Source organism: Mercurialis annua, linkage group LG4 (assembly GCF_937616625.2).
Source record: "Mercurialis annua linkage group LG4, ddMerAnnu1.2, whole genome shotgun sequence".
In the NCBI taxonomy this organism is placed as follows: Eukaryota; Viridiplantae; Streptophyta; class Magnoliopsida; order Malpighiales; family Euphorbiaceae; genus Mercurialis; species Mercurialis annua.
Window position 1 is genome coordinate 37,590,620 of NC_065573.1, and position 72,089 is coordinate 37,662,708.

The 72,089-nt window shown below is 29.2% G+C and overlaps 5 protein-coding genes and 2 long non-coding RNA genes across 8 annotated transcripts; 2 read left to right on the plus strand and 5 right to left on the minus strand.

Annotated features, from left to right (window-relative positions):
- Positions 1-3,450: 3,450 nt before the first annotated feature.
- On the minus strand, positions 3,451-6,564 carry LOC126676320 (protein YABBY 4-like). The gene is made up of 7 exons (XM_050370500.2): positions 6,230-6,564; positions 5,965-6,123; positions 5,749-5,872; positions 5,019-5,067; positions 4,742-4,817; positions 4,503-4,577; positions 3,451-3,698 (listed from the first exon to the last, which is right to left on the minus strand). The coding sequence occupies exons 1-7, from the start codon at positions 6,323-6,325 to the stop codon at positions 3,627-3,629; spliced, it is 651 nt and encodes a 216-aa protein (XP_050226457.1). The 5' UTR covers positions 6,326-6,564; the 3' UTR covers positions 3,451-3,626.
- Positions 6,565-14,864: 8,300 nt separating this feature from the next.
- Positions 14,865-16,932, minus strand: LOC126679024 (uncharacterized). The gene is made up of 3 exons (XR_007640789.2): positions 16,471-16,932; positions 15,863-15,926; positions 14,865-15,123 (listed from the first exon to the last, which is right to left on the minus strand). It is a non-coding gene; the product is annotated as an uncharacterized LOC126679024 (long non-coding RNA).
- Positions 16,933-20,348: 3,416 nt separating this feature from the next.
- LOC126679023 (uncharacterized) lies at positions 20,349-22,418 on the minus strand. The gene is made up of 3 exons (XR_007640788.2): positions 22,207-22,418; positions 21,599-21,662; positions 20,349-20,859 (listed from the first exon to the last, which is right to left on the minus strand). It is a non-coding gene; the product is annotated as an uncharacterized LOC126679023 (long non-coding RNA).
- A 7,550-nt stretch (positions 22,419-29,968) lies between these two features.
- Positions 29,969-35,319, plus strand: LOC126677942 (thylakoid lumenal protein TL20.3, chloroplastic). 2 transcript variants are annotated; one of them, XM_050372758.2, is made up of 7 exons: positions 29,969-30,211; positions 30,300-30,483; positions 30,574-30,603; positions 30,775-30,881; positions 34,580-34,614; positions 34,714-34,842; positions 34,934-35,319. In XM_050372758.2, the coding sequence occupies exons 1-7, from the start codon at positions 30,070-30,072 to the stop codon at positions 35,123-35,125; spliced, it is 819 nt and encodes a 272-aa protein (XP_050228715.1). In that variant the 5' UTR covers positions 29,969-30,069; the 3' UTR covers positions 35,126-35,319. The 2 variants fall into 2 exon arrangements, with proteins under 2 accessions (XP_050228715.1, XP_050228716.1); XM_050372759.2 differs by having other exon boundaries at positions 30,079-30,211; positions 30,296-30,483.
- On the minus strand, positions 30,299-32,844 carry LOC130015396 (uncharacterized). The gene is made up of 2 exons (XM_056105453.1): positions 32,466-32,844; positions 30,299-31,575 (listed from the first exon to the last, which is right to left on the minus strand). The coding sequence occupies exon 2, from the start codon at positions 31,502-31,504 to the stop codon at positions 30,947-30,949; it is 558 nt and encodes a 185-aa protein (XP_055961428.1). The 5' UTR covers positions 31,505-31,575; positions 32,466-32,844; the 3' UTR covers positions 30,299-30,946.
- Positions 35,320-37,155: 1,836 nt separating the features above from the next.
- LOC126678668 (uncharacterized) lies at positions 37,156-39,314 on the plus strand. The gene is made up of 3 exons (XM_050373563.2): positions 37,156-37,537; positions 37,864-38,964; positions 39,046-39,314. The coding sequence occupies exons 2-3, from the start codon at positions 37,866-37,868 to the stop codon at positions 39,312-39,314; spliced, it is 1,368 nt and encodes a 455-aa protein (XP_050229520.1). The 5' UTR covers positions 37,156-37,537; positions 37,864-37,865.
- Positions 39,315-43,626: 4,312 nt separating this feature from the next.
- On the minus strand, positions 43,627-48,036 carry LOC126676438 (NAC domain-containing protein 7-like). Its single transcript, XM_050370646.2, has 4 exons — positions 47,475-48,036; positions 45,841-46,021; positions 45,023-45,294; positions 43,627-44,704 (listed from the first exon to the last, which is right to left on the minus strand). Exons 2-4 carry the CDS (start codon positions 45,998-46,000, stop codon positions 44,108-44,110), a joined length of 1,029 nt encoding a protein of 342 aa, XP_050226603.1. The 5' UTR covers positions 46,001-46,021; positions 47,475-48,036; the 3' UTR covers positions 43,627-44,107.
- Positions 48,037-72,089: the final 24,053 nt, after the last annotated feature.

Here is a 72,089-nt window from a genome sequence, read left to right on the forward strand (position 1 = left end):
AGACTGCTCAACTTGAAGAATACCACGTCGAACCAATACTGCATTTGATGAAATACGGTCTCTGGCTAGAAGCCAAACGAAAAATTGAACCCGTGGAGGTAAAGTTTCCTTCCATATAAACTGAGCAAGGAATGAAACCTGAGGTCGAGAAGCCGTCCGAATAGAGGTAATTTCTGTTACCATAGCTGCTGCCGTGTATTGCTTGTCTCTGTGCCAAGAAAATGCGTCTGGAATCTGCTGTAAATTGAAGGACTGTGGCAGCAAGTTCAACAAAGAAGCCAACCTTTCTTGTTCTCCGATTCGCAACCGCCTGTACCAAGAAAATTGGCAGAAATTCTGAAGCTGTTGATCATAGAAAGAGGCCACAAAATCATCACGTTTCCTGCATAAAATGAACAGGTCTGGAAATAATAAATGAAGAGGCTCCGACAACCAGCGATCCTTTCAAAATCGTGCACATTGACCATCACCAACAGTTAACTGGACTGAATTTAAAAACAAATTCCAAACAGCCCTATCTTTCACGCAAGACTTGTAAATTCCTTTCCAAATGTGAGAAAAACGAATGACATTGGCCGACTCAATATCAAACCAAGAAGATAGAGTTGTAATTAATAACATTAACGTTTAATTAGAATATAAGTTAAAAATAAGGGACTATTTTAATCTTTTTTTCAGATGAAAAAAGAACAATTTATTACTTCGGGGTAGAGTTGAAAACGAAAAACCCAAAATAGGGTATAATTGAGAATTCTCCTACGTTGGGGTATAAACGAAAAAAAAATATAAGGTGGGGTGTTTTTAAATAATTAGGCCATCCCAAATATATACATGGATTTTTAAACCCACTATTTACTACTTCTAAAACATATGAGATCGTTGGCAGCATTAGAGGGTGGAGATGGAACTCACAATGTGCATAATACTGTACTTAAACAGTAACATATTTATAATCTCTGTACACTTGCTTTGCAGCTTCTTGCCAGACTCCTCTGCTGATCATTTAGCTTTAATCAGCTAAAGGATTAAATTACATTTTTCTTTTTTCTTGCAAATTCTTAAAAATTGCATAGTTTTAAAAAGCTGCAACCATTACATGCATTTTGCTTCAAAATTTCACACTTTTGATAGAGAAAATGGAACAACAAGACAAACTTCTCAACAAATGCCTTTTACAGCATTCACATGTAGTGGAGAGGTCTTTTTTTCGTACGTAGCTACAGTATATAATGTTTTTTGAAATTATTAGGAAACGGAAGCGTTTGTGGAAAAAATTGAACCCACAATCTAGCAGATTGCTAGTCGGCGCTTATACCATTTTGTGCTAAATTTACCATGAATTTGCTGTTCCATACTAAAAAAAACTGCCAATTTGTGACTATCCACAGCTTGCTGTCTTCTTAATAAAAAAAATAAAAATGAATCGCTATATATGTCTCAATAACAGCTTGCTGTCTTCTTGTCTCCTCCTATCTATATATCGCTTTCCCTATTTTACTATAGCCCACACAATCAATTTTGAACCAACCCCAATACTCACCCTAAAATCTGAGTAGGGTTGTGCTTATTTTCGAGACTTCAAACATATTTTTCAAACATGAGACTGTAGACTGAAAGATAATATTATTTGATTAAATAACTAAAAACTAAAATATCACGTTGCTAGTACAGCGAATTAAAAGAATTTACGTTTATCGAACTATAGCTTTATAATCAAATGGCTATTTATTAAAGTTACAAAATAGTTATCGAACTGTAATTTTGTAACAAAGAGGTGTTTGAGTTATAAAAAGTAAAAAATGGTTATTAAACTATAATTTTTTACAAAACGGTTATTAAACTATGTCTATCTTTGTAGAACAGAGAAAATATCTTATCTTTATGAATTGATTTTTCATCCTTTTTATTTTTTAAATATAATTAACTAAAAATATAAAACTGTTAAATCAAACTGTCATTTTTTTATTGATGATGTGATATAAATTTGTCATTTCCATCATAAAATTGGATATAAGTATTAATTTTTTCCCTAAAAACATCGCCCACTCCATAGGTGCGATAGAGGAACATATAATGATTATTTGGTTTTTTCTTTAAGTTATGTAATTTCTTCGCCTACATGTATGTTGGTATGATGTGTTCATTGAAGTAGTTAGTAACTCCAGACATGAATTGACAATCAATTTTGGAATCATTTGCAGAGCCAAGCATGAACCCTTGGAATCTTCAATAGTTGATACCAACAGTAACGTCTGTGCATGCTGGCGACGACGACAATCATATCAGTAGTTTTGTGATATTGATACTGAATCAAAGTCGCATGATTTTTGTGACAGTAATTCTAATTTTGTAGGGACACTGAGTGATTATAGTAATGCTATAAGTATATTAGCATGATATGATTGAAAAAAGATAAAAATATTTCTTATTATTAATTATAAGTTATAATGAAGGAATTAGGAAAATATTTGTACAAAAAATGCATAGATGACGGCTATATCTATCGATATATGATTGAATCATTTTTATATGATGCTGATACTTTTAATTTGCTTTATAACCCTAGTATTATGCTTTATATGCTTAACTAGTAAATCTATGAATTATAAAAAAAAACTAGTAAATCTATGACTTAGATGCTGTGCAGATTCTTGCTTAAATAAATTACATATATAAAAATATGACGAAAATTAACAACTAACATCTGATGAAATCTCTTCTCTGTTCTCTCTAACAAACCCTAGCCGCCTAGAGCTTTTTCTTATTTTTTTCTTCGGCAGCCGTCAATGGCTTAATTTTCTATTGACGGTAGCCACCCCTTTGGTTTATGTTATTTTAATGTCATAAAACATAATAAATAGCCAATTCTTTTTCATTTTTCTGACGGATTAAAATTTATCACGAAGCGCAATTCAATTATCAATAAGCGACGATAGATTGAAGATCTTTCAGTAACAAAATGGATTCGTCTATGAGTTATACTAGTTTTATTTATCTTCTATTGTTTGTCTTTTTTATGAATGTTTTACTTTATCCTTTCTTTATGAAAGGTTTGTTGTCTCTTTTTTTATGAAAGGTTTGTTGTCTCTTTTTTAGAGGAGTTGTTGTCTCTTTTTTAGGAGTTATATCAAGTGTTGATTGAATCGGATGCTGTGAGTTTGCGGGTGTTTGAAGAAGTTTGAACAGTAGATAATTGAAGACTGCACTTAATTTGCGAAACAGTTAGTAATTTATTTTTATTTTCATAAGTAAGGTCTGCGAATCAGGCAGCATGTTGTCTGTTCCATGTCAGGTCATCGGGTTTAGTTTTCAAATTATCCCGAATTTCTTACAAATGTAACTGTTTCATATTCAATTTAATGAGATCCGGTGAATTAAAAAAAAAAAAACATCTGATGAAATACTACATTTCTATGAAAGGCATTAATTAGTAGAAAATGAGGGCTAAGATTAGAGTTGTTAAATTAAACTTGACATTTCAATTGCCACTACCAAACTAAGGAGCGCACGCAGAATTACAAACATAGATAGAGATATTTGGTTTGAAGCTAAAACAGGATTTAACATACAGAAAAATACTACTAATTAACATGAGATTCTCCACTTTTTTTAATTACCATTACTAATTAGTATGGAGCAGCGACACCAACATTAGCTGAAGCAAAGTATCCATCTTTCATTAGAACATCTTCTCCTTCCTAACCACCAAGTACAAACAACATTAATTCATGTGATCTATGTTTTCTTTTCTACTTTGTTTTGTATTTTTTCTTATCAAAAAGGTAAGAGGAAGGCAAAATGAACCCATATATCTACAACAGGTAAGGAGAAGTTGATAAATATAATTTTATAAAAAAAATTGATAGTTCAATTCGACCAGTAATTTCATATTTTTAATCAATATTGTTCCAGAAGAAAATAAAATTAATAAAAAAAATTAATTAATAAAAGTAAAATACAATTCAAGATTTTAAATATTTTCTGATAAATTAATCTATATTTGAAGATTTTTTTTACAGGGTTTTCTTACTAAAAAGTATTTTCATAATATACATATTTTCATAAAATTAGACTTTTTTTTTTATAAAATTATGGTTTAGAATATTTTTTATCAATTAGATTTTTAGATTTTTAAGTACTTTCTTGGGATTTTTGATATTTGGGTGCCTCATAGGCACCCAAATTTTCATTGTTGTGCCTCTTTTGAAATTAATTCCAAAAGAGTGCCTGGACCCACATGTTCCGCATTTTAGAAATACGGAACATGTGGGACCATGCACTCTTTCGGAATTATTTCCGAAAGAGGCACTGATCCGGAAATTTGGGTGCTTTTAAGGCATCCAAATATCAAAAACCCACTTTCTTGGATATAATTGACATAAATTTTGAATTTATGGATCAAATTATCAAATTTTTTTATTCATGGTATATTTGATAATTCCATTATAGATTTAGATTTTTAAATTTATTTTTCTTAAAAGGAAAGCATTTTTATAACTCACCTGCTGGCGCATGGTAGTCTTCTTGAGTGTCTGATCTGGCATGAGGCCAAAGTGAATGTGGGGGAAGTGGGCCCACTGACATAATAAAAACAAAATAGGGTCAGAAAAAGGACATATTAAACTGGAACTAGATAAAAATAAATTTGAATTGGAGAAACCCTAATTAGCAAAATAGTAAAAACAGAAACCCTAATTTAGTAAAGTAACTAGAAAATCCAAATAAGGTTCTTGAATCTTACATTCTTAGCAGCTGCACTAAAGGCTTCTCTATGGCTTATATCAGGATTTCCAGCCTTGATACGTTGGATCTCGTCTCTGAAAATAAGATTCTTACACTCATTAATTATTCACTTCAAATTTATCAAGTTTAATGATATAATAGACTTACATTTCTATGATTGTCTGAAGATTAGGAACCATAATTAAAAGATAATAAAAACCAAAATGATGAATTAAAATGAGGAGAGAAAAAAGAAAAACAAAGTAAATGTGAATGGTCTGAAAATCATGACTCACTTGATGAAGCGATTGTACGCTGAGGGGACTCTCTGTCTCTTCTCTGGAGCTGGGACATAGACACAACACAGACGACAGGCATTAGTTAAAAATCACTTGGTTATAAGTTTTTCCGATGCAATTTAATTTTCTTTTTCTATTTATCAGTCATTTCTCACTGTCAATAGCCCTCCAAAGATTCTTCATATGAACCCAGAATAGAAAAGGGAGCTGGGACATATATGCACATTAGTACATACTATAAATTAAGACAAAGATTAAATTGTCTATAAATTTAATTAAAAAGTGACAAGACTTTTCCAGTGTTAGGGTTATTCTTGATAAAGATTCATGCATTAAAAGTGAAAAGACTTAGAAAGGAATGACTAAATCAGGGATGCAATGTAAAAACTGGAGGATGATGAATATGGCAAAATAAGAAGATTTTTCTGGGGATCTTATTAATGTGACAAAAAATGTCTTCTTTTTCTTCCTTATCATCAGACTAAAAGATTTGAAATATTTTTATGAGTGAGCCCAAAAAGGAAAATGGTATCATATTATATCTTCTCTTTTCTTGATTCTCTTGGAAAAATGAAAAATCTGCATATAATTGACAACATCAGAAAAGTAAAATAAAATTTTCCCCAAAATAGATTCTTGATGAGAAAAAAAAAAGGGTTTACATGAAATGGAATGAATCTCTAGGGCATATGTTTCAAGAATAAATAAGCTGAATGATTCATCTTACGTCTGTTAATAACAGGAGGTCTTATAATTGGAAGCTCATCAGCTATTCCTCGAGTCGGAATGCTATAATCATTCATATTAGCTTGATTCATCAAGAAGTTTTGAGCATGATTTGGGATCTCATCCTGCAAGAAAATATAGTATAATGTACCTTAATGGCAAAACTATTACATTAAATTTGACCTAACCAAGAAATGTGTTAGCAAATGGGTTATACCAGAAGATTATGATGAGAAGGAGAGAAAAAACTGTGACCCAAGTGAAACTGATTAGCAGATGGAAAAATCAAGCCACGCATGTTAACCGGAAGGAGATTGGTGCAGTGACCACATCGAACAGTAACAGTCTTGAATAAACTTGAGCATGGAACACTCACCTGCATATACATCAAATACAGTTTATAATGAAGAGCCGAGCAAAAGAAACCTAGTTGAGTGAGGAGACAAGTACTAGCTATTAGTGACAAGAAATAGTAATAGTACCGCAAGAACAGTGTCACAAATGGTGCAATGGACATAACAGAGCTGCTCGGAAGGAGGGAGCTGGTGATCCAAAGAGAGTGGAGAAGAGGAGGACATGGTGTTTTAAAGAAGAAAGTTTGAAGAATTTAAAAATTGATTGATGATTAGCTATGGGGGGGGGCTTTGTTGATTGATTGATGATTGATTGATTAGATTGACAGGTTAACAAGCACCACCTTGGATCTGCTTTTTCTTGTTGGTGTGTGAAGAGAGTTGTGAAAGAAAGGTATTCTATTTGATCTACTGGATATATTAAGAGAAATAGAGGCTGCACCTGCAACAAACGTCAATTTTCTTTTCTAAAAAAAAAAAATTATCTCCCACTTTTTCATTGGGTCTTGTTTAAATTTTAAAAAGGCTAAAAGAGTGTAAAAAACCGGACTGATAGATTAACCGTTTTACCATAGGAAAAGGTTAGTTTCTACGGTTTAATTGGTTCGATTATTTTTTTCGTTTTTATGATTTTTTTTTCTTTTATCAAAAAGGTCAAATTGTATTTTTGATTTCTCTAAAGGAATCAAACCATATTATCTTCAATCTTCAATCGGACTGATCATGAACCGACCAATCCGACTGGGTTCTTAAAACTATGGGCTAAACCCATTGATATCTTCTTACTTTTTGATTTTTGTTCAGCATCTCCTTATCCTTTTTTATTAATTTTTTGATTCTTGTATAGTTTTTTTTAATTCATAGACCCTTTGTTAAATTAATAACATCTAATGGAGCCGTTAACAATACTCCATATCAATATTCTTTTATTATTATTAAGTTCAATTTTATTATCCATATAACCGACTGAATAATAATATTTGTATAAAATGTAATGTTTGTATTTTGTATACGCGTATATGCAGTATATATACTCATAAAATGTGTGTATCTGTAAGATAAGTAGATGTGTGGTTGGCATTCCCAACGCAAGCGACGGCAGTTGTGGGGGAGAGGATGTGGAAAGGGACGTTTGCATGGAGTGATATACCTTTCACTTCCTCATCTCTTCTTTTCACTATTTATTACGACCAGCAATGGCTGTCTGGTTCGAACCCCAAAACCCCTTTTTATTTCTTTGTTCGACCTCAATTTCCGAACCCAGTAAACCCTAATAACCCCACACTTGCTTCCTTTTATCTCCCGGACAATAAGCCTCACTCATCCCCTTACGTTACAGTCCCCAAACCTCCGTCTAATTAGGGCTCCGTCTTATTATACAACTCTTTGCTTTGATATACACATTTCATCATAGCTTAATCATTACCATATGTTATCATTTTGATTTTTTGTTTTGTTATAAATCATCACTTATTAAGTGAAAGATTTTACTTTTCTTGATTTGACTACTCATTTTATATATTTTGTCCTGCACTGTTTATACACAATCACAGGCTAGCTAGGTCTACAGACTTGCCTTTTCTTACCGTTTACCTTTGTCATTTACTACAATTTCTGTTTTGGGTCTATCTTTAGCTTATTTGGTTAGAATCTTTTGCCACTATTTCACCTTCCTCTAGGGATTTCATTGTATAAGTTCTTAACGTTAATTAGTAGGAAAAGATAGTTGCCATTTTTTATGTGACAAATTCTTACCATACATACCAAAAGTATAATCCAAGTCATTTTATCGGTTAAGTATCTGTATGTTTAATAGAGGGTGTGCATAGTTTAATTCAACCGATTTATCATTAATATTTTAATTCGAATAAATTATACTGATTTGATAGATTTTCAAACCAAAATCAAATCATATAAATAACAAATCAGGAAGTTTGATCAAATTTTGATCTGATAATCTTTTTTACAGTTCATCAAATAATTGTTTTATTATCATATAAAATACAAATTTAAAATATTTTTTATATTATTATACTTTTAATATTTTATTAATAAAATATTATAACATTATAAAAGTTAACAATTATTGGTCGATTATAGATACATAAATATTACAATAATAAAAGGTACTTGTTAGATGATTAAAATACACTATTTTATAGTGTATAATTTAAAAGAGAGTAATAAAATGTTACTTTTAAGTTACAATATTTATATATTTTCATAATTTTACTTATCACAACCGTTTATACTAACCCAATTTTTTTAAAAAAATCATATATGTAGCTGTTTAAAATTTGAAATCAGAATTTACCTTTTACAAGAGACCTACACAGGTCGAGTGAGAATTAGTTTGGGCCTATTTAAAGGTTTCTTCTCATAGTTGAGACCTATTTAGGAAATCACATGGATCATCTAACAAAACAAAGAATCATTAATTATATTTTTTCTTTAATTTTTCTTAATATTTTTTCTTATTTTTAGTAAATAATTCTTTTATATTTCTTTTATTTTACACTTATTAATAAGCTAGTATTTATTGATACAGTAAGGGAAAAAAGGAAAAAAAAAAGTGGAAAGTTTTTAAAGCTTATGCAGTGCCATTAAATGGTGATAGTGTGATCAGTAGAAAGTTTTTAAAGCTTGTTGCCCTTTTCCAGACCATCAAATTGTCCATTCGAAATTTGAAAGATGAACAGTTTACAAGTTTTTTTTTGGAACATAACGAGAATATCATTAATGAGGATAAAAATAATGAAAATTATTTGTGATACCCCCCCATTTGAATGGGCCGGGAGTCCTCATTAAAAAGAGGAAATTAGGCTCTACACCACTAAACACCTATTTATTCTCACTTATACAGACGCGCGTAATATTTTCCAAAATCACCTCACCTATCTTTTTCCTTTCTTCTTTACATCTTTTCTTTGATTTTTTTACTGTTTATATTTTTGAAATATACGATTTGTACGGCAAAGCAGAGTAGAGGTCTTTTGTGTCAATCGATTCAGATGAGAATCATATCCGCTGAGATCTCTCCGGCCATAACACAAAATTTCCATTGAATTGGCAAGGGCTTACGATGTTGGATTTGATTTAGTTGTGATTGAATTGAAATCAACAGATGAATGAGTAACGGCGGGAAGATCGTCGAGAGCTTCTAATTGGACCCCATTCTACTATTGTTGTTGTTGAGATGGAAAGGTACGCTGCTATTCTCAGTATTGCGGCGGAGGCGTGTCAACTTGATTGAATATATGAGATGCTTGTATTTGTTCATCAGGCACTGCCAATTGACAAGGCGTAAACAAATTCATTCTTTTAAACAACTCAGAGCCATCGTCGTCTGTCTTTTTCTTTTTGTGTTGTTTAATGTGCAAATTGTAAACAGTCTACGGTTTTTCTCCCTCTATTTCCATCACTCTATTATCTTTTACTAAATAGTTTCTAACAGTTCACTAAAAGGTTACTAATTTTATATTTTTTTTTTTAAATTTGGTCCTCGATTCCTCGTTGCTATCAGTACTGAGTTTGTGTTAGGATGATGATGATGATCGCCTTCTCAAAGCAAGACAGATTAAGTGTCATTTCTATTGTTTCCCTCCTCACTGTGCTTTCATTCGTGGTTTATTATTCAATAGGTAAATAATATATTGTGTTAAATTGTGTGCAGCAAGTGGTTTTTGGACGAGATTGGTGTTGAAGGTTTGATTCATTTTCTTTATCTGTTGTTTTAAATTATTAAATTTTATGGGAAAATTGTGCAAAAAAAATTGATTAGAAGAAATTAAGTTAATTATGTTCATGCTCTCACAGTTCTCATCATCAGTTAGCTAAGGAACTCTCTATTCCTCATATTGTTGTGGGTACCTAATTCTTCTAATTCTTTAAAGAAATATCATATTTTTTTAACTTGCTGTTTGAGGTGTGTGTTTTGTTGATTTTGATTCTTTGTGGATGATGTCACTTTGGTTGGTTTTATCTGAATTAAACTCTAATTGAAAATCCTTGCTTAAAGAATGGAGATATTGGTTGCAAATCGTGTAAAGTTACCAATTGTCCATGTCTAATTGCAGGGAGTCCCATTAAAGGTCACTCTCAAGATCTGGAAGTAAGTTGACTTCCTCCATAAAAGGTAGTATAAACGGTTGTGCGGCGGCTTTGTTTACTGCTGCAGATGTCGTTAGTGAGCCACAGATTGGATGTTGTTGCTTGACGGTTGAGCCAAGTATTTTGGTGATGAATGAAGTTTTTGATTTGTAATTTTTATGACCAGGTTTGCCGTTGGTTAACCAATGGTTAACCAATAATTTTAGACTTAAAAAAGACGATTTAGGTTTTGTGACAGTTGTTGTTGCGGTGGTGAAGGTGAAGGGGTTTATAATAAAATTTTGTAATTATTTCTTTTGCTGGTTAACCAATGGTTACTTAAGGTACACCAATAATTTTGTTTGTAATGCACTATTGTATTAGTCTATAAAAAATTTATTTTAATTTTATTATTGGTTTACCAATAGTTTACTAATAGTAAACTAATAATTTTATTTTTGTAATACTGTTAGTAAACTTTAAGTTAACTGTTGGTAAATTTATAATTATCTTTTTGGTGATGCTATTGATTTTTTATGTAATTTTTTTTTTCACTTGTGTATCTGTAATGATTTTATTGTTGGTTAACTAATGGTTGACTATTGATACACCAAAATTTTTAATAGAATAAGTAATAATTTATTTTAACACTTTATAATTAAAAAATAAAAAATAGTTTATTTAAATATAATATTTTTGATGAAAATTATGCTTGTAACCATCAAATTATTAGCTATATCCATTTGTGATTTTCATCTTTTTGCGTAATCTATGCTATTTACAGAGCTTCAATAAAGATAGACTCATGAAATAAAAAAATGCTAATATTTAGCATAAACATACTGCACATTTAAGAAAATTAATAAATTTATTTTTAGTACACCGTTAGTTAACCGTGAGTAAACGGTCGATAAATTTATAATTTAATTTCCATTTTTAAAAAATTAATATAAATTTTGTTATAGTACACCGTTAGCTAACCGTGAGTAAACTGTCGATAAATTTGTAGTTAATTTTCAAAATATTATTTCCGTCTTTTAAGAAAAATATCCAGCAAAGTCGCAATTGTAAAGGACAAACAAATGTAGTAAATTGATGGTATACCAATATTTAATTCCTTATTAGTTAACTAATAGTAGACCGTTAGTAAATTGAGTAGATCAATAGTTAACTACCTATTAGTTAACTGATAGTAAACCGTAAGTTAACTACTCATTTAGTAAACCAAAACATAAACTAATTTTGTATATATTTATAATACTGATAGTAAATCAATAGTAAATTCTTCTTTTAATAAATTGTATATTTTTACCAAAATATTATTTCCATCTTTAAAAAAAAATAGCTAATAAAATCGCAATCATAAAGGACAAACAAATATAGTAAATTTATAGAAGATCAATAGTTAACTACCTATTAGTTAACCGATAGTTGACTGTTAGTAAATTGATAGCAGATCAATAGTTAACTACCTATTAGCAAACTGATAGATTTGGGTGCTATTAAAAACTTGCAAGTATATAATGAACAATTAAACTGATAGCAAACCGATGATAAACTTTTTTTAAGTAAAAATAAATAAATCAATAGTAATTTTATCTGTTGATAAATTGAAAATAAATTGATAATAAATTTAACTATAATAATACATTTTATTTTTATTTAAAATAATCTTTATAAAAATATAAAGATTTAAGGTTAATCTTTCGATTGATATTTTAGTGGATGAGCATAATATACTTGGATTAAGAAAATAAAAAAATAAGATTAAAATATAATGTTGCCTTTCATCAAAAACTAAGCATGCACATTTCCACTGCACGCATCATACACATTTTCATTATTCTGAATCATATCTTCTCCTTTATGCTACTCATTTCTCAGATCAAAAAACCCAGCACAACAACTTTGATCATTTTCTTTTCTAACAGGTAGCCGTCGGGAAACCATCACCTCCACCATTTGGTTCTACACTTTCGCTGCCGCCAAGAGTATAATGGCTGGGCTATTGTTGAAACCCATCCTCTAGAAATTTCAATTCAAAAGTTTTAACCTTTAAACATTTTATACAAAGATTTCTAATATCACAGAACCCATTTTTATATTTTATCAGCTGGTGGAGTTGGTCTTTTTTCAAACAAATCTTGTCGGTATTCAACCACCACCTCCATTTTTGCCAATTCCTTTCCATCTCCGGTCGCTACTACTTTCATTGTTTAACTTCATCAATTCTCAGATTTTCCATGGCCGTCTTCAGTCGCCGGCGGATTTCCGACCCAAGATCAAGTTTTGGAGTCTGATCTTGTGTTAATTTGAAGATGGCTGTTGTATCAAATCCGGCGGTTCCTTAAAATCATCCGATCAGCATTGTAATTTGGCATATCAATCAAATCGTATATTTCAAAATTGAAAAATATATTTTTGCAAGATATCTTGGTCGAATCGTAAATCTCAACATGTTTTAGTTAACAGGTATTTGTGAGATTATTTTGCTAATTAGTAGGTATTTGTCTAAAAAACCCCATTAAAAAGTCGCATTTCAGGGTATAAAAAGTCGCATTTCAGTTTTTAAAGTGATTTTTTAGGGTATAAAAAAATAATAGACAATTTGATCCCCCAATTGCGGTGTTATATTGAACCCTCAATTTCAATCTATTTTCAGAATTTAATTTTATATTTTGTGATTTAATGTCTGATTATAGAAATGGCCATTTTAGACAATTAATTTTCGGGTATCTTTAGTTTGTGTTTAAGATTATAAGAAAGTTATGTTTTGATGATCATTGTTGGGTACCTTTTGTTTGTTAAATTCATAGCAACTGTCACCTCATAACCATTTATCATTCTCTTCTCTTCAAACAAAAACAAACCTTGTCTATCTTTTTGTTGCCCACTTCCATTTTTTGAGCTATTTGCTCTAAAAGTAGGCCTATTACTACTCTGCCAACAATTGTAATTTTCTACTGAATTTTACTAATTTCTAACACATCCTCTTTTTCTTATTTAGTTTTAAGAAATTGCTATTCAGTGAAATAATTTTGATTTGGAAAAGTGTTGGTATGATTTGGAATTTTTTTCTGATTTTAATTATAGTAAATGAGTTTCATCTAGACCCTAAAAATGTATTCTTGGTGTGGTTGCAAAACTAAATGTTTTCTTGAGAAAACAAATCAAAAAGCCGGATGGTGATAATTTTATAACTCTGCCAAAAATTGAAGTGTATGCAATTAATTAAGTGATTTTTGAGCTAAATGCCATTGAAGACCGGCAAGGATCAAAACACATTGTCCGAAACTCCAAAATAACAATTTATGTTTGTGTCATAGTTTTTGATGATATATAATGGTTTTGTTTTATTTTTTAATTTTAGTATTTAATTGAGTCAACCAACATTTCAAATGTCTAAATTTTAATAATCATTCGAATCAATAAATTTTAAAAGCTATATATTTAATTTTTTTTAATCCATGGTTCACATATATAGGGTTATCTTGTCTATTGTTATTTCCGCTAAGTCTATTCGTCATGAGTGGGTTGTAGATTTTGAATAATGGAAGACATAATGAGATGTAATAAACCTTTAGTGGACACTCAATTTACTATTCACAACATTATTTAGGATAAGAAAGATAAGTAGGATCATAATATCACAAAAAAACAAATGAATAGTATGAGCATATGTATATATACAGCATATACAGAAGAAATTATTACTAAATCTATCAAATTATTATATATTATTAAAATAATGGTATTATTATAATATTACTATTCAAAAATAGAAAAAAAAATAAACAAATTATGATAATTTTAATGACATGTCATAATATGATAGGATAGTTCACAAATGACGTGATAAATTGAGTTTACGTAATAATTTCTCGTATAGACACCATTGAATATGACTTTCCATTTTGTTTTTTTTTTTTTCCGAAAAAACCAATATAATTAGAAAACCATCAATTTTTTAATCTCTTTTCAATTATACATTGATCTTATAAAATTATCAATTTTATTTCATTTTATATTTTCCACTTTCAATTACATTATAAAGCATTAAATTGTTTTTTATTAAAAAATTCAAATAAATCCTTCATATTTAGGATATATTTTAAATAGTCTTTAGTATAACAAAAAAATTTAAAACTCATAATAATTTTTTTATTTATTATAATTTAATGTTACTAATTTTTTCATATTAATTCGCACATTCAAACAGTACCCGGCCCGCCGCTGCACTCCTCTAACCCAGCAATCGTCCTTTTCCGGACCGCCGATCCTCCTCCTTAAAACAAACCCGATTTGGGTTCCTCTTAAAAAAGATGAAATTGGGTTCATCTTTTCTGTGGGAATACGAACCATATTAGTTCATATTTGTCATTGGACCACGAACTCATCTGATTAGTCTTCCCTATATAGATTAAAAAAGACAACCGTGGGCAGCGGCATGGTAAGAGGCAATTTTAATGTCGGGATGAGTATGACGATTTTTAATATTTTTAATAAAAGTTAAAAAATTAATTATATATCTAATAAATTAATTTAGGTTTAGTTAAATTTATTAAAATTCTAGTTTAGATTTAAATGTTGAATGACTTATTTAAATTTTTTTAAGCAAAAAAAAACTGTAGCACCCCTCTTGAATTTATATTAAAAATTAACTTAAAAACCCAATTCAAATTTAATCTCATAAAATTTCCAGTTCAAACATTTATTAACGATCTCAAAATAATACATATTCATTAAATTTACAAATGTCAGTTTTAAATCAGAAACCAAATGCTAATTTCAAAAATAAAATTTAATTTATCGTATAGATTTAAACTTGAATTTAAAATAAAAATCGAAACTCCGATGACACTGTTGACCCCATCTAACCAAGCCAAGTGATTGATTGCACGAATCTAGATGGATGAGTCACTGCTATCTATATCCTGAAAAATAGGTGGCAAGGGGTGAGCTGCCTACTCAATAGAATATAGCTAATTATATTTATATATATATGACAACAACAAATAAAATAAACAACAGAAAATCTTTTAATCCAACCATAAACCCATCAACTCCCATATACCATCCCAAATATACAATCAAACAAATTAAATCATTGTTTATTTTACTTCTTTAATTAGGGCCCTGCTTACCCTATCTGAATCATATCCAATGGTTTGCCGGCCATTAAAAATCACATTAATAATATCTATATCGCACAAGATACCAAACACATTAGTATCCCGACACCACTCCAGTGTCTAGCAAAACGCACAAGATATTCTATGCTTCCGAGAATATCCCGGCACCGAAGTGCCTAGCAGAAATTGATCACAACCTTTATCTCATCATTCGACAATTTAATCGTCGCATCTCTAAACCATTGGATATAATCAGTCCCAGGTAAGCAAACTGTCAACTTTCTTAATTATCAAAATTTATTTACAAATTGTCTCATCAAGCATAACCAGTTACTGACAAACATGTATCCAGCATAATCATACTGCTCAAATTTTACAATCATATAACATAGTTATTGCAACCAAAACAAATAGACAATCATATACGCATTCAGACCTCTAGCATATAATAATCATGTATCACAATAAATGACAACACCTAATAAAATAACTCACAATTAGCAATTAATTAATATACATAAATATAATCAACTATACTTACCTCGATCGCGTAATAATCTAATTAAATGAGGATTCTACTCGGCGGTCTATATTATATGTGTCTCCTAAAATATTTATAATACACACTGTTAATTTACATTAAAGTATATATTATAACATATTAAATATTACTATTACTATTATTATTATTTTTGTATAAAAATATTTATTAAACATGTCATCAATTTAACCAAAATCTAAACAAATCATATTGCTATGATTAATAATTTTAGGAACAGAAATGTAAAAATATAAACTTTAGAAATTCTCTCCTTTGTTTAATATAGCAATTTATGAATAGAAAAAGTGAAGTTTGTATGCACCAACTGCCTTAGATTTGCAGCCTTAATGCTCAATCAAAAAGGCATTATCTTGGCCCTGTGAAACGTGTACAAAGTTGTATATATATTTATGTGTATTAGAAAGAAAATTATTTATTTGTGGTTTTAATTAATTTATCAAATTTCAACATAAACAGCTTCATTGATCAAAAGTACACCTTCATATTGAAAACACAGTGTACCGTGATAAACAATTATTTGTGGAAAATTTAATATTCAATTAAATTATATATTCAGAGAAATAATATTATAGTGTTGAAAACAATACCTTAGAAGCTGTAGAGATAGAATTCACCAAAAATCATGGACTACAAATTTTCATTTCTCTCAATGACGGCTAAATTTTATTTTTGTTTGAACCCTATTAGAATTGATTAACCTCTTTTAAATAGACTTGTATTAAGTTTAGGGTTTTATTTGAGAAAAGGGTAAAATTACAACCTTACCCATTATGTTATAATTATATAATATTATTTTATTTTTTTTAAATTTCCGGATGTTACATTTCTTCCCTTCTTAAAAAAAATTTCGTCCTCGAAATTTACTTATTTACTAAGCAAAAATTAATTAAAAATCTTGATGCTCACAAAAATTTCTAACGCACACCATCTTAAAATATGTTATTCGATCAATCCTTAGAAATTATAATAAACCGCAATCCTCCACAATTATCTCTATATGAAATATATATTTCCATTTTTTTTCTATTATTTGATATCCTATCACTTCACTTCAATAACTATAATATTCCCTATAATATACAGATTAGTTGTTAAATCAAATCTAAACATCTGTTTTTTTGTCATAAACTCTAGCATAACAATTCTATGATAAATAGTCATTTAATACACCAACATAATTAATCAATGTAAAAAAAAAAAGAAAAAAAAAGCAATACTGAACCAAAAGTCCAATAACTAACTCAGCTAAACAGACTGAAAAAAGCATAATAAGTTCAAAATAAAATTATAAAATTCATCAGTCACAAAAAAATATACGCAACAATGCATAGATATAGATGATACGCTTTATAGGACAAGCAACAATTAATTTATTCTTGCTACTAGTTCATTTGAGCTAAAAACTTTATTTTTTTCTCTTTTGATTAAATTAAAATAACATTAAAATGAGAGAACATTTTCTTTCCTCTTTAAAAGAATTTCGTCCCTGAAATTTACATATTTATATTTTAAATTTAAATATAGACATCCATATAATATTCTAATCCATACGGTCTTGTGATGTATCATCCAATCCACCCTCAATTATCAAAGTTTAGTTCGTCACAATAATCCTTATATGGAAATATATATTTTCATATGATTTTCTTTTTTTTTTTAACTCGACTAACTCGCTTAGCTTTAGTATCTATAACACTCTCCCATATGGACAAATAAAATTTTAATTCACATTTACAAGACTATTCTCATGATAAAAGGTTTATGAAACAACGTAACTAACAAATCTCATAAATTTGCAATTGCAAATCAAATCTTCATATAATCAGCTAAACAAATCAAAATAAAATTTAACACATAAAACTTTGAGCAGATACCAAACAGTGAAATAAATAAATTAATAGTCACAATTACAACAAAAATAAAAAAAGATAATATATAAATATAGACAGTTAAATTTATAAGGTGATTTAATATGTGCTTGATACTAGTACATTTAAGTTAAAGACTTTTTTTTTCTTGAATTATTAAATTATTAAAAGAAAAAAATTAAATGAGAGCGCACTCCAAAAATAATAAAATTATTTAATCGTCAAACTAGTGACCTCAGAAATATCCATTCATTCTTCACTACTTAAACTGTAAAATTACTTCCTTAAAAGGTATAATCAAAAGCCTCATTAAGATCCATATCAAGAAAAAAAAATTAAATTCATAAATTTCAAACTCAATTAAAAATTACAGCTGATTTAAATCCACCAACAAAAGAAAAGAAATTAAATGTATCACATTAATTAACTTAGACGAAAAGACTATCAAATTAATCGTAATTTTTTTTATATAAAAAAAATGATAAAAAATAAAAAAAATAAAAACTTGCTCCAACAACATTATTTGCCAGTTATGCTCATTAAATCAATACGTTACCGAAAGATATCAACAATCTATCATTTAGCACACCAATTCGACAAAAAAAATTGCAGTTTGTAAAATTATCGACCATTTTTTTTTCAAAATTATCAATGAAATAGAAAATAGTCTATACTTTGTTACTTTATAAAGTTATTAAGCGGCAAGCAAAAAATAAATAAATACAATTCTTGCTCTTTTCTAGAAGTACAATCTATATGGTAACCATTGAATTATCATAACTTATTTCTATTAAAAGAAATATATTATTCTATCTATTATGATAAACACACATTAACTTAAAATGTGATAATAAAAATATTATATAAACTTTTACTTGAGCAGTAACAATTTTTTTAATATATATAATAAATTAGCACTTGACATGAAGTCCAAGATCATACTCACGAAAACTAATTTCAATTAAATTATAACAGTAAAATTATAAAGAAAAAAAAAATTCCAACCTGAAAACAAAGTAACCAACTTTTAATGTCATGGCTTATATTTTTTTTTTTTTGTAAAGACTTAAATATTCAATACCAATGTCCTACTATCAAAATTAATATAAAAGTTATACATGCTACAAATGTTCCAAAAAGACACTGATTTTATAACTATATTAAAATAAGTCGATGCGGAAATATTGTAAGAATAATTAAAAACGTCAATATTATCAATCTGTATCATAAACTAATATTATAAAATCACGAAACAACATTCAATATTATTTCACTTTATCCAAAAAAAAGAAAAATCAAGATTAAGGGATTATTGGACAAATAAAAATATGCATACTATACGTACATATTGAATCATGTGAATAATACATCTCAAAAGTGTTAATATTGTTGTAGTCTAAATTAAAAGAAATCAAATATTAATGTATCAAACCAAACAATGCTAGAAAATATAAATTCTATATCTACTATGAATAAGCTAAAAAAAACATTATGAAAGCAACAATCATTAATTCAATTATAAAATCATTTTTCTTTCTTATTTTGTTTTTATTAAATGTTAATATCATTTATATTGATATCTAGCAAAACCCGACTATAGAGATAACACATGAAATATCATTTAATAATTTTTATTTTATTTTAGACTAATACATAAATATCAAATAAAATAAAATAAAAATGACAGACGTAAATTAAATAAATAATTAAAATTCATAAATGTTTTATTCCCTTAATTCTCAATACATAATTTGATTTTACTATTTTTTTTTTCGAAATCAATTTTGTTTAAGAGTTTAGACATTAGAAATATCAATCATGAACCAATCACAAATAAAATCATACTATTCTAACGCAACAAAAAAAAAAATACATGCAATATAAAGTCATCGTAAAAATCACATTAATCAAATAAGGTGTGATCAGCTTTCAAAAGTTCAACTTAATATTATTATATAATACAAGAAACTTATCACTAAAAGCTTATCATAAATCGCACTCCAAAATTAAAAAAAAATCTTGATCTTCCAATGATAAATTGCACTCAAACGTTACATATTTTTAATTTTTTTTTTAAAGACAAAATACAACTAACTTTCATCTCTATTCTTTTTCTTATAGATCTTTTCAGCATTTAATCACACTAATCATTCTCTTAATTCAATTAACAAATTTCCAAGCAAATCAATTTTTTTTTTGACGTTATAAAATAATAAAAATTAATTTTATCAAAGACTGGCAGTGAATTTAAAATTTCAAAAGCCTTAATAAATTCTCCCCTCATTACCAATTAAAAAGCTAACCTTTTTGAAACTAATTTCACATTAATAATTAAGCCGAAAGTCAATTTAAAACACCATTTCTAAAAACAAACAAACATGAAATCTAATAGATGAAACAAAATTCAAACATTATTAATATAATCTTTTTATTATTATTATTCATCTCATTCTCACTAAATATAGCAAATCGGTTTTCAACTTATATTCTATATAAAATAAAATTATTGAATTTTAAATCATCAGTATTTAAGATAAAAGAGTTTAATTTTATATATGAATAAAATAACATCCTCATAAAATAAATACCAATTACAAACAAACACAATAAAAGAACCTATCATAATGACAATAATATAACTAGAGACTGTTATGAAACGAAACTAACTCTACCGACTCTACTGACTCATCCATACTAACTATCGGGTCAACAGGTTCATTATAAAACATCATCCTTTAATAACTCTCTTTAAAAACATGTCGGGTAACCTGAAACGTATACCCGCTCTGATACCATTAAATGTAGCACCCCTCTTGAATTTATATTAAAAATTAACTTAAAAACCCAATTCAAATTTAATCTCATAAAATTTCCAGTTCAAACATTTATTAACGATCTCAAAATAATACATATTCATTAAATTTACAAATGTCAGTTTTAAATCAGAAACCAAATGCTAATTTCAAAAATAAAATTTAATTTATCGTATAGATTTAAACTTGAATTTAAAATAAAAATCGAAACTCCGATGACACTGTTGACCCCATCTAACCAAGCCAAGTGATTGATTGCACGAATCTAGATGGATGAGTCACTGCTATCTATATCCTGAAAAATAGGTGGCAAGGGGTGAGCTGCCTACTCAATAGAATATAGCTAATTATATTTATATATATATGACAACAACAAATAAAATAAACAACAGAAAATCTTTTAATCCAACCATAAACCCATCAACTCCCATATACCATCCCAAATATACAATCAAACAAATTAAATCATTGTTTATTTTACTTCTTTAATTAGGGCCCTGCTTACCCTATCTGAATCATATCCAATGGTTTGCCGGCCATTAAAAATCACATTAATAATATCTATATCGCACAAGATACCAAACACATTAGTATCCCGACACCACTCCAGTGTCTAGCAAAACGCACAAGATATTCTATGCTTCCGAGAATATCCCGGCACCGAAGTGCCTAGCAGAAATTGATCACAACCTTTATCTCATCATTCGACAATTTAATCGTCGCATCTCTAAACCATTGGATATAATCAGTCCCAGGTAAGCAAACTGTCAACTTTCTTAATTATCAAAATTTATTTACAAATTGTCTCATCAAGCATAACCAGTTACTGACAAACATGTATCCAGCATAATCATACTGCTCAAATTTTACAATCATATAACATAGTTATTGCAACCAAAACAAATAGACAATCATATACGCATTCAGACCTCTAGCATATAATAATCATGTATCACAATAAATGACAACACCTAATAAAATAACTCACAATTAGCAATTAATTAATATACATAAATATAATCAACTATACTTACCTCGATCGCGTAATAATCTAATTAAATGAGGATTCTACTCGGCGGTCTATATTATATGTGTCTCCTAAAATATTTATAATACACACTGTTAATTTACATTAAAGTATATATTATAACATATTAAATATTACTATTACTATTATTATTATTTTTGTATAAAAATATTTATTAAACATGTCATCAATTTAACCAAAATCTAAACAAATCATATTGCTATGATTAATAATTTTAGGAACAGAAATGTAAAAATATAAACTTTAGAAATTCTCTCCTTTGTTTAATATAGCAATTTATGAATAGAAAAAGTGAAGTTTGTATGCACCAACTGCCTTAGATTTGCAGCCTTAATGCTCAATCAAAAAGGCATTATCTTGGCCCTGTGAAACGTGTACAAAGTTGTATATATATTTATGTGTATTAGAAAGAAAATTATTTATTTGTGGTTTTAATTAATTTATCAAATTTCAACATAAACAGCTTCATTGATCAAAAGTACACCTTCATATTGAAAACACAGTGTACCGTGATAAACAATTATTTGTGGAAAATTTAATATTCAATTAAATTATATATTCAGAGAAATAATATTATAGTGTTGAAAACAATACCTTAGAAGCTGTAGAGATAGAATTCACCAAAAATCATGGACTACAAATTTTCATTTCTCTCAATGACGGCTAAATTTTATTTTTGTTTGAACCCTATTAGAATTGATTAACCTCTTTTAAATAGACTTGTATTAAGTTTAGGGTTTTATTTGAGAAAAGGGTAAAATTACAACCTTACCCATTATGTTATAATTATATAATATTATTTTATTTTTTTTAAATTTCCGGATGTTACAACACTCTTAGATTTTTTTTAATGGTTTCATCACTTAAGTAAGAAAATCGTCCCAAATTGAAAATTTAAGATATAGCTGAAAGTGAAAAATGCAAAAACTAGGTAGTATTTGACAATTTTATAAGTTCAGAATGTAATAGAAAAAAAGCTAATATATGAGTGGTTTTTGGCTAAATTCACTTTCGACAAACAAAAGGAAAATGGAATAAATTTCCATTCTTTTTTTTTTTGATAAAAAGAAGAGCCGGCAACAGCCAGAAAGAGCAGCTTAGGACCGTCTGCTCATACGAGGAAAAGATACACCAATGATATCCTCCATAAGTAAGCTCCTGACTTCATCCAGAACGTTATTGTAGACACTTAAGCCTATGGGCTGAGAAAAACCAAGGTTGGCTAAGCGGTCGATTAAATTTCCATTCTTGATAATGAATAAACAAAAAGCTAAATAAAGTCGAGCCAATTAAAAAAATTCAATTATCAAATTACAGTATTTTTACGGAAGGTTATCCAGATTAATCATCAAATTTTATTTTACTAGCAAAGTTGTGTTATATATTAATCCTCAATACATTTCTATTTATCTCGACAATTACAAAGATAAAATGTTTGTCTGACTTTGTTTATTTGAAGGCTAAAATTATATACTTTAGCTTAAAATGGGTATTAACTTTTAAATGACTCGTAAGTAATTTTTTTGTTTGAATTTATTTAGTTATCTTTTGTTAGAGGTAAATCCAAGTTCAGTAGTAAAACATAAAGATTTGATAGTCGTCATCACTACTGTTATGTAAAGGCCTAATCACTCAAAAAACTCTCAACCTTAAACTTTTTTTCAATTCCACTCCGACGTTGAAAATTTGTCAATTTTACCCACTTTTGAATTTTCCGTTTTCAATTGTACCCCAATATTTTAATTTTTGTTAATTTTTTTACTTAAATGATGAAATTATTCAATTAATTAAGTTTAAACATAAAATTAAATTCTTTTTTATTCAAAAAAGTACAAATAAGTCCTTTATTTTTAAAAACTAACTAAAAACCATAATCAAATTAACACTAATTTAAATTCTTAATTAATTTAACTAAATTTAAATAAATTATAAAAATATACAATTAATATATGCGAGACATGGAGAATGTTTTAAACAAATTTCCAAACGCAAAAGACGTTAATTTAATTTTTCAAGGTACAATTGAAACACAAAAATGCAAAATAGGGTAAAATTGACAAATTTTCAACGTCAGGGTATGATTGAAAAGGGGCTAAAAGGTCGGGGTTTTTTAAGACATTAGACCTTATGTAAAAACATTGTTGTTTAGTTATTATTAATTGTTGTCGCCGAAAATCGAAAGGTTGGGGGTAATGTCACAGATTATGCTGAAATGATTCAAGTACTCCATTGAAAAATGAGTATAGGTCGTAAGAATTAGGATTGCAGACTATAATAAAACCCTAGCTAGAACATACAAGCTGACAAGCTCAAATCTCTGGAATTTAATTATCAGCAAAAGTTCTGAAAAATCCTGACGCATGGCTCGCTGACTTTTGGTTCTTTCTTTCTGTAAGAGCTCAAGGCTCGAGTCGTCTCTCACACACCAATTAAGTAGCTTCCCACCTCTCTGCTATCGTACTTAGCACAAAGGGCTTAACCCGTAATCCCACTTTTTTTTTAATGGATTATTGGCAAATAATTATTTTACTTAACATATCATGTCATTTTTTAAACAAACATGAAAGACTTATTAGATTTAAAAATAAAAATTATGTCTAAAAATAATTTTAAATTAAGAGTTGGATATAATTTTTGTTTACGAATATGAACAATTCCTATAATTAAAGTATCACCTAAAGGTTGCTAAAGCGCTCGGTCTTCTAATTTAGGTTAGATCGTGGGTTCAAATCGTACACATTCATGCAGCCGTTTTGAAATTTGGAATTAGAGTTTTGCCTATAGCTAGCAAATTTGGCTCAAATAAGGATCAATCTTAAAATTAGTGTCATTTCATAATTGGGATTTGTCCATGACACCTATTATAATTAAATTAAAAAAGTAGAACTTAGAGGTTTACAATGTGGATTTGTTATTTTAAAAGATCTATCTTCTTCAGGTTTATGGATGTACATGTAAGCAGTTCTTGAACCTAGCTAAGCTTCTCTGCTTTGAATTATCATAATTTCCCCATAAAACTCTCTTGATATGGATTTGTGTGAATAATCAAAGACAAAGAACCAATGGGAGTTGGTGCAAGTGGTAAGCGGTTTGGTACCGCTTAAGCAAGTTCTCGGGTTCGAGTCCTTGTGAATGCAGAAAATTCCCACTGGCAGACTCACCCACCATGCCAGATGCGCGACGCGGGTCGGATCCGGATTAGTCAGGGCGAAGCCTTGAAAACGGGATGAGCTTACCAAAAAAAAAGACAAAGAAAGATGGGTGTTGGAGAGATAGTCAGTAGTTTGGAGTGGAGAGGACACTAAATGTGCGATATTGAGGGATATGAACTTTATCGGATTCTACCAAACCCCACCATTATTACAAAGAAAGAAAGAAGAGATTGATCCTCATATCCCCTCAAACAGCAACAAATAGCCTCTTTACAGTCTTTTTACGTACATCCCCACCATCAATTACTATGCATGCATGCCATGCTGCCACTATATATATATTATAGTATTTCTTATTATAGTATTTCAATTGAAAAAAATAATAATTAAAACTTAAAAAGCATAAGAATCCTTAGATTCGTACCAAATTTAAAATAATTTAATTGATCAAATGCGAACTATCAAAGAACAACTTCTAGTCATTATTGGTAAAGACGCTATAATCAATTCACTGAAAGATTCAAACCGTTAACTGGGCCTCCAAAGATGGTGTTATCTCTGGGATATTTAGTTGTTGGTTTTGAGTTCATATGAAATCCATTTATAAATTGTTTAATAAACGATTTTTACATTTTAAATTGTGTTTTTTAGAAACTATTTGTAATCGTTTGAAAGTGCAAAGTGAAACTGTAAAGATTTTGACCTTGAGATACGGCTAAACACTTTTAATTTGATGGTTAAATTTTACAAACATTTTTTTAAAATTATTTTTTTATAACAAAAATCGAGGATTTATTCCGTCCATCATGAGGATAAGCCTCAAACTGATATAGAGTTGGAGCCTTAATTTATTGTAGCCCACTTGAGTTAACAGGACATCAACAACTAAGGCAGACTAGGACAACAGTTGCTATGTTATCTGTATCGGAGCCCTAAGGCTCAATGCCTTGCCCTAATATTGGGGCAATGCATCTAAGCCTATGACTGTTGGTGAGACGGTTTTAATGGCCCATTAAAAGTTTAGACAACCAAGAGCTTACTTTTATTCAGTTATTCAGTTCTTTATCCCAATAGGCTTTAATGTTAGTGCTTACCTAATAATTTGAGAAAATTACACCAAATCACCCAAAAACTCAAAAGTTTGTATAAATCACCCAACTTTTTTTTTTTTGCAAAAATCCCTCAATTTTAAAAGATTCTTTTCATCCCTACCTTTTAATAGTTGTGATTACTATTTTATCCCTATGGTGTATTTTACCTATTGTGTTTTCATTACACCTAATAATTTCTCCTCATTTTACATAAACCGGCCAATTCTAACCGAATCACCACCGGTCAGACCGTTATTAGCCGGCCAACAGTCGGACCACCGCGGTCAACGCCGGTCAACGGCCAGACCACCGCGGTCAACGCCGGTCAACGCCCGGACCACCGCGGTCAACGCCGGTCAACGGCCGGACCACCGCGGTCAACGGTCAGACCAATGCTGGTGAACGCCGGTCGGACCATCAATGGTTGGTGGTCTGACCATTTTTAATGGTTGGACTAATACTTGTTTAATAATTAAAAATTAAATAAAACATCATATTGGGGTTAAGGGGATTTGAACCCTTGACCTCTTACAAGAATGACCAAGTGCTTTGCCATTAAGGCAAAGGCTTATTGCTGTCAACATTTGCTCTATAATGTATATATATATTATATACATCTAATTATAAATTTATTAGAATGAAATTATTTTTATAGTATAAATTAAATATAAACTAAATATCAGTTTAAATTAAAGTTACTATTAAATAAGTCTAATTTAATTTATTTAATAAATATTTACACAGTAAAAATAAAAATATACATATATTTATATTTTACACTCTTTATTAATACATGAGTAAGACTAATAAGATATTTCACTTGTTAAAATTAAAAAATATAATGATTTGTTGGTCAAATCCGAGGTGGTCGTGGTCGGATACGTGGTGGTAGGACCCGCCATGGTGGGCAAAAATTCAATATAAACCTAATAACGACTTAATGTCAACTCAATGACAACTTAATGTTAACTTTATTATTTATACTATTAAAAATAATTTATAAAATGACAAATAAAGTAATAGTAATTTAAAAGCAAACTATCTAAGATTTTGTTGACATGAATCGAAAGTAAATTTAAAATAAATGAACTGAATATAAACTTAATATGAACTCAATGTCAACTTAATATAAACTCAAAGTAAACTTAATATAAATTTATGTCAACTTAATGTAAATTTAATGTTCACTAAATATCAACTCAAAGTAAATATTTTGATAAATAATTATAAATTTTAAATGAAATTTTTTTTTATTATAATAGTAAAATTATTTTTTTATAATTCATACTTTTAAAAATAAACTAATTGTAGAATGAAAGTATATTATTTAAGATTTTTCGCAATGATTTATGTAAATTTAATGTCAACTCAACGTCGAATCAATGTAAACTCAATGATGACTCAGTGTCAACCCAATATAAACTTAATGTCAACTCAACGTCGAATCAATGTAAACTCAATGATGACTCAATATAAACTTAATATAAACTTAATATGAACTCAATGTCAACTTAATGTGAACTTAATATAAATTTATGTCAACTTAATGTAAATTTAATGTTCACTAAATATCAACTCAAAGTAAATATTTTGATAAATAATTATAAATTTTAAATGAAATTATTTTTTATTATAATAGTAAAATTATTTTTTTATAATTCATACTTTTAAAAATAAACTAATTGTATATTGAAAGTAAATTATTTAAGATTTTTTGCAACTATTTTTGTAAATTAATGTCAACTTAACGTCAAATCAATGTAAATTCAATGATGATTCAGTGTCAACCCAATATAAATATAATGTCAACTCAACGTCGAATCAATGTAAACTCAATGACGACTCAATGTCAACTCAATATAAACCTAATATCAACTAAATGTAAACTTAGTATAAATTAAACTTAATATCAACTCAATGTCGACTCAATGTCAAGTGAATGTAAATCTAATATCAACTCAATGTAAAATTGATGTAAACTACATGTCAATTCAAAGTAAATGTTTTAGTAAATTATTATAATTTTAAAATTAACTTAGTATTAACTCAACGTCGACTTAATATCAACTCAATGTCGACTCAATGTAAACGTAATGTCAATTCAATGTAATCCTAATGTCAACTCAGTGTAAATATCATGTCAATGCAATGCAAACCTAATGTCAACTCAATATTAATTTAATGTCAATCTGAAAAAGTAAATTATTTTAATTTTGAAATGTAACTTAATATCAACTCAATGTAAACTCAATGTGAACCTAATGTCAACTCGATGTGAACCTAATGTCAACTCAACGTAAACTTGATGAAGGTTACATGTCAATTTGAAGCAATTTTTTTAGAAATTTATTATAATTTTAAAAACTAACTTAATATCAACTAAATTAACTTATATAATTTATTTTGAGTTTATATCGAGTTGACATTAAGTTAATTGTGTTTCTAATACATTAGTTTATAAATTTATTTTAACTTAATTTACTTTAAGTTAATATTTAATTTACACTAGTATTAATTTAATTAGAATAAATTAATTTAAATTTTAACAAGCGTAATATTTTATTAGTATTTTATAATAATATATTATTTATAATCAACCATTTTAATATGTTTATATTTAGTTTAAATGCTTTCTTATACATTATTAAAGAGTATATGTATATATATAAAAGAGTAAATAAAGACAACAAACATGTCTTGCCTTGATGGTTAGACACATGGACTAAGAGTGAGAGGTCATGGGTTCTATTCCTACTAATAGCAAATTTATATTTTATTTAATTCTTTTAAAATCTCACCACTATAGTTGATTGCCCGTTGACCGCGGTGGTCCGGCCGTTGACCGGCGTTGACCGCGGTGGTCCGGCCGTTGACCGGCGTTGACCGCGGTGGTCCGGCCGGTCGGACCGAAAATTGGTCGGTGGCGGGTGGTTAGTTTATCTAACCAAATCCACATTTGCCACGTGTCATCATTTGATTGATTCAAACATAGACCAATGAAATATTGACAAATATCAAGGACAATATTGTCTCATTTTTTTTTATTTTGGGTTATGAGGGATTTTTGTAAACTTTTTATTTTTTTTGAGAGATTTTTGCCAAAATCAAAATGGTGAGGGAAAAGTGAAACACCATAGCATTTTTAGGGGATTTGTGTAAAAAACCCCAATAATTTTTCAAAATCTATAGATAGTACAATTTTGGGCTACTTAGGAGCCCAACAGAAAAGCCTGGATTTTGTCCATCCATCTATTAGATAATGGAAGAAGCACATTACCATCCCTCAAATTTAATCATGCTATTCTCAAATACTGAAATAATTAGAACTAATCTCCTCTCAAGTTCATCTGAACATGGGAGGCCATATTTTAAGTGTGATCTTAGCATACAACAATAAACAAAATACGCTGGTCCAAGGGTCTTAATTTTAATCTCGTTCGACTACACTAGTAAATTGTTCGATCCACTGAAACTTCATCAAACACCAGCTTCAAAAGGAATCCGAAAGTAAATATCATCAACAGTTATCAAAACCAAATAGTAAAACAAACCATCAAAATAAATATTGAAAAAATATCATTAACCTTTTATTAGTTCAAGGATATTAGTAAAAATTATTTTTTTTGAGTTGCAAACCAAAAAAACTTCAAAAAAATTGATAGAATCAAATATACTTCACATACAAATCAGTATTACTTTAAACAAGATAAGGATATTTAACAAGTTTTCAAAATTAAATAAAAAAACTCCATCTATAGAGATTGGAGTGTATATCAAATAAAATACGATTAAAGCATTTTTAATGAATGTATGAAAAGAGAAAAGGAGATAGTTTTCGCCTACAAGGTGAAAAACTATTTATCTCTAAACTATAAATGTTGAATTGTTGTTAGGGAGAGGAGGTTACTTTTTTTTTCTTTTTTTCAAGAAAGAGTGTTGTAATTAATAATTATTTTAAATTTTATCTTTAAGTTAATAAGAATTTATTTGAAGAAATACAAAATTTAGTTTAAAACTTCAAATTATTATGAAAAAAAGTATTCCTTCGGAATACCAAGTGGCAATCGACTGTCCAAACAACATAACAAACGTGTACTTATCCTTAGCCAACGCAAAAATAAGTGGATAAAGCAAAGCAAGAGAGCTGACGAAACATGTTTTCTTGTATTTTGTAGCAGAACATCAACAATATAGAAACTAAGATCATCTTAACAATGGCATCAATCTCCCCATTATCCATTAAATTTATCAGCAAATCTAATTTATCCACAAAATCTCCATACCATCTGCCCTCTCAATCCAAGCCATTTCACATAGCTTGTCACTTAGGCACACAAAGACAGGACCCATTTCTTGGTAAGTAAATTTACATAACTTGAAAAGGTTTGCTAAGATTAACAATGGTCAGTTTGAGATTCTGACTGGTTTTTCCTTGAAAAGGAAGATTGTTCTACAACTAGGTCCAAGAACAACTGGAGTAAACTAGTTTCAACTGCATTGGCGGCGGCCGCTGTTGTTAATTTTGGCTTCGGTTCGCCTGCAGTTGCTGATCTCAATAAGTTTGAAGCGGAGATGCGTGGCGAGTTCGGTATTGGATCAGCTGCTCAGTTCGGTTCGGCAGATCTCAGGTTCGTTTCTTTTTGAAGCTAGCTTTTGGATTTCTAAACACCACTTATCTAAGAATTTGCTTATCTGCAATTTTTGCAATTACTATGCAGGAAAGCAGTGCATATGAATGAAAATTTCAGGTAATTCACTGTATTACTATTCTATCTCTATCTATTTTTTACTGGTAAAATGAACTATGGCCTGCCATTTAATTGAAAGCAAAGCAAAGCAAAGCAAAGCAAAGAAATGGAAATTTTCAATTAAAATAGTGCACAATTGAATACTTACAAATACTTAAATGGGTGATGCAGAAGAGCCAATTTCACATCAGCTGATATGAGAGAGTCTGATTTTAGTGGTTCAACATTCAATGGTGCGTACATGGAGAAAGCGGTTGCATACAAGGCGAATTTTACAGGTAAAACCTTCAAGAATCCTTCATAGTATATCACTAGTCTGATGAAACGGTAGCTCTAGAATTGTTCATATGAAATGCTTCAAAATACTCTTCTTTTGATGAACCTGAGTAGATAGATGCTTCATTGAGGTGCTTTTGAATCTATTACTTGCTTTCATTGATTTATATACCCTTTTCCCTTGACTCCATGGACAATTTGGAGCAGCCATCAGTGCTTGCACAATTTCGTGCGATGTATTCCTTCTATTCTGCCCAGCAATTTTTCCGATCTTGTCATACTCATGAACTTTCTTCTTTGCAATCTCCGAGCTTAAATAATCCAACTGCGACATATGCCTCGTACTCGAGACATTCTTTCGGTTCTCTTTATTCCTATTTATCTCTCCTTGCTTTCTGAGTAAATCCTTTTCAACATTTAGTATAATGTGATCCATCGCATCGGTTTCTAAAGAAACTTGCGAAGTCTGCCTTCCGCAACCCTCAGGGAAGTCTCTAAGAGCTGAGATCCTTTTTCTAGATGGATAAACTTTAACTACCTCAGACTGAACCCAGCTATTACACACATCTCGGCCACAACCAACCGGAAATTCACGAACCGCAGCTACCTTTCTGTTGGAGCTCATTGTAGAATCAACTCTGTTTTATGAACACCTTTTCAATGAATCAAATCCCTTTTTATGAACACTTCAATGATCTGCATTAGATCACATACTAGGATGAATATAGCCAAAAAACAATTAAACAAATAACAATTTGGGAGTGAAGGAAATTTAAAATACTAAAAGGGCACTCATGGAAAAAGTTTTCCTGATTTGATATTTTCCTTGCAATGACTAGAAACAAGAACTTAACATGAATGCTTAAAAATTTCTTTAGGTACTGAAATGGAAGAATACAACTTAAAACATAAATGAACAAAAGCATCATTTCACCCCTCAATTTGATCTAAAATATCATAAGAGTCAAATTTCTGGATTTTTAACAAATAAATCCAAAACTTATAATTTTTGGATCATTTGACTAAAATTCAACCGAATCAAGAAAACTTTCATAAATATAAAATAGAATAACTGCTGTAATTTTAAATTCTAAAGTAGTATTTTAGAACACCAATAGGAGTAAATAAACAGGTAAAAGACTGAGACAGAGTTCAAGAAATTCATCAAAAAGGGTATTTATTAAAGAAGAGAATGAAAAATAGATCAAAAGAAAATAAAATCACAGAAAGAAAATATTGTTTAACCATTACAGAGTGCAGTTCAAGAAAAAGAAAAAGAAACACAGATAAAAGGGTAGACATAAATTTGCAGAGGGTGAAGATGGAAGATGGTAAAAGTGAAATTAAGGGTTTTTAACGTTTCATTTGTACTGCACCATTTTGAAAAACATTGAGGGCTTATGTGATTAAAAAATCAATAAAAGGGTTTATGGATTTTTTCTTGCAGATATAGAGGGTTTTTCTTATCTTCTGCCACATAGAATACAAACAAACAACTAGGTTAAATTTCATCAAAAAATATGGAATTTAAAAACGTAATTAACCAAAATTGTTCGCGTTTGACAAAATGCATAAACAAAAATTACCTATTTAAAGAAAGAACTTCAAGATGATCAAACTTAATCCGACTAAAAAGTATGCCGATGACGGCAAGAGAAACCTGTAAGGCGGTGATTTGCGGAGGGGAAGGAGTTTAGAATGGTGATGAAGCGGTGGGTGGACAAAAGATTTAATTAGGGTTTAAGAAGAACTTTTTGTGGAAGGGAGAATAACTCATTCTCTGGTCTCAGAGTTTGTTAGAATTGTAGATTATAATGATCTAAATTGTAAGTTTTGGTTTTGGGTCAGATCAAATACTCTGAAATTCAATTTTGATACTAGCAGAATTATAGATTCTCCGTTGACAACGTTGTCTTGTTTGTTATTTTCCATTGAATTTATTTAAATGTATTCATTTTAACACAGATAAAATATAGGCCAAATGTTGTAAAAAGGCCAAACCTTTCATAAACGTTTCACAAAAGTCCTAACCTTTCAATTTTGTCGATTTTGGCCAAAAACAAATTATTTGGTTTCAATTGTGGCCAACTCTCAATTTGATTTCAATTTGCCTATGTGACACCTATGTGGCGCCTATGTGGCATGTCAAATATTGAAAGGTCAGGACTTTTGTGAAACCAAATAATCCATTTTTGGCCAAAATCGACCAAATTGAAAGGTCAGGACTTTTGTGAAACCAAATAATCAGTTTTTGGCCAAAATCGACAAAATTGAAAGGTCAGGACTTTTGTGAAACTTTTGTGAAAGGTTTGGCCTTTTTACAACATTTGGCCTAAAATATATTAGAAGGATGGTTAAACTGACTTTTTAGTTTGATTTTACATTTGTGTTTTAATAATTTTTTAATTCAAAATGGTACCAAAAGTTTTTTTTTTATAAATACCAAAAGTTATTAAAAAAACAGAAAAATGAATAAATATGCCCGTAAAATCTAAAAAGGAACAAATAAATCTTATAGTGTCTTTAAAAAAGAAGCAAATAAACCCCTATCATTTTTTGAAAAAAAGGCAAATATGCTCTTCTAAACATGTTAACATTGTGTGAACTGTGTGTGTAGATTTTGTTGACATGACGAACATGAATCCCACATAACATTTTTAAATTCACGAATTGCATATTTTCAGCTCTCTTTATAATGAAAACAGTTTCAAAAATTAAAAATCCTAATATTTCAAATCCAAATTAATCAAGAATCCTAATTAAACAATTTTAGTTTTATTTTCACGTCGTAAATTAGGATTTTCTATTAACTTGGATTTAGGAATGTTATGTATGTCATGTTAGCAAAATTTACACACCGTGTACACATTATTAATACGATGTTTAGGAGAAGGATTTGTTTTCTCCCTTTAAAGACGTTAGGAGCTTATTTCTCATTTTAAAGACATTAGAGGCTTACTTATCCCTTTTTAGATTTCAAGTATATATTTACTCCTAATCCCAACTTTAGGGGCATATTTGCCCTTTTTCTATTAAAAATAATAAAATAGACTCCATTTTAGAAGATTTTTTTATCTTTACTCATGCTGACATCGACGACAAATAACATCAATTAATAAAGGGTCCAGTTTGTACTTTTTTTTACATCGTTAAATTTTTAATAATAATAAATTGTTCATGTCTAAATTAAATAAAATATCACGTATTTATATGTATTTATATCAGATGGTGTCCACGTCAGCGAAAATAAAATAAAATTTTGTTAAAAGAGATTCAGTTTTTTAACAACTTTAGGTATCGCTTTAAAACAAAAAAAAATTAAAATTAATTTTTTTAAAAGGAACCTGAAATGAAGGACAAAATTGTATATTGGCCTTTATTTGTTTTTTTTTCCTCTCTTTTTTTACAGATTAAAAAACAAAACAAAAATGCTGATATAAACTGTATTTCTTAATTAAGTTTGTAAACCATTTATGTTAACCCTTTGTTATGGATAGTTTGTTGGCATCAAAATTTGTGTACAAATGAAATAATGTGCATGGTGCAAAGTTATAATCATTACAAATAATTTACATGGTACATCTCTGTCGTAATAAAAAAATTGCTATCAAATATATATTTTGACTTCAAAACCATAATTATTGATAAACTTTTGGAAGAGACAGCCACTAATTTGTTGTTTTATTTTGACAATTAACAGGTGCAGATTTGAGCGACACCTTGATGGATCGAATGGTATGATCCAATTGTATGATTGTCCTACAGCACAGAAAGAACTTTGCTATGCAAAATAATGACCGATGTTTGTCTGTATGCTATGATTTCGTCCAACAGGTCCTGAATGAAGCTAATCTGACGAATGCAGTGCTCGTTCGATCAGTTCTAACTCGCAGTGATCTCGGAGGCGCCACAATCGAAGGTGCCGATTTCAGCGATGCAGTCATAGATCTCTTACAAAAGCAGGTACTAAGATCATGACTTGTATATGTTTGTTGTTTTCATGGGAGTTTAATTAAGCTATGGTCATAATTAAATTTTTTGTTTTGTTTAAAAGGCGTTATGCAAGTATGCGAACGGAACAAATCCAATAACAGGAGTAAGCACTAGAAAAAGCTTAGGCTGCGGAAACAGCAGGCGAAATGCGTACGGTAGTCCATCGTCTCCTCTTCTAAGTGCTCCTCCTCAACAACTACTTGATCGCGACGGTTTCTGCAATGAAGCCACCGGTCTTTGCGATGCAAAGTGATTTCAAGCCGTTTTCATGTAAATAGATGAATTTTATTTAAAATCGGAGTATTTACTGCTACAGATTCTGAATGTAGAGCTATAAAAGTTGGAAAAAAAAAGAAACAGAAACCTGCTAAATGTGTTTATGTCTTGAAATTGAACATAAAAAGATAACCATTGTTGCCTTGCTTTATATAATTAAGAGAAATTTTGCGTCCTGAATTGTTTTTTTTTTTTTTCAGTTATAGCATAATTACCATTCAAGTCAAGATCATAGCATAAACAAATTGAACGGAAGTCTATTTAGAATGGCAGAATCGAAGAAAAAAAGGCTTAATACATTATTTGACCCCTAAACTATACCATTTTATTCTCTGCGACCTCTAAACTAATTTCGTATTCTTTTGGACCTCTTAACTCTTTTTTTTGTTCTATTTAACCCCTCATTCGGAATGTGCACACCACGCGCGATGACGTGGATAAAATTGCTGACATGGCTTTGCTGACATGGGGTTAAATAGAATAAAAAAAGTAGTTAAGAGGTCCAATGGAACACTAAAATAGTTTAGAGGTCATAGGAAATAAAAAGGTAAGGTTAGAGGTCAAAAAATATATTAAGTCTAAATATTTTTTTTAATCTAAAATAAAAAATGATGTACTTTACATATTATTTGAAAAAATCATTTAAGGCTTTAAAAGTCATGAAATTTAGCGTGTTTTCCAATTTTAACACAAATTTTAAAAATTCAGAATTGATTTGAAAAGTTTGAAATTGCAAAAAATTAAAAGCTGGTGTATTAAAATTTTTATAATTGGAAATTCGTGAAATACACTAAAAATTATAATTTTTTAAAAAAATCAGTCTTTTTTTTAATATTATCACAGTATAGTAAATTTATATATTTTATAATATCGTTAAAAAGACAAAACTTCTTTTATCATTATTGAAATGTAAACAAATATATACATGTACAAGAAGTTATATTATGTAATTATTTGACTAAATTTCAATAATTTTTTATTTTTCTAGAAGATTAAATGGATGAAAGTTAAATAATTGTATTTTTGAGAAGGTTAATGGGTAAAAATTAAAAGTTTGAAGGTGCAATAGGAAAATAAAATAAGTTTAGGGGTCAAATAGAACAAAATAGTGTAGTTCGGGGGTTCAATAGAACAAGTTATGCATTTTAATTATCCTTCACGCGCTTCAACGCGTTTGAAAACACGCATTTTTGCCACGTTGGATGAAAAAGGTCAGATCGGCAAAAAAATTACAATTGACGGGTTAAATAGAACAAAAAATAAAGTTAAGAGGTCCAATAGAATATCAAATTAGTTTAAGAGTCTCAGAGAATAAAAGTGTATAGTTTAGGGGTCAAATGATGTATTAAGCCAAGAAAAAAAAGAGCGAGAAAAAAGAAAAAAAAAACAATAAACATATATATTGAACGGCAAATGTGATGAAAATTTTACATTAGAATGAGTTTGATTTATGTGTAAATTATTAAAAGTTATTCAATATTTTTTATAGTTATAGATAAAAGGATATGGATTAGTGATTGGAAAAAAGCATGGTGTAATTAGAACAGAGGAAAGCTATACATCTCAATTCCCAAGTCAACCATTGATCAAACTTTAAACAAGCAATTAAGTAATTTTTTGCTCTTTAATTATAGTCTCTCTCTATTTAAAATAGAATTAGTGATACTACTGCATAGATAATGTGAAACATGAATGAACTAGATGTCTCCTTAACGGTTGGCACCTCCAACATTGCTTATCAAGGAATGTTTGCCCTAATTCCTTATTTTCCTTCTCAAGAGAGCACTCCCCTGAAACCCACCCAAATTAAACTTCTCATGACAAATTCAGTGCTCTTATATGGGGTTTTTGATATTTGGGTGCCTCAAAGGCACCCAAAAATCCAATATAGTGCCTCTTCTGGAATTAATTCCAGAAGAGTGCCTGGGACCACGTGGTCCGCATTCTAGGAATGCGGACCACGTGGTGGTCCGCATTCCTAGAATGCGGACCACGCTAATCAGATTATTAAATCTGATTAGCAGTGTTCCGCATTCTAGGAATGCGGAACACTGCCAATTTACCGTTGGGAGCTGGTCTCCCAACGGTAAATTAAATGCGTTCCGCATTCATGGAATGCGGAACGCATTTAATTGGCCGTTGGGAGACCAGCTCCCAACGGTGAGGCTGCCTATAAAAGGGATGGGGGGTTTTTGATTTGTAAGAAAAAATAGTTACTAAATCAAAGAAAAAAAATGAGAGTAGAGGGGAGAAAAAAAAGTAGTTTCGAGGTTATATTTTGAAAAATATTTCGGGAAAAAGTTGGAAGAAGTTATATTTCGGAGCTAAACGGATCTATTCGTGAAGTGTTATATTTTTTATTCGATATTTATTTAAAGGACTACAAGAGGTTAGTACGTGTAATTTTTTTAATTATTGTATTAAATAATTTTAGTGTTTATAAATGTTAGAAATTTAATAATATGTAAAATTGTTATAAAATTAATTTTCATATAGCAAAATATTAGACTTTAATTATAACTTAGAAATGCATGTAATAAGGAAGTGTATAATTAGAAATTTCATACAATTATATTAGGATATGTTTAATTTATTTTTATTTGAAAAAAATATTAGAAATAAAGTAATAGTAATTACGATTGATATGTTAACGCTATAAATTTAAGATTAGCATTTTAAATATAACGGTGTTAAAATTTGCTGTTTATTAATTAGAAATGACGAGTCCAAATATATCTTTGTTGATATGGTGTGATGGCCGTATTGTGAGTTCTCCGTGTGGAATAGAATACCACGGGGGTCGTCCGGTTAATATGGCGCTTAGCGAGAGAATGAGTTTCGAGGAATTACAAAATATTTGTAGAAGAGCAGTTTCTACCGACGGGGAAGTAGAAATTTCAAAAATCTACTTCCGGCTTCCAAGAATAGTTGAGGGTGCGATACGGTCGTACTCGTTGTTTTCTGTGGAGAATAACGAGCATGTGTTTGGAATTCTGAACGAGGTCGTGCGGTATCCGCAACTCGAGATTTTGGAATTGTACGTGGAATACGAGGCCGTGGTTCGCAACAAGACTTTACTAGATCAGTTGGTCTTAGGTGATTCAAGCGGGTCTGAGAGGGGTAGTGGTGAAGAGGAAGAAGAGGAAGAAGAGGATTTCTACGACAGCAACGAAGAGGATGTCGAGGAAGACTTAGGAGCAGATTCACAATATGAGTCGCAACTTCCTGAGCATGTAAGAACGGCGGATCTTTGCGACTTTGACGTCGCCCCAGAGGATGATGAAAAGATTATGTGGGATCCTGGGATGGAATTCCGAGTAGGGATGGTATTCCCAAATCGCGATGCCGTCCGAGCTTGTGCGACTACTTATTCGGTCGGGGTGGGAAGAGAGTTCAAGGGTCGCCGGACTACCAACTCGACAATAGTGTTGGCTTGCAGGCAGAACCCTGTATGTAAATGGTGGCTGCGCGCTACACTTCTGCAAGCAACTCAGACGTGGACGTTGACAAAATATATTGGCCCGCACACGTGCAATCAGCTGTTACCTGATCCAAACCATCGGAATTTTGGGTCTGTTGCAATCGCAGACTATATCAAGGGTCAAGTAAAGCTGCAACGTGATATACGGATCGATACCCTCAGAGCTGGAATTTGGCAACAACTTGGAGTTAGGCCTCCGTATAAACGAACCTGGAATGCAAAGGAAAAGGCAATAGCTGATGTTTACGGTGGCTGGTATGAATCATTTGGTATGGTTCACAAGTTCATGAACGAGATGATGCATGTCAACCCTGGATCTTTCTGGGATGCAGAAGGTATACGCAATAACTCTAATTTGTTATATAACGAGTTGCTTCAAGTAATAATTCTAATTTTGTTGAACTTGTGATTTGTAGGCGCTGAGGTGTACACCGACGGGATCCTTCAGCCGAAAGTCGTAACGTTCATCCGAATGTTCTGGACTTTCAAACCGACAATTGAAGGGTTTCGTTTTTGCAAGCCAGTTTTGTTCGTCGACGGTACTCATTTGTATGGCAAATACAAAATGACCTTGTTGATCGCGTCGGCAATCGATGGTACCCAGACAGTTTCACTCGATCACAGACAGCTCGCGGCACCGACGAGAGACTCACGGTTTGAGGGTACAGAGACCGAGGACTCGTAGATATGAGGATTAGATTTCATATTTTTCTTTATTTATCGATTTTTGTATTTTAGTATATGTTGTATGTTTACTATATTATGTATATTATATTCGTGTGTTATAATTGTTATTTTGTTATCAGTGTCTGTTATAATCATTAGTTAAATAAAATAAATATTTATATCGTCTGTTAAATTTTGTCGTTTATTTCTAAGCGTTTGTTAAATTCAGTATCGTCTGTTAAAATCATTAGTCAATATCGTCTGTTAAAATCATTAGTTAAATAAAATAAAATTATTTTATATTAATTTTTAGTTTATAATTATTTAAACAATTTTTTATTTTTAAAAATTTAATAATCAGCAATGATTGGGCATTTTAGTGCCCAATCATTGCTGCCCCAATGATTGGGGAGACAAAACTGTCTCCCCAATCATTGGGGAAGCATGTTCCGCATTCCTAGAATGCGGAACATGCATTAATCACCTGATTATATATTAATCAGGTGATTAATGTGGTCCGCATTCTAGGAATGCGGACCACCACGTGGTCCGCATTCCTAGAATGCGGACCACGTGGTCCCAGGCACTCTTCTGGAATTAATTCCAGAAGAGGCACTATATTGGATTTTTGGGTGCCTTTGAGGCACCCAAATATCAAAAACCCTCTTATATGATTATGCTATTAACTGGCCGGGTCATTACACCCTTAATTATCTCTCTTTACAAAATTCTATTTCTTCTGTCTTGATTAAATTGATAAAACATTTCAAATATAATTTTGGTAAAAGTATTTCAAATATAATTTTGATAATTTAATCCATTATTTATTCAAACACCGATATTAATTATTTTAACTTCTAATTAAAACATGTTTTGTTTGAAGTGGACTACATAAATTTAATTTTAGAGCATTTATAAAATTGTTCAATGGCCATAACATATTGCATCGCGGCCGTGGTAGTTTCTATGGTCTGTGCCACCGCCGTGGTCCAATTGGAAGATTTATTTTATTTCACTATGATTTGTATCACCGTCTTATTTTTACAATTTTTTTTAATTAAGATAGTATTTTATAATTAGTTCTAGTATTTACCAGCTAATTAGCACAACAATATTTTTATAATCATCTTTAAAAAAGGTATAGTATAATAACCCAAAAATAAAAATTTAACGAGGGGTAGATCCATAAAGGAGCCCACAAAATGGAAGATTCACATGTAATGTAACTAATGTACGTACACTAATAATTAAGAATGAATTGACTTGAAATTTCCTTAAACTGCTTATAATCTCACCAGTAATACACACTTCAGGGAGATATTCAAAATGACTAGAAAAGGAGGTTGAAATTTTTGTTGGAAACTAAAGATACTATTAAAAAAAATTAAGTTCTGAAAACGACTTTTAAAAACATCTAAACATGGCTTGTTTAAATTAAATTTTAGAATCAAATAAATCAATTAAAAAGATTTTAAAAAATCAAATAAATAAATTCAAAAAGTGCCCTTTTTATGACCAAACAAACAATTACAAAAGACCCCTAAGAAAATCACAGTAATAATGGGTGCCTCACATGGAAGCTGTTGCTTATCTCACATGACCAATCATTCATGTTATTGTTATCTTTACTTAATCTACAAACAATGTTTTTAATTGGTAAACCCTAATTATTCACTCCCACATATTTTCATCAATGCGCATGTCTTTCTTACTTTTTGGCCTTGCAACGACGGTCATCTTTAGGCCAATTCTTTACTTATATATTTAGCTATCTATTCTCATTTAACACAAGATTTTATGCAGAAAAATATAATTAAATCTTGATTTCTTTTATCACAAGCAAGGACAAATCTAGGTTAAGCCATAGGTGGGCAATTGCTCACCTTTGATATATTTTCCATATATTGATTTTATTTTCATATAATGTATAGTGCACATTTTTCTTATCAAACTGATAAATATATTTTTCTAAAAATTTATGATAATCTGATCTATAAATTTTATAACTTGTAATAAATATATCCAACCATCATTTTAAATTTAAATTAAAAATTTATTTTTTATTTTTTTATTAATTATTTAATTTTGATTTCATAAATAGTTATTTTATATGACTGATATTTTATTTCAATTTACAAAGAGTTATGCTTTTAGAAATATGTTTAAATCGAGAGATGAATATTTGTTGTAAATTATAAACTGATCATATTATCATAAATCATTTTTGAGGATATATATATTTTTAACTTTCTATGACATGGATACATGTAATTATTTTCTTTATAAATTATAAACTCTCGACTAACAACTAAATATTCATGTGGGCAATTGACTATAATACTATTATAGAATGGTTATATTTTCATAATTATCATACTTTAATTTTATCAACAATATGCCATGTTACTGAATATATTTTTTTAATGAATTTCTACTTATGTGACCCTATCCATTTTTCTAGACTAATAGAACTTTATTCTATTTATTTTAGTATCTCAAAAAAACAACAAAAAACATTTATTTTATTTATTCATTTTAAGAATGTCACAAGATATATGTTAAAAAAGAAAAGAAAAAGAATGTCACAAGATAATGTATTTCAAAATGGATGTTCACTTTTAAATGACATGATAAAATTTGAAAGTTGGCCACGAAAGTAATTGTTTGTCTGAATTCATTTAGTAATCCTCCGTTATTAATAAACTAAAATATATAATTAACCCCTCATGTGATTGTGAAAATGCCGCAATATTGAAACATCTGGCATAAAACCCTAACGAAATAAGCACTGCATGTCAAACATTAGTCGGCAAGAAACACAAACATTCTATACCTCTTCTTTCTTTTTACCTATCGCTTTCTCTTTCTCTTGATGAGTCCATGAGAGCACGCCCACTCATTATGTCGCTTGCCTTGGGAAAATTTGTGATTGCTTTGAAGGAATTTTAATAATTGATTTCAACCCAAGTGAAACAGTTTGTGTTCTCCAGGTCAATCGCAGCCAAACCAAACATACTTTTCTTACTACTCAGTCTTGTTATCCATTATCAACCTTCTAAAGTCATTGCTTTTTTGCCTCCTCACAATCATCCACTATTTAAACCCACGTCAAATTTTAAGCACCAACTTTAAGTCGGTCAAAATATGATGCTGCATCTTCTTCTTCATCGTCTTCTTCTTCAATCTGGCCACACCGGTACGTGGTTTAATTTTGTGCCTTTCAACTGTCCTTATGAGCTTGAAGAAGTTGGTAAATGTATTACTTAGAGAAGAAGCTATATCTTATTGTTGATTTTAGTTTGTCTTCTTTCACAGGTATGTATGTATTTGACATTAAGGTGCAAACATTCTTCAGAATTTGAACATTTGCTTCAAGTTTTTGGTGTTTTTATTGCAAAAAGATTTTCTATGTTTTAACTTTATTCTATTATCTATATATGCATGCTCATGATTTGCAATATATACTTCATTCAAATTATGGTCGACTAATGTATACATAGTGGACGAACTCTTTGAAATATATTTGAATTCTAGGTAATTCGAGGTGAGACAGCTAAAAACTATACAGTGGTTATAGATTTAATAGTTCTCTTGTTGACTGGTTTGAGGGGTTAACAGGCATGAACCCAGCGCTAATCTCTTCAACTACATAATTTTCATAGGTTGAAAAAAACAACCAAATTTAAAATGGTTTGTCTGTGTGGAAACATTTTGGGTTAAACATTCCTTGAGTAAAATAGTAACTTTTGATATACATATTCGTAGATGTATGTTCAACTAGCTAGCATTGCTATTGACTGTTTGAAAATTGCTAGTGAGAAAGTATTAGTTTTCTTACTGTCAAATAAATGTTTTGAGGAAATAATTACTGAACCTACACTGATCATCTATTTGAAAAATTATCCTATGCAACTGACGTGTTACGTCATTTACAACACATTTCTCATATTTACAAACATACAAGCTATGTTTAGAGAAGTGTTACTGTTTAAATAGAATAATAAACTTTGTCCAGATGAGAGGTGTGTTGTAAAATAACATGACACGTGTCCGTTGCATGTGATAATTACTCATTTTATTCTCTTTTAGTGCTAGCATATATATTTATATACACAACATTTGCTTCGTTTGCTATCTGAAAGAAGATGTACAACTTGAAATATCAGCAGTCGTTTTACTAGTCAAAAAGTTAATTAACTGAAATATTACCAAAACAATTTTACAATGTATACAATGCTAGAATTGCTTTCAAGCATTAAAAAGAATTAAAAAGGGTTTGTAAACTCAAGTTCAGAAGCAAAAAGGCTTCATTTCATAATATTACATATACATAAAAAAAATGGCAGGAATTAAAACCCTTGCTTTAATTTAGTGCTATATAATTTCGTTTAATATATATAGTCTACATAAGAGAGAAAAAAGTTACAACATAAAAAAAACCTTCAAATCAGAATTTTGAAGGCAAGATACATTCAATTTCCAATAGCTGAGCAGTCCCCAAGGTAGAGCTCAACAATTTATACACAGAGTGCTAACTTATTTGCGTTTTGCATTTTGCACTCTATTTGGTAGATGATCCTTCTACTCATCACCGATATATATATTTATATGTATATGATGGACATAATAAGTCCAATGGCAGCTAGATGCAAATACCATCTTTGTTTTATTATGTACAGCCTCTTCCATCATCATCTTCATCACCATCGTCACGACCTTTTTTAATCATATAAGAACTATAATATACCTATTAATTAGTACGCATCCTCTAGTAAATATAATATATATATGCTTCGATTTGATTTGATTCAGTCACTTCCATAGATCAATTTGGCAGCTAGATGTTGAAGTCGACGCATATTCCTGCACAAGTTCTGACCTCTTAGCTTCATTAGCAAGCAAGTTCATCTCTTCAGCCACATTAAACGTTCCCGTAGCAGCATTTGAAGAGTAATTGCCTTCCTTTGAAGCCTCCTCATGGCTTAGCTGAGATGCAACAAATTTATCAAGAACTCGCCAATCCGTAACTTGATCAACCGCTTGCTCACCATTGTGATTATTATGATAAAGTACTGAATTTGAATTCAAATTTTGGTGATTGGTTTGTTCTTCATGCGTAACAGTTGAGGATTGTAAAGTGCTTCCATATGGAACTTTAGGGCTTTCTAGTTGAGGAAGCTGGAGAAAAGGGTCATGAGGCATATTATAATTATGTTGCAATTCGAACTCTTGTTTGCATGGATAGTGGTGGAGGTAGGTTGTGTAAGGAGGAGTAATCCGCCTCGGAGATTCGAGATCCGGCATGAATGAGACATGTTCATCGTACCAACATGGAGAGTCATACTCGCCGACTTTCCTCACTGTCGGAAGTCGTTTCTTGAACACCCTGCATACTACCCATCCTTCTTCCTGGTGCAATGATATGAATATCTTATTAGTCACGTAATGTTAATTGTAAGTCGTACAATGTTAGTTGCAAAAACATCTAAAGGACAACGTTGATTTAATACTGTTAGTAAATTTATGCTTTTAATTTTTCTCAAGTTAATTTGTCAAATGTTCATTTATTACAATAACTTTCAAGTTGTGTATTTCCTTCGTACAATTTCCAACCTGCCTTATACTTGTATCTTATATTGTTTTTTTTTTTAATAATGATGTATATCTTATATTGTTAATGAACATATACTAAATTATCAAGAGAAATTTATAAATTTGAATACGTACTTGAGGGGTTCCATTTTCGTTTGTTTCTAGCCGATATTCATGCATGATCCAGTCAGATTTTTGTCCATTTGGGGCTCGGCCTTTGTAAAAAACTAGGGTTTTTCTCATGCCAATCAAGCTATGCCTAGAATAGATAGCCTTGTCTCTTCCTGTTGCCTTCCAGAACCCAGCTTTTGTGGCTCTATTAGTGCGAGTTCCAGTTGGATACTTCTTATCTTTATGGCTGAAGAAATACCATTCATTCTGATCATCTGTTCCTATTTTGCACAATTCTACATAAGAAAAAAAAATCAAAATAAGAATATGTTAACAAATAATTAACTTGTTATCATCAGAGGGTTGTGTTTTTGTTTTCGTGATTATCGAATTATAAGCTTTTATAAAACGGTTATCATCGTTTTTTTTTTTTGATGAATTTAAATTTTATAAAAGGCCAAAAGAAATGGCAAAAAAACACTTAACTACACCAAGCTTTCGCACAAGAAGAGGCAAACTAGTTGCACACTAAAAGCTACAACTTAGAGAGTAAGCAAATCATTCAAGTAAGATACAATCAGACATTACTATAGCAATCTGGATAAAAAATTATTTATGTGGCAATATAAATTTATGTAATCGTCTAAGTGTCTATTCCGATATAAAGAATTTTTATCCAATTTTTTTTATAGTAATCTCTTGCTAATGTAAAATGATAAAGTCCAGTTATCAAAATGTGGCAAATGAATAAATAGGTAGCTGTTCCGCATAAAAATTAAACCCTATCATCAACTATAATGTTGTTGATGGATAATTGGAAGCTGTACAGTTATTGATCTAACCTTGAAGATCCCATGGCTCAATTTTATAAAGATCAACATCTTTGATGACATCAAGATCAATCCTTTTTGATGCTATTTTTTTCCTGAGATAGTAATCAACAAGTTCTTCATCTGTTGGATGGAATCTAAATCCCGGTGGAACATGCGAAAAGGTATTCATACTCTTTCAAGGATCGAAAACCTGCAGTAGATTGAAATACGATGATCAATTCTCCATCCTTCAAGAACTTGAAAGATCAGTAGCAAAAGCAGATCAAAGAATGCAATGATTTTGGATATGGATTTTGTAACATTATACAAGATTATATTTTGAATATCCAATTAAGTATATGTTCCCAATGTTTTGAAATCTATACCAACTTCTATAATTGATGTTTCCAATTCTTACGAGCCATGCGGACCAGAATAGTGTTAAAATGGCAGTGATTAAACAAGCACAATAATATATTTACCAACAACTTGAAAAGGAGGTTATTTCTTGACATCCAAAACAAGTAAATTACTAATCATTGTTTTTAACTAATACCCACATAAGATCACTACTTTTGGACCCTTTCATAACACTTAATCAACATAATAAAAATCCATCAATCACACTAGCCAAATTTAGTGCTAGGTTTAGCAATAAAAATTCAAAATTCTGCTGTGGTCATAGGGATAATGTTTCTATACGCCACTGTTTAAGTATGATCAATTGAATATGAATATGAAGTTTACAGTATGATGAAGTTGCATATGAAATTTATAGTATGATACATCACCTCTTCATCGAAAACTTCAAAGATTATCAGATTAAAATGAACCAAGCATTTGAAATCAAGTCCATGTTTTAAGTCATAGCTCATGAAATAATTCTTGGTTACCTCTAGGATCAGGTATAATCGGTAGTTAATGAAAAATTTAAGTGGACTTGGACATAATTCAGACGATGTTCATGCAAGAATCATCTGGCTATAGAATATAAAGATCATATAGTAATTTTATCTCACAGATGAAATAAAAAGAAAGATTTAGCAAATGAAAAAGTGCTTTTTTTTTCTCCACTCAGAAAAGGGAATTGTGGATAGGATAGGGAATGAAATTTCATAGGTTTACTTTGCGAAACAGGCAAGTAGAGGTTATATGATGATGAAATGACAAAATCATTTTACAACATCATATGCAAGATGGTACCTTCTTATTATATCTATCTACATAATAAACTTGTCCTTACCAGTTCATATACAGATGATGAATATGCACCACAAAATAATGCAAGAATCTAGTAAATTTACCATTCATGTCCTTCAAGTTCATAGCAAAAGGAGTCGATTTAAGAACATCTTAAGCAAAAAGATTAGTTTTTCTTTGCCCTTTGATTACAATAAATCATATTTATATATATGCATGAAAAAACCAGTTCAGTTCATGAAACAAAATATATTTATACATATTTCTTTAGCTAAATTTGTTCGGAACTAAGGCATCTTCCAACATCAATCTCAGTGCATGATTATGAAGCAAAATAAATAAAAAGGTACTATAAATCAGCAAATTAAGCCATAAGTAAAGAAACATATGAATCCCAATCATAGAAAAGTAGAAGAATATATAACAGATGAAGAAGAAAGAAGCAAGTGGTGCAGTGTTCCAACCTTGACAATCCGGTACAGTATGCCCTAATCGAGTGCAAACTCCTGCAATATTTAGATCTGGTTGCGACAAACTTTAAGACTTTAAGACAAGCAACACTTTAAGCTATAACATCTATCAACTTTTGTGTAAAAGCACAGTATCAGACAAAAGAACACAGAAAGATAGAAAGAAACAGGAAAGAACAAAAGTTTTTCTCGGGAATTGAAGTGAAATCCAACAAAATAATCGTTAGAAAGGTTACGGAAACAAAAGAAGAGAGAGATCAGATCATCCCAACAAAAATAGGGTTAAATAAGAAGCAAACACAGACATGCCATAATAATAATATTATCTCTCTCTCTCTCTCAATCAATTGTCTGTACGCTGCTTTTATCTCTTAAGTGGAAGCTTGATTGCTGCAAAAGCTTTGCTGGATAATGTCTTTTAGAGAGAGAAGTAAAAGGGTTTTTAGAGAGAGAAAGACTCTACAGGCGGCAAATCTCCACCAGCAACTGATAGAGACAATATATATTCAGATACGCGAAGATCAGACGGTGAGGAAGATTTAGGAGGTTTAGCTAAACATTCTTTACTTTATAAATTTAGATATGAAATGAAAAAAAGAAAAAGATTGACATTGATACAATATACTCGGTGTAATCGATTACGAGATGATATTTTGGGTAGTGGTGGTGGTGACCTAAAGTATATAAGAGTCTCTGTTAATTTTATAAACTGTAAATTTAAATTAATAGTTTTAATACTTCACGCTTTAAGATAAAATTTCATTTTTATAATTACTCTATGTTTGTTGCTAAAATACTAACCAATCATGAGCAATGGCGGATCTATAAATGTTTTATAAGATGGATAGAATTGTACCAAAATTTTATAAAATAAATAAAATTGTAAATTTTTATGTATAAATTTTAAAATAGAAAAACTATAATATTAATTTATTTATATTTTCAAAAGATTTAAAAAAATAAAGCGGTCAACTGCCTACTATAAACTCTTCCTAGGTCCGTCCCTGATCATGAATGATCTATAAATTGAGTTTTAATCTGCAACCGAATACATTAGAATTTATAATGTTTATAGTAAATAGGCTAAATGCCATAAAAAAAATACATCAACTTTATACAATTTTTCAATTTAATCATACCTTTTAAAAAGTACTTCATATTTAGATATGAATTTTCATTTTTTTTATTCGTACACGGAGTTAAAGCAGCCAATTTATTGGTGTAATTTGTTGAGGTTGAAGTCTACTTTTAGCTGTCACCTCAGCAATTATGACTTCGTGTATAGATTAAAAAAATCAAAATTTGGTGAATAATATGAAACTTTTTAAAAGACGTTATTAAACTGAAAAAATATAAAATTGATAAATTTTTATAATATTAACCCTAATATATAAAGGGATACATTACCTTAGTTGTTTAGCTCACATAGATTTATCATACTTCAATAAATAAAAAAATCACTAAAATTAAGGTAATTAAACATTTTTATGCATGTATGTAAAAAAGTATAAAACCTCTAGTTAAATATTTTTGAGGTCATTGAACTATAACTTTTTTAATAAAAAGTTACTATATTGTAAGAAAAAAAACAAAATAATTATCATACTATAACTTTTTACAAAACGGTCATCAAAACATAAAAATTACAAAACAATTATCAAACTATTTACTTTTTACAAAATGGATACCAACTTTTTACTTCACTATACATCTTTTCTTTATTCGTATCGTCAAGAGGTAACCCTTTTATAAATAATTAATAGCTCGGTAACCGTTTTATAAAAAGCTATAATTTGGATATCATTCTGTAATTTTTTTATAATTCGTTGCCGTTTTGTAAGATAACTATAGTTTGATGATCTCAAAAATATTTAACTCATAAAATCTCTATCGAAAAATAATTTTTTTACAATGTGATTACTGGTTTGTTGACGTGGATACTAGCAGGTTGACACGAGGTAAAAATATACATAACAAGTTAATAATCATTTTGTAAAAAAAGTTATTGTTCGGTGATCGGTTTGTAATTTTGTATATTTCAATACTATTTGATAAAAAAATTATAGTTGGATAATTATTTTGAAACTTTTTATATTTGATAATTATTTTATAGAAAGATAATAATTAATTAATAACCTCAAAAATAATTTATCTCCCGTTACAGTCCTTCAGTGGATGAAAATAATTACAAAAATGAAATACTTACAAAAACTTTACTTTTAGCCTATCAGGCCTTCAATGAATGAAAATAATTACCAAACTAAGGTAATTAATTGGTATATTTGTGCGTAGTGCTCTTTGATTTTGTTTTGTTGGTACAAATTGTATTAAATTGAAGTAGAGTTTGTAAATAATATGATGTATATGTCCACTTCAATCCGCGTGGGGTACACGATCAGACTAATGATGAGATGCATTAGGGTTTCTAGATATTTTGAGTAATTGCTAGGGTTTTGTGTCTAATTGCACCGTAATCTTTCCACTTGTTCCAATAGCCCCTCCTTCAGCTTCTCAGCCATGTGGTGCAAAAATCCTAGTATGAACATTTCTTTTATCAGTGTAGTATGAACATTATATATTCGAATTTTTTTTTGGTTTTTACGAATTACATAGTGCGATATGTATATCACAGCCTTTAAATATGCATATGATATTTATAAATAGGAAAAAAGAATTGATCTACCCACAGTTTTAACATTTTAATCAAATATATATATCACGAATCATCTTTTAATTTTTTAACAAATATACTCATGACTGATATGGAGCTTACATGTCACAAGGTTGAATACGCCACATAAGATAAATTTTTTACATATAGACAAAACATAGTGTCACATGAACTCAAAAAGAGTTGTGAATATAATTGGCAAAAAACGAAAAAAATAATGGATCAAACTGAAACAAATTAACAATCATAGTATACTCGACAAGAAGACTAAAACTATGGATAAATAAGTTCATTTTGCTTTATATATAATATTTGAAATAATTTTTTCTTATCTATGAGATTAAAAAATTGAAAAAAATTGACAAACCGATCCACCAATTAATTTTATAATTTTTGACAATTATATTTAAAAAAAGATAATTGTTAAAATTACCCACAATGTTAGTTTGTTGGCCAAATATACTATGTTTTAAAATCGTGATATATTTACCAGCATATTTTTTTATCTTGATTTAATATATCAACAATCAAGTCTAAATGTGATATCAAGTTGCACAAATCTATATTTGAGGTGTATAAAAATTAATCTTTGTGGCATATATAAAATTGTGTCATATATCATCTTCAAACCGATTGAGAGTATATTTGACATAGGTTGAAAAAATGATATATATCATCTTCAAACCGATTGAGAGTATATTTCCTCTCCCCTCTCTCTCAAATAGAAAACCCTAGCCGTCAAGCGTTTCTTTTTTTATTTTTCGCTTCAGCTGCCGTCAATGGTTTATTTTTGCCGTTGGCGGTAGCCATTTCTTTTTTATTGCTTTAGAATAAAATAAATGACCGACTCCTTTTCATCTTTTTTATTTTGGTTGGTAAATCTATCAACGAGACGCATCAATTTCAATATATATACAAATAAAAAATCAGAGATGGATCAATACCGTTCAAGATTGAAGATGAAATAATTATAGGTTATATTAGTTTTTTTTATAACTATTTTACAGCGATTGTCTTTCTTTTTTGAAAGTTTTGCTGTTCTTTCTATATGAAAGATTTGTTGTTTTTTATGAAGAGTTTGTGAATCTTCTGTTAGACAGAAAAAAATTGGATCTTATTGTGTTAGAGCAGTTATGTAATTTTGATTTTATTTTGTAAGGCGATCTGCGAATCAAGATTTATATCTTGTTCCATGTCAGGTCATTGGAAACGGTTATACCCTTTCTGAATTCTTACACCTGTAACTGCTCTTTATTATTAATGAAAGATTATTCGATTGTCAAAAAAAATGACACGATCTTTAAAATATAGTACATTTGACAAAATTACTAAAATTGTTGATAGATATGAACAGTTTATCATAAAAATACACATAACATAGTCAGTTAAAATTAATAAGACATATTAATTATGTGATTTTTATGGTAAATCATTCATATTCAAACTATTTTTTGTAACTTTTTATTGTAATACAATTATTTTAATAATAACATGTAATTTTTATAAGACTATATTGATATATTTTTAATTATGGACAAATTTATCACTATAAAAAAATTAGAAATTTTTTCAAAATTAGCTGAAAAATTACAAAATATCGGATTTAAACAATTTACAAGCATATTAGATTTTAAAAAATCAGTAAAATTTCGCCGCTTAAGTTAGCAGCTAGAGAATTTTAGTGGATTTTCGGTAGTTTTTTAAATATTCAAATAAAACCATGATTCAGATTTAATGATAATTTGATGGATTTCGGTGGCGGATCTGACATTGATTTTGATGGATTTTATATCTTTGTTTATGTGACATGGATTTGAGGTGGATATGAGGTAAAATTTAGATGGTTTTACATAGTACCTAAAATAAATTTTACATTGTATTAATGTTAGATAAAAAAATCAAGTGATTTTTAGTAGATTTTATGATAATTTTGGAGGAGTTGATCTTGATATTAAATAGAATAATATTTAAATGTATTTTTAGAAGGGAAAAAAGCAATAATTGGTTTATCTTTCAACAAAAAAAAATACTCATTAAGAGTAATTAAGATGTCAATTTAATAAAATACTTTTTTTTAATATTCTCTATAAACTGATGATGTTTATTTATAAAATATTTTTATCCTTTTTAATTAATAAATTTGTAAGGTTTTTTTTTTTTGAAAATGCGATGTATTTAATATAAAACGAGAATAGAAAAATAAAATTATTAAAATATTTTAATCGACAGTAAACATAATTTTTCGGTTATATTGAAACGAAAGAAGTATCATATTAGCACATGATAATTTTTGCAACTTATACTATTATTATATAGTAATGCCACCAACATTTGTCTATGATCAATCGGTTAAGTTTTACCTTTGAAAAATGAGAATATCAGCGGGAGAAATTGCCCGCAATATTAACAAAATGATGTCTTGTGTCTATACCATTTAAGTTATATTCCATTCGTGTTAATCACCTTAGTTTCTTGAAATATTCTGAAAATAAGAAGATTTTCAATTTGCAAATGTCATTTATACGGTATTTCAAGATGTGTTTGATGAAATATTTGAAATCATTAACCCAATTTTCCAAAATGAAAAGAACATTATCTTCATTCTCTCTAATTTGAAACAATCATCAAAGCAAACTCGTCCAAAAAGAGAGTAAAATGACTGATTGTTTGGTTCATAAAAGTGCAAATTTAAAATTCACGATAAATCAAAAAGTAATATTACTCTTTATTTAATTAAACTTACAATTACTTAATAAATTAAGGCCAAATGTTGTAAAAAGGCCAAACGTTTCACAAAAATTTCACAAAAGTCCTGACCTTTCAATTTTGTCGATTTTGGCCAAAAACTGATTATTTGGTTTCACAAAAGTCCTGACTTTTCAATTTTGTCAATTTTGGCCAAAAATAGATTATTTGGTTTCACAAAAGTCCCGACCTTTCAATATTTGGCATACCACATAGGCGTCACATAGGCGCCACATAGGCAAATTGAAATCAAATTTAGAGTTGGCCACAATTGAAACCAAATAATTTGTTTTTGGCCAAAATCGACAAAATTGAAAGGTAAGGACTTTTGTGAAACTTTTATGAAAGGTTTGGCCTTTTTAAAACATTTGGCCATAAATTAAAGGAGGTTTGGTGACATTTTTAAGGTTTGGTGGGCTTCGTGATTGGATTCATATATTATCTTAAGTCCTTATTCCTTACCAGCAAGTGCACGCGGCCTCTGGTTGGTTGGTCTGTATTATTTTAATTTTTGGTCCTTTAATATTATTATTTAATTTTATACTTAAAAACTCTTATATTCGGACCCACCAACCGACTTCATATATTCTCGATAAGGACAGTTCTCCAAATTTTAATTTTATATATTTAGGAACAATAAATATACACAGCGCGGCTTATGCTTAAAGCCAAGCCGTGAACAATAATGTAATATCATATTTACATAATATAAATTAATTTTATTAAAAAATTACTTTTAAATTTTCGCTTCTGTATATAATGAGAAACAACTAATATATATTTTTTGAATTAAAATATTAATTTATAATGACTATTGAAATGGCGATATGATAAACTCTCTAATAATTAGTAATATATGGTAAATTGAGAACATATTAACATTAAAATTATTAATTTATTGGATTTATAAAGAAAAGAATAGGAAACAAGCAATTCATATATATCGATCTAATGTTAATATTAATATCATTTTTACCATGTTTATTTTCAAGAAAGAAATATAATCAATAATAAATAATAATCTAGCTATTGTCGATAAAATATTACTTTTAAATTTACAATAAGTTTTGCCAACTTTACGAGTAGTTTTTTTTAATTTTAGCTTTATATCAAAATTAGTGTGAAAGGCACTTTAGTTATGGTCATATAATTAATATATTTATATATTTATTTTAAAAAAATTTCTCAAATAAAGTTTATGTAAAATTTGTTTTAAATTTTATTAACCATTAAATAATAAAGTTATTAATTATTTTAATAAAATATTGTTGCTTCCCTGAAATTTAATTCATTATTAAAATTAATTAATTTCTTGGAGTATAAGAAAGTCGACTGTGCATGCAGAATTAGTATGTCATGTACATTTATAATATATTTTTTTTTTTTTTTTTTTTGGTAAGCCCATCCGGTTTCCAAGGCTTCGCCCTGACTAATCCGGATCCGACCCGTGTCGCGCACCTGGCATGGTGGGTGAGTCTTCCAGTGGGAATTTTCTGCATTCACAAGGACTCGAACCCGAGACCTTGCTTAAGCGATACCAAGCCGCTTACCACTTGGACCAACTCCCATTGGTACATTTATAATATATTAGTTCTGAGTCAGAAACACAAACAATGCTCAACAAATAAATGTTTATATAAATTGTATCTATTATATAATTATTTGTAAATAGAGCCAATAATACTTCTGACCGCTTGATAAAATATATTTTTATAATTAATTTCATTTATGGATGATATATAGGAGTGAATAGTATTTATATAGAAAATACTTTACTTAACAATGTTTTTAAGTAAAATGTACACTGATGATACATTAAAATATCTCTCACGAAGTTGATATTTTTTTTTAATGAATAATATATTTATGCAGCCTACATAGTAAAATTTAAATTTTATAATATTTTAGGTTTGAAATTTAGTTTTAAAAAACAATAAAAAATAAAGATGGAAATAATGAACTTGAAGATCTGAAACTACACTCAATTTAAAAAACTCCGAATGTTATTTGTAGAATTGTTTTGTTAAAATAAAAAATTTTAACTAGTATATAAGTAAATTATATATACAATTTGATTCAATTGATAAAAACATATTTATTCTAAAAAACAAATTACATATGAGAGAGTGAGCCACTGTTGGTGGAGAGTGGGGTCCACAGAAGAAACGGAATGATGTTGAAAAGTGAGGACGTGGCGGCTGAAGGTCCGGCGTGGGCTTGCCCTACGAATCATTAAGCTCACAAATTGGGCTGCAGGCCGGTTGTCATTGTGGTCCCCATTCCCGTTATCCCGTTTCATTGGTCCCACTTTCCAAATTGGGACCCACCCAGGTTTGCACTTTTTTGCCCGAGAAGCTGATACTTTCCCGGAATGCCACGTGTACCTCCATAAGTAAATTTTTGCGACTATTTTATGTACCGTCTCGCTTTATATATTTCACAAGTGATTTGTATTATCATTCAATATTAATAATCATATTTATTATAAATTAAAAAATATATATTTATATTTAATCAATAAATTATTAAAATAGAAATTAATTAGAAATAATTTATTTTATCAAATAATAATTAAATTAGTAATTTATTAGAAATAGTTTATCTAATTATAATTATGAATGACTAAATAATAGTAATTATTAAATATTAAAAATATTCTATTTTAATTACTATTTTAGACAATTATCTTAACATAGTAAGTAATTTACTTTAGTCGGCACTTTAATTTTAATAATTATTTTAATAGTTTTCCAATTAATAATTATATTTATAAAAAAGGACATTCACGTAAATGTGTCTGTTTCCGCTTCTCCTCCCCACATCATTCGTGATTTTATTTATAGTATAAATAACAGGGTGATTATCTCAAGCAACAAATAATGCGTGAAACAAATACCATGATTTTATCCTTTCTAATAAAATCATCACATTCGTACAATAAACCTATTAAAATTTATAATATTAAAAAAATTAATTTTTATTTAATTATTATCATACAATAATATATATATAATTGGAGAGGAGGTACGTTTGTGTGAAGAGTTGAACCCGCGACCTTGACATTTACCGTCCAGCATTTATACCGTTTGAGCTACATCTTATTGGGTATAATATCCTTTTATATCATTTATAGTACAAATTTAACGTCAATGGAAAGAACTAAATACACTAATTCAACAAGAAATCTGTCGGCATATATACCATTTAAATTAAATAGCTTATTAGTCATTTACAAGAAAATTTTACTCGTTGGTGTCAATTAGGCGGTTTGTGGACTTTTGTTGCTCTCCACAGTGCTTTCGGGCTAATATTTTATATCTTCGTATTATAAATATTTTATTTATTTACGTGTACGATATTTTATTTATTTAATGCATACATGGCATGACACGTTGTGTTGATTTTTTTTTTTTTTTTTTGACTTCGTTAGTGCATACGCACAAGTTAAGCTACTAGGAGAGCTGTTGCTTTTTCTGGTTTATCGCCTAGGGTTAAGACCTTGAGGGCAATGGATTATTTATGATTTTATACAAAAGTTAATAAAAATTATATTGATAAACAAAATAAATGGCTATTTTTTATTGTAACAAGTATAGAAGTGAAGCAAAAGTCTACAACGTTATCCAAGTGTCATCTTGTCCCTACCACGCTCGTGTGGCATTTATATTCAGGATTTGGATGTTAATCTAGTCTCATATAACCAAAATTTATAAATGAAGTTTCAAATGTTGAGATTCAATTTGCATATTTTGAGGTTTAAGCAATTAACTTGCATTTATCTTAGTAAATGAAGTTTAATTTTTGAGTAGAAGGTAAATTTGAATATTCTCAATAATCCATTATTTGTCTTTTGTAAGTAACATGAGCTCCTATAAAATTTATGAAACATTGAAACTTTATTTATTTTAATGAGGAGAAAATTTAAATATCTAGTTTTGAGTTTAAGTATATCTTTATCACTTAACTATGTGTGTGCAAAATAAAACTAATGTTGCATTTAAGTGTATAGATAAAGATGAGCAATTGTTTTGCATCCATAAAGTCATATTCACAATTTGATGTTCATTCACAATTTTTAAGTCCAATGGAAAACAAAGTTCAATGTGGATTTAAAAGAAAAAGTTCAAAAAAATGATACATACCTAAAATCTATTATTATACGAGTAACTTAATTAGTTATTAAATGACAAAACCTTTTACTTCTTTTTTATTTTGTCCTTTAGCGTTTTTATTTTGTTATATGTTTCTTGTGCGTACTTTTAAGAATATTTTTATAAAATCGTTTTATAAACAGAAATGCGGAAGTGTAATGCACTCTTCATTAATACAGAGACTAAAAAAAACTGTTTTCAAAAATATAAGGATCAAACAAAGAAACAGAAAAAGGTTATAAAATTGGTTTTGAAGTAAAATAACCAAATAAATATATAAAAATGTTTAGGAAAAAGGTAAAAAAAATGATAAATATTAAAATTTTAAGCTAGGTTTTCCGTTATTAAATGTATAAATTGTGATGCACATAGCAATCATAATTCATTTCTTTTAAACCTGTTTTCTTTAGAGAAATAAAGTGCTGATTAAATCAAAAATGTGAAATTTAGCAGCATTCCGCTAACAAATAACGATAGTTCGCCAAGCCATTGAAAGGCTAAATGGCTAAGTGAACTTGGCTGAATAAATATGAACTTTAATTTAACGGCAAAAGGTAAAACAAATCTTTAAATTATTATTAATGTGCATTTAAATCCTTCATTGTTTTTTTGTCACAAAAGCCTTCAACATTGTTTACAAGGCCTAATGTCTTAAAAACACCCGACTTTTTAACTCATTTTCAATCCTACTTTGATATTGAAATTGGTCAACTTTACCCTATTTGGCATTTTCTCGTTTCAGTTGTACGCTTAAGCGTTAAATTGACCTTTTTTAATTTGATTTGTTTTTCTAAAAGTTCTTCAAATTGACCCTTTTTGTGTCAAATTGATTTTTTTTTTGTATTAAACTGACATTTTTGAAGATATTTTTTGAACTTTTTTCAAATAAAAAAAAGATCAATTTAATGCTTGGGGGTACATTTGAAACGAGAAAATGTGAAATTGGATAAATTTAACCAATTTTCAACGTTAGGATAGAATTAAAAATGAGCTAAAATGTCGGGTGTTTTTTAGACCTTTGCACAACCTATAGATTTACCCAAAAATAAACACTTCAAAAGGTGTTCATTAACACGCTTACCAGAAATGACTAATTGTTCAGAGAAACTCGAAAGTTAAACACCAGCAATGTCACCAATCTCAACAACAACTGCGACTATCGCGCCGCCTCTCCTCCCAAATCCTCGACGACCACAATGTCGCCGGTCTTGTTATTTAAACAACAACGGTAACAAATTGATAGCACCCACAGTAGACATTTTTGTTACTTCCCACAACACCGGCAACTTTATTTTGCAAAGCCCCGCCAACTATGTCCATCAACCTTTACAATAGCCAAACCTGCCACCGTCAACCTTTGTCGTAGCATCCTTGTTGTTATCAATCTCTCCCAGCCATGAATTCTTTCTCCTATGATAGTTTATTGATGAAAGGGAGTATTTTTTTTATGTAATTTCGTATTTGGACAATTTAATAAACTCATATTAACATTTTAATTGTTTTACAGTTACCACTTAATGGTCAGCCGATTCTACATAAGCATGTTAATGACTGACTTTTGAATGTATTTAACTTTATTGCTCATAGGCTTCTTTTAAAAAATATTAAGGAATTTACCGGAAAAAAAATTAAATGTTCATTTATAAAAAAATCTTATAAAAATTACATCAGTAGTGTAAATTTTTTCAAATCTTCCATTTTAGTGCATGGACTTTTATTTTTCATATGTATTTCAACTTTTTCAAAATGTATCAAAAAGTGTTTTTAGCTGTTTCTTGGTCACTTCTCTGTCAAAAGACAAAAATAACTTATCTTTCACTGCAATATATACACTTATTTAGTAAAAAGAAATGGTTAAAAAAATTAGCCCTATTAGTGGTCCAGTGATTGAAAAATGACTAAAAACATTCTATCTTGTACACTTTTAAAAAGTTGAGACACTGATTTAAAAAAAAATAAAAATCTTTACACACTCAGATAATATATTTTAAAAAACATAAACACTACTGATGTAATTTATCCTAGAAACTTTTGTACCATCTACCTTAATCGATTAATCAGATAAAAGAAATGGAAGTATATTGTGAGGTGAAGATAGTGGGGCTCTGTGTGCTAATGATTGTAGAAATAGAGCCATCATTAATTTGGTTCCCCACGTTCACCTAGGGATGGCCATTCCTCTACAAACAATTCAACTTGCAGATTTTAAATCTTTAATATATTCAAATTTACATGTTTCTCTAGAACTAAAAAGGTTTTATAATCTTTTTAATTTACTGAGAGCGAAATTTAAAACAATAGATCCTTGTCTGTTTGTCGAGTTCTTATTGGTCATCTACTACTGCAATTTTGAGAGTTCCTATTGGATATTAAACAAAAAATATTTTGTCACTTTTTGTTTTGTTTTGCTGTGTAAATATGTTTGGTCCAAGTCTTTCCAAGAATGTTTGTACACCTAGAAATGGTATGGAGTAAAGGTTGGGCAATGCAAGTAGGACATTCATTTGAAATGAATGAAAATATAATTATGATTATAATCATTGATAATTAAATAAAAAATAGTTTTCCTATGACGACAGTTTACCATACTTTTTTATCTCAAGAAACTATACAATTTCTTAATGTTGCTCTATAAGCAAATAATTAATAATGCATGTTCATTTTGTAATGAAATTAAAAAAATAATGAAAGTGCCTTGCATATATATTATGCAAATTTGATATTGCTATGAGAAAGCTCGTATTTGTGAGTTTAGATTGTAGAATACAATAGCTTGAATATGGATCCTATATGCGCGCTATCTGCACGGTTGGCTGGTCTCATTTGGATCAACACCTGTTATTTTTTTGATTTCTGAAACACTTTTAGTTATAAAATAAATTTTTGATTTTCAGCGACGATTTTATATTACCATTTTGAATATTATCGTTTTATCATTTTATATATGTATCAATTATATTTCCTTAGAAAAATATATGACTAATAACAGTAACCCTAAATGCCGTTTTATATCATTATTTTCTCGAACATTTTCTTTTGTATTCATAAGGCATTTTAATAACAAAAGAAAGTACATGCGCAATACCACGCGGCAGACAAAGATTGAATTAACTAACAGAGATGGGACTTTAATTGTCTAAATCAATGTCCCAAACAAGACAGTTAGTAAATTAAGCACGTGACCAATGTTTATTTGGTGTTTTTTCTTCCAACAAATAAGGAGATTGGAGATAATTTAATTGCTAGCTGACACGTCACCCCTTTATTGTGTTGTTTCTGGTAGGATTCACATTTTTCAGATTGGACCTGAATTCCATGGTGCTCATTTCACACAAATCTTTGTTCCTTTTGTCTTTTTGTTGTTGTTCGTTATCAAGGGATTTTTTTCAATGTCCAAAAATTTAATAAACCTACAAAACATATCCACTATCCACTTTTTTTTTCAAAAATAAAATTCGATTTTTAAAGTTTTAATTGTTAGTTATAGAAGTGGAATTTAAAATTACAACCTCTCAATATATTTAGAGGTATATTAGCTATCTATATTAGACCCATATTGGCCATTATTGACTTCATAATCATAAATCAAACAATTACAAAAAAATAAAAGAATATTTTCATAAATATCTCATTTTTAAAAAAAATTACAAAAATATCTCTTTTAATATTTTATTAGTAGATTATTGGTGATTCATGGATAGATTAGAGGTAAAAATAATATTTTTGTAAAATTTTTTAAAAATGAAATATAAAGAGAGTAATTTCTCCAAAATAAAATACATATAAATATAACTGGAATTAGATTTTTATTTCAGCCCGAATTTAATTTTTAATTCAACTTTGATCAATAGAAAGTTCAGACATAACTTTAAAATCCTACTCATTTTATAAAAAAATTGATACTCCTAGAGCTTACCCCTAGACCCTTAATGTTCTGCCACTGCATATAAATTATTGATTTCTATTTCAACCTCATAATTAGTAAAAACAATAAGATCAATGTAAAAAAGTACCAAATAAATTTAATTTAGATAGGATTTAATATGTTCTTCTCATATAAATTGTAGATTTTACTTATAATATAGAGCAAATCTGTTATGAGTCTGGTTTAGATGTAAATAAAATTATGAATTATAATATATTTTATGAATTTAATATAAATTTTCATTTTTATACAAATCAAATTACTGGTTTAATATTTTGATCAGCTCTGGTGATGATGATATAGACGCCGAAACTCATCTTACCATATTTTTGATTTCTGAATTCCATATTCCACATTAGCTTCAAATAGTCATGAAATTTTCAATCAATGAATAGAATTGTTTGATAAAAGAAAACGTTAGTGTTTTGAAATTTAAAATCTATAACTATTTTGCAAAACATGTACTCCTTTCGTCTTATAACTATATAAATATTTTTTCTTTTTAGGTTGTTGATAGATAAAAAAATGTTATTAATGCTAAATACTTTTTTAAAGTTTCAAAAATAACCCTAAAATTTATTATAATTAGTAAAATCTAATTGGCTAGAATTATAACTATCAATATTATTTCATAATTTTGAATACTTACAAAAATAAATAGGAGTATTTTTGTGAAAAATCTAAATAATATTTCTATTTCCGTAGCATCTAAAGAATATCTAAAAATTAAAATATACATTTTTTTATATTTTGAAACAACTCAAAATTTATGATTATGGGACGGGGATAATATAATTTAGTATAAATTTATGTGCATTTAACTCATCTAGTTTCTCTTGCTCAATCATTATTACTAAATTGACTGTATGGTACAGTTGATAATAATACTAGTACATTAATAATTTGACATAATCGTGGTCATTTGAAATGTACATGCCATCTTCAGGAACACTTTTTGTACAATCTAGCTAACAAGCATAAAATCAACACTTGAAATTTTTCATTCATAGAAGTTGCCAAATTAAACAATTAAATTAAAGTTCTTATCGTCACCAATAACATTTCAACAAGAAGTGCTTAATCATAAATTTGTAAAATGTGCCTTTCGTTCGTCAATAAATACTCATTATGATTATGCAATTATCTAATTCGATTTGTTACATAATCATTTTAATACTATTCGATCCACTTAGGTTTATCTAGAAATTAAATTATACAATTCTAAAGATGTTACTATAACACAAAATTTTGGTGTTAGCTAATTATCATCAAATTGCATGGTATTAACAGTTTAATTTAATATTATTATGTTACCAAAGTATTGAGTATATTGCCAAATGCCGCAATTCTAATTATGAAAAGCTATGATATACATTATATTGAATTGCAAATTAATCATTAATTAATCCACTAATAATAAAAAAATATAATAATAATCATACTAGAATGTAATTGCTGAAAGTTTATAGCTAGGTGTTAAAAAAACTTTACCTAATGAAGAGGAGAAAAGTTACATCATGATAAAAACCTTCCTGACAAAATTAGTCTCGTTTCAATCAGGTTGAGGTGTATTAATCTATAATGTTTTAGATCTAATCACAGTTTGTTTTGTTGTGGATGATTAAGTATCAACTTTTAATAATAAAAGTAAAAAATAAGAGCCACAAGGCAAAAGGCACGTCGGTTAGATACTTACATGCACAAAAAATAAAAAGTAAAGATGTTTGTTTTTGATATTTTATCATTATTTTTGAAAAAAATCCATCTTCAACACAAAAATAATCAATATATAATCAGAAATTATTTTCATTGAAAATTTGTATGATAATAACTGTATAAATAAAAGTATTTTGATTATACTTTTGATAAATCTATAATTATAAATTAAATTAGACAATTCTTTTATATGAATCTCTCACCATAAATTGAAAAGTACAAATACAACTCGATTATAATAAAAATAAATATAAAACTAATGTGTAATTAATTAGTAACATATTTTATATAAAAATTATGTTTATATTCTTCAATCGCAGTATATATATATATATCTTTTTTTGTTTTGCACTTGTGTATTCCAATCAATAATTATACCCACGAATCTTCTCTTTAATCTTTAGATGATTTTGCAAGAATATCAAACATTCTTCTCTATGGAAATTTTAAATCCGTCAAATAGCATGAATACATCAATAAAATAGTATTTTCATATGATATGAGTTCTATAAAGGAGATAAAATCATTCACGAACAGATTTTCAAGAAAATCCAATAACAAATAACAAAGAAATATGTATATGAAAGTATCGAGTACATATTTATTAATTTTAAAAGAAGTGAAATGAATAAATAGAAGTAAGGAATTAATGCCACCCTGAAATCTAATAAGGTGCAAATTAAAAATAATTTTTTTTTAAAAAACCCTTTAAAAGAGGAAAGACGGTTGTGAAAGTGTTCTGGTCTTTCATTAATACTTATTACGCACTCCTTCGATTTTAATCTAATTGATACAAATTTATTTTCAGACGTTTCATTCTAATTGATAATTTTATATTATTTATAATTTTATTTTAAATGCTTTTAACCTTTCCATTAATACATTATAGATAAATGTGATCTATTTAATATAATATGAGGTATAAAATTAAAATAAAATTATGCTTTATTTGTTTAATTTTTATAAAGAATACATAAAAACATTTTTTATATTAGATTAGGAGTTTGTTTGGTATAATGACTTCCATACAGTTTAAGGAATTTATTTATAAATCAATGATATTTGTGTTCGATTTATTTTTAAATTCATTTGGAATTTTAGTTTTTCGATTTGGTGTAACTCATTATACTTACTTTAGTTTCTCATAAAATTGTCATTTTCCTTTGAGAATATATGAGATAAACTACCCTGATAAGGTAAAGAAGAAAATGATAATAATGATAATAAATTTAATAAAATAAAATATTTAAAAATTTACTTTAGAAGTGAAGATGGATTATAGAATATAATTTGAATTAAGCGGATGGCGTTGACTATTGACTTAAAAAGTCAACCCCACTATTCTGCACAAAAACATGCACACAAGAGGAAGCAGTATGATTGTTCTGTTTGGGCAGCTCAAGGCGTGATGGCTAATTATGACTATTAATTTTGATGTCATTTTCTATGGCTGTGCCTCTTTTTGGAATGTTGATTACCATCTTAGGAATTGAAAATAATTAAATAAATCATAACTTAATTCAATATCAGCAGGAGGGTATATGATTGCGTTTTGTTTTGTATGTCTCCTTCAGAATAATAGTACCAATTATATTAATACCAATTGAATTCAAATAATAATAATAATATACATACCAATTAGTATAATAATAATAAGAAGAAGAAAAAGAAGTCAAAGAGGAATTTTAAAAATTACAGCAAATAAGGGTGTAGAATAACTTTTCGGCTATTGCAAACCTATAATAGCTATCGATCAAACCGGTTAATCCCGATTCAATTCTTAAAACCATATGAATTACAATGCATTCGTATTGAATTTCAAATTCAAGTCCGAATATCCCTTATAATAAAAGAAATGAATTACAGATTCATATAAATAATTACACATAAAAAAAGTAATTACACAGAATAAATGAAAATATAAAAAAATAATCATAAGAAGCACATGATGAGAAAATTCTGTGAGTGCAATGAGTGTAATAGTACACCAAGCTTTGAAATTTAAGTAGCATATCATTTAACACACTTGTCCATTGGTCATCTCCAAAACAATTTATTGTAAACTTCAAGTTTCATTTCAAGCATTAAATTAAGATCCCATAAACCTTTTTGAACCTCACCATTATATTAGGTAGCTCAAAATTATGAATTGACAAAAAAGCTTCTTACACTTCATGTTGAGTTTAAATCTTGATGCAACACAAACTAATTAATTAGCGCTAGAAATGGATGTGTTACATAAACATGATTCATGTAGCTAATTGACTAGCTAGTTAGCTATAACTAGACATGTTCATGGACTAGTTTTAGGCCGAACCTCCGGGACTTGACTAGTTTTAATATAATTTCAAGTCTAATCCAAACCCGATTTAAATTTTATATATATTCACTCCAGAATTCCATCTGTAGATTATATTTATACAAACTCGGTTTGGATTTTTTTGAACTTATGTTTAATAATGAAATATGTAGCTCAAATGGTATAAACGTTGGACAGTAAACTGTCAAGGCCGTGGGTTCAATTCCTCCCACAAGCGCTCCCCCTCCCCCAATTATCAAAAAACAAAATAATGAAAGTCTAACATGTAGTATATAAAATAGAGTTAATTACACCATTTACTATCTTTTCCTATTTTATTCTCACAAATACAGTGGTATGTTTCACTTTTGAAATATACAAATCTTACTTTTTTCTCTCAATTTTAACTTTTTCCATTTTCAATAATATATTTAAAACCTAATTTCATTTATTTTCGTCCATTTCACTTCATTTTCTTATTTGGCTAGGGTTTTTTATCATCAAGAACCATTTTTGCCGCCAATGTCTCTTCCTCCTTTCAAAGTTTTTATTGTTTATCGTTGTCGCCGGCTTCCTCCTTCATCATTTCTCGCTATTGTTTTTCTTTGATTAGTTCGTTTCTCGTCGCCGTTTCTCGTTGATTTGGGTTTTGGCCGTTTGTTTTGTTGTTGTTATTGAGATGGAGTGCTACAGTTGCTGGCGGCAACGATGATGATGATGGCGGCTATCCATGTGCAGATCTTTGCTGCCGAGAGACGATTGTAATGGCAAGTTTGAAATTGCAAGATTGGGTCAGATCCGCGAATTTCCAAGCCGCCGTAAAGAGATGGTCGTTGTTTCCAAAAAAATTGCAAATGTTGTTATCCATTAAAGAGGAAGCATATGTTGCCGTGGATTTCCAAGCCGCCGTGAGTCTTGAAGGAGCAACAGTTCGAGATGGAGGAGTTGTTGCCGCCATGATGAACAACGAAGATCGGATCTGCGAATCAACGAAAAAAATATTTTTAATTTGTAATTTTATGATCGGTTTTGTTGTTAGTCAACCAATGATTTACCAATGGTTAACCGATAATCTTGTTTTAATACACTGTTAATAAACGTTAGGTTAACTGTTGGTAAACTTGTAATAATTTTTATTTTGAATATATTATTAATGAAATCGTTAGCAAACAGTTGCTGAATTTTATGTTTGTGGTTCGATTTTTTTGTGTTGCACAGCATGTTGCACTCTAGGTGTTTGAAGAAATGTTTGTGAGAATTGTAATATTTTTGGATGTTGGGTAACCAATGGTTAACATTGCGTAAATCGTTAGGTAACCTGTAATTTTTATTTTGAATATATCATTAATGAAATCGTTAGCAAACAGTTGCTGAATTTTATGTTTGTTGCTAGTTAACCAATGGTGTACTAATGGTACACCAATGACTTTTTTTTTTAGAACCATGTTGGTTAACAAATGGTGAATCAATAATTTTAGATTTTAAAAAAGACAATTTACATTTTATTTGACGGTTGCTCTTGCAGTGATGAAGGGGAGGGGTTTGTAATAGAATTTTTAACTAGTTTAATAAAAATGGAGGTTTGAATTTGAAATAGTTTTTTTTGTTGGTTAACCAACGGTGTTGGTATACCGCTGGGTAACCAAAATCGTATTCCCGAGATTAAAAAATATATTTTTGAGAATAACAAAAGTTATTTTTGCAAAAAAAAAAGTACAAATTGTATTTTTCAAAAAAAAAACTTTGAGGTAGTATTCTTGAGAATATTTTATCTTTTTTTGGTATTTATCTAAAGAGGCCTATAAAATATCGAATTTATTACGGACTCGGATTCTAATCGAGCTTGAAACAAAATTAATTATTCAAGCCCGGGCCCATGAACAAGTCTAGCTATAACGACAATTAATGGCTGAAGATTTGAAGTTGGTGAAATGGAAAAGAATTAATGAGAAATCCAGGAACAGTCAACTATTATATAAATTCATGATAACACCTTTTTATTGATGCTTGAAGATTAGTTATGCGTCAGTGCAGTCATTAATCAATTTTGATAATCAGTATCTAACTTCAATCATAAACATATCCAACACCTCAATCTGGACCGTCAAATCCACCATCATTATCATGATTGTTGATGAACTTCTTGAAAACACCCAATAGAATTTATAAAACTGGCTAGCTTCTTGGGTTCGGAAGGGCTACAGTATTTATGCTTAGAGTTGAAGCAAGAAAGTTGCATACCCTTTTTGTCAATTTCTGGGTTAAGAGAATGATTAATGAGGCTCAAATAAACCTCATCATCAGCACCTATATTATGTGTTTATTTATCTATAAAATAGGTACAATATAAGTGAATATTTCGGCCGCACTATGATTTCATGCTTTCATTTTTGCTCTTTCCGGTGATCATGAAAGGTTTTATTTCGTAACCAACTAGATAGTTTCTGAAGACAAATTTGACATAAAGGCACACCGTCAAATTTGCTAATAGTAGCTGATCTATTCCATTCCAATTCTTATTTCATGAGAATCTATAAGACTATTTGAATCTAAATCTCCACATGACTATACATGGGTATTGGTTCTATTTAGACGTTTGATAAAATGATACAATCATTAGCTAACAAATGACTGCTGATATACTTAACATGGTTGGCTCAATTGATCACAAATGCGGACAACAAGTATGAGACTTAAAGAACCTATTTTCGAATCCATATCCCATAAAATATAACTTATTGGAAGTATTTTTTTAATGAGTTGTTAAAATAAGGTCAGTATTAAATGGAAAGTTCAGGCTGTGGGATGCTAAAACTAACTTTTCTGAGGGTTTATTCAGGACGGGCTCCATCCTTAAATAAATTACTCTAAAATCCCTCATGTTTGTCATAATTCACATTTTGATACCATTTATTTGAAAATCAAACGATTAGTTTAATGATTTGATATTTACTTGCAAACGATTTGGTATCTCAGTTTTAATTATATAAACGATTTGATACCTTAGTTTCAATTATATAAACGATTTGGTACACGACATTTCATTCCGCTAACGATTTAGTACCTATATTTAACAGAAGGGTCTTGTAGTTTACAAAATCAAAACTGAAATATCAAATCGTTTAATTTTCAAATAAGGGGTAGCAAACAGTGAATTATGACAAACATGAGGGTTCTTAGATTGATAAGCCTATTTTATGCTTCTCTATCTGAATATATTAATATGGTCTTTTTGTTGTCACTAAAAGTAAATAGGAAAAAACTTATAAGAAACATCAACTAGGTGGTCCAATTGAAGCACATTATATATTTTCCAAAATGGATGAAAAGCTCTTTTTCTTACCAAAAAGGCAGGTTTCCATGGCTTTTGCTTTTTCTCAAAGCCCTCCAAGTTTAGGACGATGTGAAAGAGATGCAATAGATAATGAAATACTAATAGATCTTATTGTCCCACAAATCAGTTGCATTTAATTCACAAGCAATCCTTGTAGGGTTAGCTGTGGGGTCTTCTACAATATAAGGTCACCCAACCCAATCCAGTGTCGCTATATGCGCCTAAATATCTGTCTTGTGTTCATTTCTAAACCATTTCCAAGGGGTTCTGGGTTACTCTTTTACATGAAAAATACATTCCATTTCAATATTTTATATATGCAGTTTAGTTTAGCTGATTAAGGTTTGATGAATTCACTGTAATATGTTACATTGTTGCAAAATATCGCGACAGTAATTTTTTATTGTCACAGTGTCAAATTTAGTATCGGAATACACATACATTGATTAAATTTCTCACGAAAATCTGAGAGACGAATTTACGCAATGAATTATTTTCTATGTTGGTAAACTCCATCATACTATCATTACTCCGTCATGCATTCTTTATATAAAAATTTCATCACAAATTTATGATGAATTTCATCTGTCACAAATGTAAGCATAACCGCATCATTTAAAAGTAATAACAACTGTATAATTAATTCTATTTCTCTCTTGCATTAATTCATGAATAAAAATCAGTGGAGAGAAACATGATTGATTAACATAATTGTTAATGTTGATCCATCCATCTTTTGGAGAAAATGAATTTGTTAAAAAGAATAAAACTATTTCCTCAAAAAAAAAAAAAAAAAACTATGGTTGAAATTCAACAAATTAAATTTGTGGTGCTTTCGAAATGTTTAAAGTTCGATTTTTATTACTCCTTTGATTTTCTGTTAGGTGCTTTATATGAGAAACGAGGAGTGGTTTTTATACTAATTAATAATCATCGTGTTTTAGCTAATGATACTAATTAATATGGATGTTTTGTGAAATTCAACCAATCAAACTTAACTTATGAGGTACTCTCATCATTAAAATAAACTTATTTTTGTAAAGGAAATTATAAAACAAACGCACACCACACCAAACAATTCCAAAAAGGGATAATTAACAAATTATCTAAATTGGGAAAATTTTAGCAATTATTAATTTCAAAATTCCAACTTGATTTACATATCTTAACATGTGAGATATTTATTGTTGCTCTACCGATTTTTTTTGTTACTCCATTTATACTTTACATGTTTCAGAGTTGTTATTTTTCTTCTTCTTAAGCTTATTCAAAAAAAAAATAACTAACTATTCAGCAATTCAATTCAAAATCTTCAGCTCATAACTATTCAACAAACTGATTTTTCTAATTTTATTATTATTTTTGATAATTTATTACAAATTTCAAATTTAGTTTTCGATCGGTTTAAAAATTTAATTCGTAATCAAATCGCTTTAAATTTTGCTCGAATTCATGTCCAGCAATCATAACTTTTTTCAAAAAGGAAAAAAATAATGGTAAACTATTAGTTTATTTTTTTTTAGTTAAAAATCTATTAAAAACAGTTCCAAAGAATTTCAAAAGGTTTTTAAAACACAATTTTATTATCATTTAAAAAAAATTATAGTATGGCTTCAAACAGTTTACTAACGTTTCAAACCGTTAAAAAAACAATCTTAAACAGTTTACAAAGTTCTCAAATAGTTTACAAAAATTTCAAACAGTTTTCAAAAAACAAAAGTTTCAAATAGTTTATAAAGGTTACAATCATAATATTAGGTGCAAATAAATTCAAAATTACGGTCTTTTCTATAATTCCCTCTTCTTAAAAGGCTATTTGTTAACAAACGTCATTTAACGTACTAAATCTACAAGCAGGCTGGCTAAAAACATAGTAATTTGGGGCTTGAGGATTCAAAACACGTGATTAGACCAGTTTACTGCGATTGACCCATTAAGTGGTTTCATGGGCCAGAAATATATGGGCCCTTTAGTTTGCTGGTACTGCCTAGATGATGGCCGCAGTTGTTGCTTAGCAGTTACAAACAGAGTTTTAATCGATTCGCTGCCAAAAGCTCTCAACTGCCAAATTCGACGATTGGGAGGGAATTTGTAGCGGCGGCCAAAATTTCAATTGTAACAAGACTAAATGTCTTAATGGTGGTTTTTTTTTTTTTGTCAAAGATTGAACTTCATTAAATGAAGAAAGATATATATACAAATAGGAAATAACTCCTCAACACTAATGAGTAAGCTATTCCAACATGAAATGATGAGAACTGCAAAGCAGTCATCCACAAGGGCTTTTTAGCCACCGAATGGGCTACCCAATTAAAATCTAAATTTCGAAACTCGAAAAAATAGATCAAAGATATCAGCTAAAACTACTTCAGCATTCTTGACGACATGTCTGAAATCAACAACTCTTCCATTGCTGTTATAGTCCTAGTGCATCCACCACCAAGGAACCATCGTGCCTATACCACAATTGAAAAAGCCAAATCGAAGCAAAAAATAATAAAACAAATAATTTGCCATTAAAATAGGTCTATAGTTAATGGTGGTTTTTGAGATTTACATTTTAAAGGGAAATTAAACGAATAAATACTGTAAAAATGGTGGGGTAAAATACTGGGTTATAAAGCATTTTTCTTAAATGTTTTATTTGAATTCCAATGAAATCATTAAATGTTTTATTTACAAATTCCCAAATTATTTCACTCATCTTTGATGCACTTTTCTTTAAAAGAGTCAAGTTTTTCTCGGATTATTTTCTTGAAATATCCAAGAAGGCACTATTTCTAATGGGATATTTGGACTTGAAATTTCGGGTAAACCTATAGTTAATAAACTAGGTTCTGGATTCTCTTACTGTATCGGAAACATTAGCGATCCTATATCAATTTAACCGATTAACATTAGGTAATAAATTGAAGATTGGAGGTCATTCAACATTGATGGAATCATGAAAGCACGTTTACCACATAAGTCTTGAAGGAATAATACTTATGGTACAACAAATACTCGACATTGATCCTAAAGCATTTCGATGGATAACACTAGAAAGTGCCTAACGTGATTTATCCATAATTGGAAGTCTGGCTCAGCAATACAAATCTTTTGTTGATATACTGCAAAGGTCGTAAGCTCAATTTCTTCCATAAACGCTTTCCCTTGTTAATTATAAAAAGAAAATCAATTTCCAAAATGTACCTACTTTATATTCACCAGCACTCACTTAATAAACTAATTAATTATTATTTGCATATATAGTAAACAATTTTCTGGACAACCTGACTGACAAAGTTTGGTTTCTTCCCTATTTTGTTTGCTTAATGAGGACAAAGTGAAGCTAAATAAAGTAATTAGTAGTTAGAACAACAACTGGTTTTGCATTAGTTTATATAATACAACCTGGTCCAGTAAAAATTTAAAATGGCGTATGACTCATTAGCTATATATGATGATTAGACAATCATTTAATTGATAGTACTTATAATCTAATGATGTTAGATCCTAAACCGGTTGTTAAGGTCCATGTACAGTTATAGTACGACATAAGTGCAGGTAAATTGTTTGCGTGTCTGAATTCAATTGAAATCCCAAATTAAAATAATAGACCTATGTCAAAAAGCCAATCTTTTTCGATTGTTAAAAAAATATTCAAACCCTCTTAAAAATTATAAATTTATTGAAAATTTATTTAATTTTTTAAAGTTGATTTGCTTATGCCTATGAAGCAATTGAATGTATATTTTTTAAAAAAATATTGAAAAAAAGAGTTTTCAA

Coding starts and splice junctions, on each gene's coding strand:
- LOC126677942 (XM_050372758.2), top strand. CDS start 30,070: ATGGCATCAATCTCCCCATTATCCATTAAATTTATCAGCAAATCTAAT. Junction 30,212..30,299: donor AAGACAGGACCCATTTCTTG/GTAAGTAAATTT, acceptor TTGAAAAGGAAG/ATTGTTCTACAACTAGGTCC. Junction 30,604..30,774: donor CATATGAATGAAAATTTCAG/GTAATTCACTGT, acceptor TGGGTGATGCAG/AAGAGCCAATTTCACATCAG.
- LOC126676438 (XM_050370646.2), bottom strand. CDS start 46,000: ATGAATACCTTTTCGCATGTTCCACCGGGATTTAGATTCCATCCAACA. Junction 45,295..45,840: donor TGAGCCATGGGATCTTCAAG/GTTAGATCAATA, acceptor TTTCTTATGTAG/AATTGTGCAAAATAGGAACA. Junction 44,705..45,022: donor ACGAAAATGGAACCCCTCAA/GTACGTATTCAA, acceptor TCATTGCACCAG/GAAGAAGGATGGGTAGTATG.
- LOC130015396 (XM_056105453.1), bottom strand. CDS start 31,504: ATGAGCTCCAACAGAAAGGTAGCTGCGGTTCGTGAATTTCCGGTTGGT.
- LOC126678668 (XM_050373563.2), top strand. CDS start 37,866: ATGACGAGTCCAAATATATCTTTGTTGATATGGTGTGATGGCCGTATT. Junction 38,965..39,045: donor ATCTTTCTGGGATGCAGAAG/GTATACGCAATA, acceptor TGTGATTTGTAG/GCGCTGAGGTGTACACCGAC.
- LOC126676320 (XM_050370500.2), bottom strand. CDS start 6,325: ATGTCCTCCTCTTCTCCACTCTCTTTGGATCACCAGCTCCCTCCTTCC. Junction 6,124..6,229: donor TTTGTGACACTGTTCTTGCG/GTACTATTACTA, acceptor ATGTATATGCAG/GTGAGTGTTCCATGCTCAAG. Junction 4,578..4,741: donor TTAGTGCAGCTGCTAAGAAT/GTAAGATTCAAG, acceptor TTATTATGTCAG/TGGGCCCACTTCCCCCACAT.